The 72,089-nt window shown below is 39.2% G+C and overlaps 1 protein-coding gene across 3 annotated transcripts; it reads right to left on the reverse strand.

Annotated features, from left to right (window-relative positions):
* Positions 1-3,910: 3,910 nt before the first annotated feature.
* On the reverse strand, positions 3,911-43,294 carry AUG6 (HAUS augmin-like complex subunit). Of its 3 annotated transcripts, none has more exons than XM_087692274.1 (13): positions 42,686-43,294; positions 42,314-42,370; positions 42,132-42,226; positions 23,117-23,273; positions 9,157-9,282; positions 8,933-9,071; positions 8,526-8,586; positions 7,839-8,148; positions 7,154-7,279; positions 6,887-7,030; positions 6,491-6,749; positions 5,837-6,394; positions 3,911-4,405 (listed from the first exon to the last, which is right to left on the reverse strand). In XM_087692274.1, the coding sequence occupies exons 1-13, from the start codon at positions 42,965-42,967 to the stop codon at positions 4,401-4,403; spliced, it is 2,319 nt and encodes a 772-aa protein (XP_087548400.1). In that variant the 5' UTR covers positions 42,968-43,294; the 3' UTR covers positions 3,911-4,400. The 3 variants fall into 3 exon arrangements, with proteins under 3 accessions (XP_087548400.1, XP_087548384.1, XP_087548393.1); XM_087692258.1 differs by lacking the exon at positions 3,911-4,405 and adding an exon at positions 4,593-4,947 and having other exon boundaries at positions 42,686-43,293; XM_087692267.1 differs by lacking the exon at positions 3,911-4,405 and adding an exon at positions 4,593-4,947 and having other exon boundaries at positions 5,837-6,349; positions 42,686-43,291.
* Between the last annotated feature and the right edge of the window lie 28,795 nt (positions 43,295-72,089).

Consider the following 72,089-nt stretch of genomic DNA (forward strand, 5'->3'; position numbering starts at 1 on the left):
TCCAATACCTAGGGTTCCCTATGGGGATAGCCCTCATTAAGAGAGAAAAGTTCGAGTGGCTCAAAGACAAAGTGGAGGCCAAAATAAAACTATGTGGGCATCTCTCGATGGAATTATGTGGTAGGATTATCATACTCAATGTGGTGATCAACCTACTTGCAACCTTTGTTGCAGCTCCCTATTCCTTTTCCAAATCATGTTGGAGCTCATTGGAAAAGCTTGCTAGAGATTTCATTTGGGGCTATGCAAACACTAAAATTAGCACTCTTATCTCTTGGGAGCTTCTGTGTGAGTCTCGTGCCAATGGAGGCCTTCAAGTCGAGGCCATGTCATCCAAAGCAGCAAGATTACTCTTCGAATAGTAGGAAGGCTTACTCTAGACCTCCCACGGGTCCACATAATAACTTACTAGATGTCAGACGTCATACCAACAAAGGGCAAATGCAACAAACTTGAGTGGGAAGATGTCCTTGTGGCAGACATGGAGTTTAAGATTAAGAAGTCCCCCATAGTAAACTCCACCCTCGAACCCTAAAAGAGCTTCATAAAGGCCATGAAATGGAATGGGAATAGGGAAAGTCATGGTGAGCCCTCCCTAAACCAACACCTTTGGCTCTCCCCTTTTGCATACAATAATGATAAAGCCCCAACGATGGGAACCAGGGAAGTCATGGTGAGCCCTCAAACCAACACCTTTGGCTCTCCCCTTTTTCATACAATAATGATAAAGCCCCAGTGATGAGCTATGTCAAGCTTTAAACTGAAAGGTTCTCCAATGTTAGAGTGACATCTGGATCCCATCCAAGGCTAACTTCATGGAAGGTGACAAGATTAGGGATAAATTTACCCTTAATCAAGTGGAGTTCAATGGGCTTAATCAATTCTTGCTAACATGAAGAAAAATTGACCCACTAGCCACCTTCTGCCAAAGTCCCATTAAAAACCTCCTCGTAGACAAAGGCAAGCCCATACACATGCTAAAAAGAGGCTAGACTTTGAGGCTAGGAAAAACAAAAGATACATGAAGCTGCAAGAAGCATGGAAACCTACCTTTCCCAAAGAACATCGGAAAGTATGGAGGGCTCACTTCAAAAAGGGCCAGAATAGCAACTCCAACAAGTTCAATACGTTGTTATGGAGAATCAACTCTAAGAAGCTTAGAACCAAGGATTGGGTGAGTAGATTTATCGAAGTCTCCCTATGGTGTCCCATGTGCTACAAATCCAAGGAGTCAATACCACATGCTTTGTGGCATTGCCCAATGCTTAAGGCAGTGTGGAGGGTCAAGGCTTAGATACAAAGAATTGGTCTCAACTCCAACATTAGAATGAAAATGTCACTTTTTGGGAACAAGGAAAATTTTGATGAAGAATCCTTGAAGCTCTAGAACATCATCAGGGCACTTTGCAAAAGAACCTTCTAGAGGAACAAAAATAAGGTAGCTACAGTTGAGAAAAGGATAGCCCAACCATACTCTCTATTGACCATTGTTGTGAAGATGTTTTAGCTTTACTTAGAAAGGCTAGGAGAAAGGCCCAATCCTTCAAAATAGGCCTCAAACTTTTGAAGAGGGATAGTATATCAACTACTTTTTAAGCAACATGCAATAAGCTATTGATCTACTTGCGCCACCTCTAAGGTACATTGTAAATACTTCTTTGATAGAAATATCACCTATTCACACTTTTTTTTTTTAAAAGAGCCACTATTCGAATGTCTCTGTCCTTTATCACAACATAATAGAGGCCCTTTCACACCTTGGATCCAAGATTGCTTACATTTTAACAATAAGCGTACATTGACTTCTGCACCCACTCGATACACATCATCTGCATCTCCAAAGGTGTCATCTTCTCCATCCAATGTCACAAAGCAAACTTAATCAATCAAAGGTTTTTGAGCAAGCTTTTTGAGTGAAATCTTCTTCTTTCCCTTAGCATGCAACATGTTACTCCTTGGGAGCATGGTTTCTCCTAATCAATGATTTGAGCTTGTTTGATATCTTTGTTACTCATTTGATTTTGAGGGCTTCCCTTCAAGCTATCCTTCCGATTGGAAGCCCCTTCTTTGCCTTTGTTCTTCTCAATCTACCCTCTTTTCTCAGTACTTCGACTCACAAGAATCCTTGAGATTATACAGTTGTATCAATCTTGGCAGCACTTGTCTAGTTTTTGGCATCTTGGCACAAGTCCTAAACACTAGTTTTCTTTGGAAAATTGCTAGCATAATCCCCCTCCCCCCCCCCCCCCCCCCCCCCCCCCCCTTTACACATAAAACAAGTATCTCAAGTCACCCGACACTTGAGATCAACGACTAGTTTCATGCCACAAGCATGAGAATTTTGATAACCTCTCATGTGCCGTTTTGATGATTCCACAACGTGCATGCAAACCTTTTAGTTTTAAGAGCACCAATGGCTACTTGTGTCCACACATTTTAAGCAGGATGGCAACAACACCAAAAAGAAACCTCCCACAACAAATCAAAACCACATGAGCACCACTTTGGTGCAAGGCACAAAACATCAAAATCTGCATACCTCTATTTGCTTCATGAGCATGAACACACAAGAAAAGCTTCAGGGATTTGCTTCCCTCCTTCAATAGCTTTTGCTACTACTTCTTCAGGGTCATGCCACATGCAAGTAATAACTAGACTATTCTAAAGGCTTGTGAGTAGAGTAATCCTTTTTAGAAAAGGCAAGAGAATTTTAAAAATGCACCACATACACCTTGTGTAGCTTGTTATACTTCTTGGATTCTAACAAGTATGTGCATGGCATGGCCCTAATTCATGTATCGCTTCTACTTGTTATCATTTCTTCAACAAGTAATGTTCTTGTCAATTTGTTGAGCCTTGGGGCATAGCATGTGAACTTTCAAATGCAAGGTAAATGGCAAGTAAGCTTGCAAAAAGGCTATGCAATCAATCCAACCACAATGGGAGTTCACTTGAATTAGACATGCAAGCCATACAAATACAACTATGATGTGAATGAAAACTAATATATTACAATATAACGATTAAAATGCTTATGGTGGCTTTATAATATGCAACTTCAATGTTATAGCACCACAAAGACTACAACCAATGCTTTATGGTTAAGCCAACACAGCAAAAGGCTATAGATTTTTGTTGGTTGGCATATTAAGTAATGAATTGTAACTACTGTTGAAATTATTCAAGGCATATTGTCAATGAGACAACCTATGTACATGAAGCAAAACACAAATGCCATCTTAACATCTGCATTTATTGATATGATGTATTACATTGTGTTACTCTCAAAATTTTTAGACCTATCACAAATGGGTAAATGCATGTGCATGCAAGCACATTGATTATAGAGCTGAATTGCAGTACATACCCTAAAGAAGACAAGTTTGCATCAAAATAATATTGGTTGGTTTGATCCTGTAAAAGCTTTTGTGTGGATGTAAAAGCAAGGTTCCCTTCAAGAATAAGATGATGCAAGACACTTGAAGCAAGCAAACATGATATATAGGAATGTCATTAGGAAAGTGAGGTGAATGCCCATGTGACAGAAACTAAGATTGATCTAATATTCATTGACATTGCTATCAAACCATGCTAACTGGCTATGTGCTAACTTGCTGTGTGTGGCAAGCCAAAATTCATGACTTGAAGGGCACATAAGCATTTTTAACTGAAATGACACATTTTTGGGCAGAAATTAACATGCTTGGTGGAGTTTAAGTGTAGTGTTGTATGTATGAAAGTTTTGTGTTCCTCTTCGTTTTCTATTCATTTAAAACACGACGTTATTGGATGGCACATTTTCTGAGTAAATTGTGCACCAATAGATATACAGTGATGTGCGATAAATGGTGGCCATGAAAATTGACATCAGTTAATTTTAACCCTACATGCCAGGTTCAATAGAAAACCCCTTTAAATTTATTGGATTATTGACGAAAATAAACATCAACCTTCTACACTTCAGGCTCAATTCTTGAGGCTGATTCCTAGTCGGTAAATATACAGAGTTCTGCAACATAGAGAGAATTGTCATCCTTGCCAATACTGCATGTACAATTAATCCATAGGCACCCCACTTAAATGTAACTGTTTACAAAGTTGCTGTCTACATATATGCACAGTGAAGAAGTTCCTTTGAGACGGATGTTAGCTTTAGGTTGTACAAGAAAAATTTTCAACTTCTTCCTCGTACTGTTATATCACGTGGTGGTCTGTTATGGAAACTGAACTGAAGGCTTATACAACACAACTTGACTGCAATCTTATATCTCTTTGAATCCAAATATTTGGCTACCAAAGCCTAGATGATGCAGATTCTGAAATTAGGCTCAGTGCATATGTACACTAAAGAACTAACGTATGCACTTAGTCTTCGAGCTTCAAATTTTACAGATCTTGCCTTAACCTGCATATTCAAGAGAAAGGTAGGTCAACCAAAGTTAAAGAAATTGTGCTGGAGTCCTTTGATATCGCAAACTTTCCTTGATGTTTCTTTACATGACAAAGTATGCAACTGCTTTACACTCCATGAATTAGGCAGAATGGATCAGACAGAAAAATTGTAAATATCATCACACACTTTACAGACTCCGTAAGTTAATAAATGATTTGACTCTTTTGCTTCTCCAACAGAATCCGCCTTCACTGGTCTCTCCTACAATGAATTATCATGACTTGCTATTAACACTACCTATGGATCCCAAATTTAGTCTTCAGACAATGAAATTGACGCTATAATGTTACAGGCCTTCCGAGAACTCCAGCTTGCAATGCTCAATGAGCACTTTTCACATCCTTTAAAATATGTTACACACAAGAAGCAAGCAAGGTGATCTGAAGCTCCATTGTAATAGCTGGCACCAGATTCAACATTAAGATTGAATCACATTGTGGGATTGAACCACACTCCCTCTAATGCTACATCAGAAAGTTCAAAATCTTCAGTGCCTGCAGGGTAAACGTTTCGCTCATAAGTTGAAGTGAATCATCAAGCCTTGATTTTATCAGAGGCAAGGCAAACAATGCCAAAATTAGAGCCTTTAACTCTGAAAAAAACCGTGAAACTTGCACAAAGCCTACTTCAGAAGCTAAAAATCAGTTAAGTGAATGCCTGTTCACCAGATGCAAGCATAAGGTCAAGGCTCCCTATTTCACGCTTCAACTAGCAGCAGTCTTGTTATTTAACTAAGTCAGATTAGGTGTGGAGCTGTTTGACTTCATATCCTTTTACTTTAAAGGAAACTGCAGTCAGAAAGGTTCACTCTCCTTTAACCTGATCTGTTTTTCAGTAACTCCTAGGGTCGAACTGGCGGGGATCACATGCGCACAGCTCAGGCAAAAGCTCCTGCTTCATTGAACTGACAGGGTATTAAGGCAGTTAGCCATGGACAATCAGTCATGGAACTATAGCAGTTAGACATGGGGAAGTTATCAAGGACCCTAAATTCCAATGGCTGCTGTAGTAAAGAATTCAGGAGGGACCTGCCCACAAGGACCTGCAAGCCAAAACTACCTACTTATAAAAGCCTTATGGAGCTCTCCTCCACTTCGCTACAAGACATGTGTACTATCACATGCTTATACGTCAATGTTCAATAAAACTTTTGGTGTCACCTTAGCCCATAACATCATTCACTTAGACGGGATCCGCCAAGCATGGGCCAAAGAGTTGTCCATGCTATTACTTTAATAACACCCTCAATGGTTCACATGCCAATAACTAATGACTGCTTCTTGGTCTTCTTATACTCCTGTTCCTCGAAGCATATTTTAATATTTGCGGCCATAAGAGCCAACAATATGTACCTCTGTAGTTCCAACTCAAAAGAGTACTTACCAAGTAAATCATCGAATGTATCTGTAAATGATGACAAGTCTGTGAGAAGAGGTGGAGAAAATGGGCGCGATAGCTCTCCTCCTATGCTTTCTGACCCGATGTCTACATGTTGCATTTCTCCTGATAACGAACTAATCTTCCTTGCAGGACCATTATAGCTAAGACATTTGCTGGCTGGCTTGGAAGCCCTGACCTGTTTTTGCGAAGCATCCTCAATGTGAAGCTGGTGTTGTTCATTCCAATCATTTGATATTTCCACTGCAGGCTTACCATCATATCGATGGTACTCCTGTGACGACCGCAAAGAATGCTTGAGTGGGCTGCTGCTATTCACAACATTTTGATCTAGTTCCTTCTTCCCAAACAAGCCTGTGGAAACAAGAGGGGTAAAGAAGTGCTCAATGCCATGAGCAGGTCTCTCAGATTTTTCCTCCTCTGCTGGAATGCTGCTTGTAGACAGAGCCGCATCGTGAACAGCTTGCCTTAATGATGCCAAATCATCTTCCTTACTTCCTGCAATGACTAAGTTCTTAGCTAAGTCTTCTGTTATCAAAAATCCTGCAGAATTGCAGATATTTCCTTGGTTAAGACAGTAGATGTTTTGGACAACCCTACTCTAAAACAATTGAAAAAACAAACAGGCTTGTCTCTTACTCAAAATCTCTGAATTAGCTTTAACTAAGTTATGGAGGGAATTTTGGCCGGAGAGATCATCTGCTTCATGCAGAGTCTCTAAGGATCTTGTATGAAGCACAGGCACCCGCTGCCTCTGTTGTTGCACTGGCTTCCCTGTAGCAGCTGGAGACAAGCTAAAAAGCTGGGGTAATCTCAATGCAGGACTAGGGGGAACCACCTCCAGATGCGAAATACCAGCCTTGTGAGCACCTTCCCCTCCTTGGCCAGTTGAGGCTTCCTGAATCCTCAAGAAGATTCTTTGGTCATAATTCAAGTGTGTGCACACATGCACACTCCACAATATGAAGCAAGAAGAGAGAAGCTTGATGGTAAGTACAAAATTCTTTCTCTGGTTTCTCAAACTTGCAATTTTACCTTTGTAGAAACTAGCCTGTCAGAAAGGGAGGATGCTGTGGGTGCAGGAACCATCAAAGGGGTTGTCCTGCTAACTTGCTCCCGAAGAGTGGCGATTGATGCTTCCATGCTAGGCATGGATTCTTTCAACTGGCCAATAAGTGCCTGATGAAAAGAACAATTGTCAAATATCTTAATAGTGCACAACCTGGGCCCCAAATGTGGAAACTTTAACTGTCATATTGTATAAAAAACAAAAGCACCGCGATTCAATTACACAAATATAACCTGTATATTTGCTAAATGTTGTTTGTGCTCTGCAAGAGTTGCTCGTAAGGCTTGAGCATGACCATTATCCCCATCATCAGATGCTTCTTTTAATAATTCTGGACCTGCTCCATCATTAGATCTGGCCTGTACTATTAAAACAAAAACAACTGTCATGGTGCAAGCTAGAGTACCCAGTCAACGTGAACATGTTGACTCCAGAGCAGATCCCCTTGTGAGCTGATTATTATCCATATCAAAATTCCAAACATACCTTATACAATCCCCAAGTACACCTTTTATTTCAATAACACCAATAAGTATGATTTCTTTTAAACAAATTAGAAGTATACCGACCAAGTATACTCAAGCATCATGTGAAGCCCCTCTTAACATGTCCAGTATGCTGTTTTTGACTGACCCCATCACATTGCATAGACGAACAGAAAATAAGAACAGTAAAGGCAGAATGTTTGGTCTCCAGACCAAACACACAATCAAATATGTTATGCCTACAAACTCCAGTTCACAATACACAAAGAAGACCTAAAATTGTAGAACCAACGTGATAGAAAGCAAGAAGTACCTAACATCATTTAAAACCCTACTGTTCTGACTCATGCTAGGCTTAAAGCATTGGTGAACGTCCTGAATCTTGACACTCAAAGCTTACTCCAACATGTAAAAGATAGGTGAAATTACACACCAATCGAAGTGCTTGCTTGTGTATACGTTGTAAAGAATGTGTCCAACGCCTCAGAATTTCTGCCACATCCAGTGGAGCAGATACTTTAGCTCTCTCATCACTTCGGGGGCGACTTTCTTCACTAGCTTCAATAGAACTAGTAACACTATCCACCCTTTCAATTGACAAGCCATCACTTTCCTCCAAGTTTATCTCTCCAGTCTTGACTAAGATATGATTCTCGTCTGCTACAAAGGATGATGCATCATTTGAAGCAGCACTTGAGCTCCGATCAATAGCTGCTCGTAGTGCAGGACCAGACACACGATACCTATGACCATAAAGAGTGTGTGTCAAGTAAAATGTGCAGCCTTTGTAAAATTTTCAGTACAGCAGAAAAGAAACTGCAGGTACAGTAATAGAAAGTTATTTGTACTAATTAATGGAAAGATGTTTGCACTCATCCTTGACAAATATCACATTGTGCCCTAATCCCTTCCAGAGCCCCTTTGACAAAAAACTGATTCCCTTTGTGTTTGCAAACTCAGAAAAATACCAATGCATCCAAGTGCTGATAAAATACCAAGAAATCAAGAGACTACTTTTCTAAAACTCAAAATGTTAGTCCAATCTTTTTTTACCGACAACCATTAGAGATATTGCCTACATTATTACAAAATAATGAAACATTGAGAGGAGAGGCCAAACCTGTGCTCTCGATGGGCTATAAGATCTTCGATTGGTCCAGATGCTAATTTCTCATGTTGAGCTGTAAAACCCAGGACAAAAAGAAGTCCAAAAAGCCTATTTTAGAGAAGTCGGGGGAAAAACTGCAAACACATTCATCCTTTCACCCATAAACATAGGAGTGAAAATCATAACGAAGAAGACTTATTCATCTTCACACTAGCATATATATATGTATACAATCATAAGCAAGAACTATGAAGTGTTAGACAAGTCCAATAAATTTCATGTACATCTCCCATGAAAGGTTGTAAAAAGACCACTTGAAGTTACCAAGAGTAGCTAGATATCCCTAATCATGTACGAGAACATAAAATTCCTTTGTTCTTAAAGGTTTGGGCTGTATTCAAGAAAGAATTCTGGTTTACCTGTGTGATTAATGAGTGACTCCCAAAGGTAGGAAGCTCTGTTGACTGACATTAATTTATGTTCTTCTGTAGTACCATTCTGGCCATCCTTTTGATTCCTGAGTTCCTGAAGTTTCTCCAGTTCTTGGTGCAAGTATGCCTAATCAATATGCTTCTTGTTAAATAAGGTGAGCTTCATGCTGCAGTCTCATTGAGGATGAAAGAGACAATTCTGTGGCTAATACCTCTTCCGCACACAAAGCTCGATATTCAGCAGTCATATCATGAGCAAGACTGGACCACAAAGCCTGCCTGCGAACTGCTGCTGCAGCACCATCCAGAAACCTTCTTCGTTCAATTGCAATTCTAGCCTGTACATAACCACAAAGCAAAATGGCACACTCATTAGAAATTTCTCAAATTAGCATTAAAATGCATATAACAAGAGAAATTCAGACTTTAAGCTCAAATTTTATAATTCTCCTCATAATGCCTTCCCCGTTTCCTAATATTGATAATTGACCTTATAAACTCTAATTTAGTCAGTGATCCAAAGTTGGATCAATGAATTATGGAGACTCCATCCATCCAGGGATGGAAATCTAAAGTTGGGATATGACAAACAAACATAGATATTTGTGTAAGAACCACATCCTAAATGCACAACTCGAGAAAAGATAAGGCAACCCAAAGGCAGAAACAATCCTCTAACCTTTTATTACAGCAGTGATAGGGGGGTGTACAAGGTATGGCTGCCCATAGCATATCCACACTGCTTTCCTGCCGCATATTCACACTCCGTGGAGCACATTCCTGCCCAATCCAGGACAGCACCAATCAGTCACAATCAGCCTTTACTCAGTATCGTGCAGCCACAAACACTTCGATGAATCTGCACTCTTGAAACCACATGCCCATGCTCACACTGAATCATCCCCCTAGGATCCAATCTCCACACAAGACACAACACAAGTTGTACCCTCGACATTTAATATAGAGGGAATGGGCATCAGACTCACCTCCCAACCAAAGAGACAAATATGCTCACCCCCAGGCTTTGGAGCTAACATACGTCACTACCACGTCCAAAGAACTTGTGTCCCATACCACCAGCTCTCACCATCCCAAAATGGAGACGCATTGCCCAACAAGCCTAAAGTCCAAGACCCATGATCACAAAATGATGTGCACAATAGGGCCTTACGACTCAACTACCCTAACCCTAAAGTGTACCTAGTGCAATCACACTAGGTCACTTCAATGACCACTATGGTCAATGCTTCTAGCACCCATCCATACGTTCAAGCATGTAACTTATGAACAATTGCTTTCCTCACCAATATCCTCATGGACAAAGTGGGGGGACCGACGCTTCAATGAACATACTGACCTCCAAGTTGCATCCACCTCCAAGTGATTCTTCCCCTTGACTAAATACTTGAGATAAAGGGTCCAATGGGACTATTTAGTCCTATAGTCAAGAAACAACTCTAGCTTGAATGGAATGTAACGAGCAATATCTTCCAATTGCAAGCCTTCTTCGATTGAGATAATCAATTCACCTTGCCTTAGTTGTTCTTCCAAAACAAGTCACATGGAATATCAAGTAAACTTGAATGTCCAAAGGTAAATCCAACTGATAAGACAACCTACTCATCTTCTTGGTAACCTCGAAAGGTCCATAATACCTCAAAGACAACTAATAGTAGCACTTGCCGATAGTTATTGAATTGGAGTCCTTTAAAACTTCAAAGTAAACCCACATGCCCTTTTGGAGCTCTCAAGGAGTATAGAAACATAGCGCGATCCTACTGCTTTAATGCTTTCCTTAGCAATCATTACTATTTTCTAGCTATTTCTTCGAGCAAACCATGAATGGCACACTCTTCTTTTGCAAAGCATATACTAGAGATGCTATTTTAGTAAAGTTACAAATATATTTCTTGAAATATAGGAACACAAGCCCAAAAAGCTGCAAATCTTATACATTCAGCCTTTTCATCTGCTGGTCACCCCTCTTGCTCACAAATGAAACATTTATACCATGAATGGCACACTCTTCTTTTGCAAAGCATATACTAGAGATGCTATTTTAGTAAAGTTACAAATATATTTCTTGAAATATAGGAACACAAGCCCAAAAAGCTGCAAATCTTATACATTCAGCCTTTTCATCTGCTGGTCACCCCTCTTGCTCACAAATGAAACATTTATTTGCAGCCATTAATTCTTTGCATCGGGCGGCACTTTTCAATGCCCTTCCATATTATTTTTGCCTCTTTTCAAACCTATTTGCAGATCTACCTTTTCTTATCAACCTTGAAAGTCTACTCAATGTCTTACCCCTGTCATCCTTGAAGCTCATAGAGTTCCCACGTGGCACAGCATCAGCAGTACATAAACTCCATGAGTTGTGACAATCACAGAGACAGCCCACAACAATACTTTTCAATTTGCTTAAAAAGGGGGACAACACAATAAGAAGTCAAGGATAGCACCACCTCCCAAAACTTCTTGTCATATTGCTCCAAATTCTTGCATTGTGATGCATTGAAGTTATGCTATGCAGTCATTACATCAACTTCAAAGATACTTGTCAACCATGTGGAAGCAAATATTTGCTTAAACTGAACCTAAGTTGATGGTGCTTTATGTTGCCATGTGGAAGCAAATATTTGCTTAAACTGAACCTAAGTTGATGGTGCTTTATGTTGCATCAAAATCGTAGACCACCACTGCAATGCATTCCGCTCATCTGCTCATGAACATAATGGTAATGAGCTTCTATATGCTTTGTGTGGGCATGGAACACTGGGTTCTGTGCAATGGTCAAAGCACTCTCGTTGTCATTGTAGATAAGTGTCAGAGCCATCTAGTGCACATGAAGATCTACAAGTAACTTGCAAAGCCAAACACACTCCACTATGGCTGTGAACATTGCTTTGTACTCAGCTTCAAAATTGGAAGCAGCAACTATAGTTTATTTATTGTTGAACCAAGAAACAAGAGATATGCCCAAGAAGAAGCAGTTGCCACTCTGAGAGAGAAAAGTCTAAACATCCAAACCAATCACTATGAGAATATTCATATAAAGAGAGTGAAGAATCAGCCTTGTAGACAAGGCCAAGAACCTAGGTGGCTTTAAGATATCAAAACACGTGCTTCACTTCCTATCGATGAAGTACTAAAGGACTATGCATAAATCTGCTCAATTGGGAGACGGCAAACTAAAGATCAAGCCTTGTGTGACATAGATAAATCAAGAATCCAACAACCTGTTGATATAAAGCAATATCAAAGGATCCAATACCATCATCAAAAGTAAATCTGAAACCAAGCTCCAAGGAAGTAGACATAGGCTTGCAATCCTTGAATTGAAAGCGCTAAAGAAGTTATCCAATATGATGATGGTTCCCCTCAATGGTGGCAAATCGGATACCCAAATAATAGTGAAATAGACCAACATTAATTTGTCATAGCAAAGATTTGTTGTAAATCAATCTTAAATGGTGCAATTTGACCAGCACTGGTCCAAATGACAAGCATGTCATCAACACAAGAATAATAAAATCCAAACCTTGATGTCGAATATAAAGTGTAGCCTTGGTAGAGCTATTATGAAATCCAAGATGCAATAGATGAGAAAGTATACAGGCGTACCAAGCTTATGGAGCTTTCTTTGAACCATACAAAGCCTTCTTGAGACAATAGACTTTGTGCTCAAAGCCTTTAGCTGCAAATCCTGGAGGCTGAGAAACATAGACCTCTTCAATAAGATATCCATGGAAAAATGCCATCTTGATGTCCAACTAATGCACCTCCCAATGAAAGTGGATTGTACAACTAATAAGACTTTTGGTGACATCTCCCTTAAGGAGTTAAAAGTCTTCATTGACGATCTAGGGGCAGCCACCATAAGGGAAAGACAATTGATTATTCTAAGGAAATGTTCTGAGCCTTGTAGACAGTTATGCATTCTCTTAATCCACGGATGTGCATCTTTGGGGTGCCCTATAGGTTGTTATTGGGCCATGTAGTTAGCTCGACTGGTATTGCGGCTAACTCTAAAAAGATAATGGTTATAGTCACTATGAGTCTACCACGTACTCCAAAAAAGGTACACAGCTTTTTGTCATCAATGGGATATTATCAAGGATTTATCATTGCATTAGAAGAAAGAGCATTGCCATTGACAAACTTGTTATCCTTTAACTATCTGTTTAATTGGAACGAAGCTTGTCAAGTATCTTTTGAGGATGTGAACTAGGAACCAATGAAAGCGCCAATCCTAAAAGCACCCAAAAGAGGTGAAGTTTTCTATATATTTTAGCTATGGGCAAGGTGCACTTAGTTTGTATGGTTATTGTGATGGAGACATGGAAGGTGACTTGGACACTCGTAGGTCCACCAGCGGTGGGTATGTCTTCACAGTTGCTGGTGGGGCTGTGTCTTGGTGCTCCAGGTTACAAAACATCATTGCACTCAGTACCACTGAAGCCGAATACATATCAGCTACTGAAGCTTCTAAGGAAGCTATATGGTTAAGCAGACTTGCAGAGGATCTCAACACATCTATGGGTACTGCAGTTTTGGGATGTGATAGCCAGAGTGTTGGTTATCTAGCTAAGAATACCATGTATCATTCACACACAAAGCATATAGATGTGCGATATCACTTCATCAAACAGATTCTAGAAGATGGTCAAATCACATTGACCAAGATCAAAACACAAGACAACCTTGCAAATGATCTCACTAAAAGTCTAAGCAAAGCTCATCATGAGCATTGCATACGACTAGTGGGAGTTAGTTACAGGTTCACATCGGACCTTTAAGTGGAAGGTTGTTGGGATAAAGGCCAAGTTTAACCTCCGTGTATAGTATACGCACGTTGTACATGTGAATGCATCCTTAAGTGCCCTAAGTATAAATACATTGTATTCTTTGTGTACCAACACATTGTTGGTACACTCTTATCAAATCATACTTGACTCTGCTCTCTTTCTCTCCAGCCGTCATACTCTCACGCTCACTCATCCTCAAACTTTTGTCACTCTCAGCTGAGCTTATCAACATGAAATGTCCTACATTGAGTTTTGAAGACTCTGTGCATTTTTTTTGCTTGCAAAAAGAGAATTTTTTAGCGAATGTTATCCACACATGGGAAAGCTTTTGCATTTCAATCAACTAAAATAGGCTGTGTAGATCCAAATGTAGTGACTCAAATGGTGATTTTACCATTCCACATGTTGCATGGAATTTGAGGCCAATTCCTATGCCACAAGCTTATTTACCTAAACTATTGGAGTTGCTAGTGAGAAGATACAGATGAAGCTTTTAAAGCTATCATCAATGCCATACTCAAATAGATGGTTTACCATGCCTAAGAAAAACAATGCATTGAGATTGGTTTACTATTCCCAAGAAGATGGTGTATCAAGATTTATCCAAGACATGCAACCAGCCAACAAAGTGACAACAATCAAAAACGTTGGTGTAGGTCCTGTGGTTAATGAATTTGCTAAGAGATTTGCTAGTAGAGGGATTTATTCTTTGGGGGATTTATACTCAAGATATGACCTTCCGATTGGCAATGGAGAGTAGGGATATCATTACCAATGGAGAGTAGGAATATCATTACCAGCATTAAATGGTGCATTTACATAACCAACACCTATCCCATGAGTCCCAAACATATCAGGCTACATAGATACATTATCGAACATGTCACTATGTGCTCCAAGCATCATGTCATCATCACTATACATTGTCTTTTACATTCCACTTACTATACCCGAATACATTGGGCCTTACACACCTTGCATAAGTAGCTACATACCATGTATCTTTGGTCCATGCATTCTCATGGCTGAAGTATTTTGAGCCAATCTTCGAAAAATCAATCCACCTCCAAAGTATCCGGAGTGACCCACATTGGCATGTATGCCTTGCTATCCATAACCAAATGGATTGGCATTTCCAAGTTGGCCTTGCACTTGCATCAATTACCCCATGGGCGCCATTTGCATTTGCTCATTATCTTCATTGGAAAGATCATGAGATTGCTTGGGCTTTCCCTTCAATACATCTTGTTGTCCCAAAGCTCTAGAGTATGATTTCCTCTTCTTGCCTTTGCTATCCTTCCTTGAAGAGTTCAAAAATCTAGTAAGCTAGGGATCCTTTGCCAATTGAGCAAAGATATCACTTGCTATCATCAATCAATCTTTGACTAGTATCATAATTTTCATCTTTTTGCCGGTCATCACTATCAAGAGGCCTAGAAGGACCCGTATTTTGGTCAAACCAACATTATCAACTTGCTGCCCATGCTGAATGCCTTCTCCAAAATCAGGTAATAAATTTCCCCCTTCATTTTGTGAATTTTCAGACTGAGATGCATTATCACTACTTGATCCCATGTCACTGTATGAAGACATGCTTGTTGTTGCATTAGATGGATCGCAAATTCAGCATGAGTGCAATGCTTTTGACTTCCAATCAAGTGCCATGGGCCCACCAAATCAAGGGAATTGATGATATCCCGGCAATGGAACCATGCAACCAGCCTTTCTTCTCTAAAAGGGTAGTAATGACATGACTAAGCACTAATTACAGCAAGTATAAAGTTTACATATAGTAAAAATACAGATGTTACCAGTTAATCTTGGACAGTAGACTCCTGTTGAACCCAACTAGCGCCCCTTGCAGTATTTCTTTAGCTTCTATAAATATGGGATGAAATACGCTAAGACTTCCCTCCAAACTCCTACAGTTTCCTCTTGCCATCAAAAAAGGCCAGCAAGCCGTGAATCTAATTTAACCCTTGATATGACAAGGGATTGACTTGCGGTTTTTTGACCCTTGGCTGGTCAAAATGAGCCCCAAATCAAATGGGATGGCTGGCTTCTTGAAATCTTTAGCAATTCCTCGAATTCCAAGCTTGCTGATTTCAAGTATCAAGCCTTCAATTTCTTGGAATGGAACTCAAAGTTGCTGGTAAACCTTGATATCTACTATAAATTAGGATTTACAGCAACAAATTCTTGACTTCAGCACCTCCAATGGCTGTAATAGTTGAGATTTGCTAAGGAACTTTGGAAACTGGCTGGAAAATGAGAGAGAAAGTGACCATTCACCGAGAGCTCATTCACCTGCTCCATAATCTCCTCTCATCGTGTTGGATGCACACAATAGGGGTGGCCTATTTGGAGATGAGCTCCCAAGAATGAGGTCGATGTGTGATGATCTTTTGCTGGTGGTAGGTAAAGTGTTTGTAAAACAATCTTCGTACTCCTTTAATAAATTCATTCACTCCTCGTTCATACCTCAAATGGACTCTTCAATTCTAGACTTTTTCATTCAGTTCTAGACTCCTTATTAAAGTCTTTGATAAAACCAAGTACAAGGAAATAGACTTTTTCATTACTTTACAATTTGGTACATTGGATAAGATGGGAATAGAGTTTACTTTAACTCCCATATCAAAAGATACAATTTTACCCTAAAAGGAAAAACTACATTTATTTTAATTCCCATCAATGGCTAGGTCTACTCTTCTATGCCAAGATATTTCTAATACAACACCACAATGTCCAAGATCTCCCATGACAACTATCATGATCTACATAGCCTCCTATCTCAATTTGTAGCTTCCCAAAGATTGGAGTAACTTGAGATTCCATTCCTTGAAAACCAGCACCTAACATTTCTGGTGTCCCAAAGCTCTCTTTTGATAGCTGTTGAGCTTCAGCAATCAAAGGATGGATATAATGATATATAGCCCTTGTATCAGAAATTATTCAAAACACGATGATTAGCTTTCCTTTTCCTTATTGAGTTTCATCATATTGTAACAATCCTATGATTACAACATTCGCTTAAGGTGTCTTTTGAGACTCATTTTCTTTCTTTGCCTTGTTAGGGCATCAACTAGCTATGTGTCATTTTTCTACACGAGAAACATCGCTCTTTTCTTATATATATTGCTAACTATTGATATGTTGCCTTCTTTTTGGATGGCAAAGTTGGTGGTCTACCTTCAACCTTATGCTTTGGCTCTCATTGATCTGACTTCCTTTTGTCAAACATCTTGGTCGTCTTCTTTTGTGGTTCTTCTTTAAAGGGCTTACCAAACATCCATGGCATATATAGTCCTTCGATTTCTAGGGTTGCATTTTGGGTTGCTTCCAAAGTAACAGGTGTCTATGCTTTACAAGTAATAAGCACCTTTAGACAACCCCAAAACACGCTTAATTCATGAGAAACACAAAATTGATAGGTAGTTCGAGAGAGTTTCACTGGTCCCCTAAAACCCTAATTTTTGGAGTATCCTTCAACATCTATAAATAGACACGATGCCCACCATTCAGTCTCATCCACAAAATGGATGTGACAATTGTTTTTCTTAATAGTGATTTAAAGGAAGAGATATACATGGAGCAACCAGAGGGATTTGTAGTCGAACATAAGGAAAATCTTGCTTGCAGACTTCATCAGGCACTCTATAGTCTCAAACAATCTTCATGAGCTTGTCATTTCAAACAAGAGAAGCTCACACTCTGACTCAATACGATGATAGCCAACCACTATAGTTCTAGCCCTTTGCTTTGATGCAATGACTATAGTAATATCAAACAAGCTTTGACGATGAGGACAAATTCTTGTCCCCTATCACCATGAGAGAGAGCCCTAGTATACACACGGGACTGACATAGAACAAGGATAGGAAAGTAACTAGAAAACGGTCATCCCATGTTGCTATGAATATGATTGTAGGAGCTCCACAATTGCTCCAAACCAAAAAAGCTCATGGCCTAACACAATATGCAAATTGCCCATAACCAACTGTTACAATTTAAGCCCAACTACCCAAATCTACCCATCACAAGATTACCTCAACCTTGAAGCAATCCTCTACATTCCTGCAACCTTAGAGAAACGAAATAATCTCAAAAAGTTGATTTCCAATTTTAGTCCTCACTTCTATATTTGACATCATGTGCTCTAGAATGAGCCTCCAATTACATCTCACCTCTGTATCATTTTTCTAACACCCTCATTTTGAAACTTAGGTTCCAAACCAAAAGGTTCCTACACAAAAAGGTGAGCTACATGCATTCCATTTCACTCTTCATACTTCTCATAATCATGTGTTAATTCTTCCAACTTCTCAATCATCTTGTTCATAGCCTCACACACCTTACAAATGCATGGCTGCATTGCATCTATAAGCCTCAGCCTCAATAAGCGCACTATTGGCCGCATTGTTGCATCAATCCTTTTCACAATCTCCCAAAACTTTGTGATGTCTACATTTTTCTTGTCTAGTAAACCAAGCAACCAATGGAGATGTGGCGAATGCATCACTAATAAAGAAGTGTCCCACTACAATGCACTCACTCAGACGATCAAACATCAAGAAATTAGAAGCAAAGTGAGTGTACAAACACTTTAGCATAATTTTTTTGGATTTTTTTGAAAACTCATAGCAAATAAATTGGCGATTTAGGATAAAGCTAGCCGCTTGATTAGCATCTACATCATTGGATCAATCCATGATAAGTGACTCATATCCTTCAATAGATTATTGAAACAATGTGCCTTGAAGTGGGAAACAATGACTATAAAGTCCCCAAACTATAGCACCTATTGCCTTTTTTGCAATATCTCATCATGAGTATGCAAGAACCCCATGGATCAATCTCCTTCCCATGTCACTCCACCCATTAGCAATGACTTATGACACCATTCTTTTCCCACAGCCTGTTCATAAAGTGCACAGCTTGCTCCATAGCATGCTTCTCCTTATCAAGCAAGATAGTGCACAAGGTCTTAGAAGAGAGGGATGTGTAGTTGGGGCCATGCTCCCCAATCTTCTTCCATATGGCCTTAAAGTGTCAGAAGTGGTGCAGCAATGGAAGCGTAAAGAATATGCTGAAATAAATGCTGAAACACAAGACAGAAGAAAGAATGAACACAGTAGACAGATGAGAACTCAGATGTATGCTCGGGAAACGGAATCCATATCGAACACGAGACAGCAGCATACAACGGTGAGTCACTGGCTGCGTGGGCTCCTCAGCACCGGCTCCTCTCTCCCAGAAGGATCTCCACTGATGGCTGAAGCACCGAAGACTGTGGAGGAGAAGCCCTATAAATAGCCACAAAAGTGGGGAGCATAAAATGCAGGTCGGCCAGCATTTAATGCTGGTCGGCCAGCAACAAATGCTAAATAATACATCATAAATGGCCACTAAAATGTGCCATAAAATACTGCATAAAATGCTACATAAAATGCCCAGCCTCTGCAAACAGACTCACACCATGAGCTGACTAATATCTGCTAACACCCTCTCTCACATCATGTGTGATCGGATACAATGAAATAGTACAATGATGGAGAATCATAAACTACACAACAAATAAACACCAGAAGGACCATGGATATCCAAGCGATGAGTGGCCAGCCCACCACCAAGAAGCCTCGGAGAGTATCTGATGTCGATGTCGATCGTACCAACAACACCTGAAAATAGAGAAGAATCATAGCAGCTCTCTGTGTAATGCCACCTATGTCACTCAAGACATACAAAGCCAATCTGCCAAACATGTCTCTGAACATGTGACCATGGAGTTCCCGCCTTTGGCCAAACCACCAAAGTGTCCCCTCATGTGAGCTCCAGACGAAAGCCTCTCGCTCTCTGTCAAGAAGAACAGCTCATCATGAACCCAGAAATCAACACCAGTCTCTAGGATTTCACTGCCAGATACCGTCGATGCGTCAGGGACGTCCCTCTCTGGAACCTGTGCACCTGTATCAAAATATAGATGAGGCACTGCAGCCCCACCAACACCCGCTCACACTCCCTCTCTGGCAGCGAGGAGTCGTGAGGGATGACCGCATCACCACCACTAGAAAGCAGCCGAGGAAGGGGCCACCAAGCCCTTCCCGCGATCCGAAGAAGAGGATCCCTTCCGCGCCTTGGACTTCTCCTTGGTCGGAGGATCGGAGTCGGAGTCTGATGAAGGAGAGGACTCATCGGTAGAGTCAGCATCCCGCTTCGTCTTCTGCTCCTTCTTCCTGGAAGCCGCTATCTTCTTGCAGTCCTTCCGCAAATGTCCCTTCTTGCCACAGTGGTAACACTGGGCCTTCGACTTCTTCTTCCCGTCACCCCTCTCTGAAGCTACATAAGCCTCACCTCCATAATGTGCCGGAAGCCGCCCCTGTAATCTCAAGGATGCCTCATGCTCAAGAAGCATCGAGGTCATATGTGTAAAACTGACAGGAGTCGATGATGTCTGCGCCCGCAAAGCATTGGCCACTCCATCAAACTCCGGGGGGAGCTTGTAGAAAGTGCACGGAGGAGCCATATGGAGAGGATAAGAAGAGAAGTAGAAGAAAAGAAGGTCGTTGGGAGAGTGAGCACAGCCAAAACGCAACCAAAAACACCAAAAATAGTGAGTTCACATGCAATATAACCCAAAGGCTGACCAAAATAAGCCAAAAGCTGCTGCACAAAGTGAAAAAATCAGGTTAAAACTGCCAAAAACAGAAAAAACGGCCTGAATAATCAAAAAAACAGGCAAAAATAATGCTGTAAACAGCAAAACACAGGCTGCAAACTGAAGAAACAGGGGCTAAAGACTGTTGCCAGCAGTTTGATGAAGGAAACACGGGCAGCAAAGAGTGGAACAGCAGTAAACGCAAATCTGTCCAGAAAAACGCAAAACGCAAATGCTGAAACACTATCGCCAGCAGCAAATCAGCAGTCGCCAGCAGGAAGGACAGCTGGCTGATCAGCAAGAAGGGTGTAAATCCTGAAATCAGCAAGAAAACACAGCACAAATAGGTTGCAGCCTGAAATCTGATACCATGTCAGAAGTGGTGCAGCAATGGAAGCGTAAAGAATATGCTGAAATAAATGCTGAAACACAAGACAGAAGAAAGAATGAACACAGTAGACAGATGAGAACTCAGATGTATGCTCGGGAAACGGAATCCATATCGAACACGAGACAGCAGCATACAACGGTGAGTCACTGGCTGCGTGGGCTCCTCAGCACCGGCTCCTCTCTCCCAAAAGGATCTCCACTGATGGCTGGAGCACCGAAGACTGTGGAGGAGGAGCCCTATAAATAGCCACAAAAGTGGGGAGCATAAAATGCAGGTCGGCCAGCATTTAATGCTGGTCGGCCAGCAACAAATGCTAAATAATACATCATAAATGGCCACTAAAATGTGCCATAAAATACTGCATAAAATGCTACATAAAATGCCCAGCCTCTGCACACAGACTCACACCATGAGCTGACTAATATCTGCTAACATAAAGCACTCAGATCTGGTGTATATAAACATGACACCATGTCATAGAAAGGCTTATAACATAAATGTATGCTGATAAGGGCATAGCTTACATATCAATATGATCCTCCTCCACTTGATGGGCAGTCAAGGTTTAGCACATTCAATCATGACCATTGTGTTGGAGCATATACCTCTTCCCCTATCAAGAAAAGGTGCTCGAGCCTTAAAAAGAAGAACACAAATCGTATAATTCTTATGGAAAAAATGTCATAAATTTGGTTGATATAAACCTCATTTCTTGAAAATGTTTGATTAGAATGTATTGACAAAGTCAATAACTTTTTCATCATGATGTGGACAATTGGTGACGAGAAAAGGACCTGGGGTGAGATGCATACAAGCTACAAGGGTAGATGGTTGAAAACAGCAAGCTCAGATGGCTGAGAACTGAGCCAAGCTACAAGCAAGTTCGACTAACTAAGATGAACTGAAGTCAAGCCTGACCTTGAACAGACTGAAAAAGTCGTGAAACACTTTGATCAACATGGAGAGGGGCTTGCAAGATCGGAGGCATGCTGAAGTCTCAAAAAGCATGCAGCACTTTGCTACAATGAATGTGCGCTGTGAATACAGACCAGAGGCTTAGGAATCATTGAATGCTGCTGCACCAGCAAACACAATCAAACATGAAGATTTCTGTCACATGAAATGTACGTCTACACTGAAATGCTCCCAGGAACAGCAATCATCTACTTTCCAAGTAAGTTTCAACATCAAGGATAAGGCCTGGTACCATAATGGAGACAGAGATGCAAAGGAGTGAACAGCACAAAAAGAAGATGAACATGATGAGAGCAGAAAGAAGGAACCCAGGCTGCAGACTGAAACTGGGACCTGAATGGTCTACAGATCAGTAAGCCTACATATAAGCTGTGAGTGTGGGAACTGGCTGATCGGCATCTAGTTCAACCATAAATCACATTAAGCCAGTATGTTTGTTATTGCCAAAAAGCATGGGCCAGTAAATGGCTAGAAGAACCATTAAAACTGGTTGCTGGGATGGATCTGCACCTAATCAAAGCAGCCTGCAAAAGCCTACGCATATAAATATCACTTCGATGGAAAACTCCCCTGGAAGAAACTGACGACATCAATCTATGAAAAGAAAGCACATCAAACATCAAAGGGCACATTGTTTTATCCAAGACAAGATGATTACCTCAGACGTTTCTTATCTCTAACCACCATCCCTCTAAGAAGTCATTTTAGTTTGAGTAGTCAAGCTTAAGGTCAAGATTTTAGACACACAAGGCATGCCATAAGAGATATTGCAGGTCTATGAAGACAGATGCTGTTAAAAGAACAGCACAAGATAACAGGACACGTCACCCATGAGTGACACGGTAGACCAAACAATCGACAAGGAGTGATCTCTTAAGACTTCATAACAACAGCAGAACAACAAAGTCCCTGCATCAAGGTCTCCCTCTCTCCGTACTGCCTACAAGTACAGAGATAGCAGCATCCAGTAGTCTGCATCCTGCAGTAAACTTCTTGTCCAATGAACAGCAATAACACTGCATGATTCCAAACAGTGAAGCTGTATTAAATGGTACAGCAGAATGTAAGACGGAAGCACATTTTATCCAATGGTGGAACCATTTTCCTCCTCAAGCTACCTTTCCCTACCTCAGCCAGTTGCAGAAGCATAAGCCGTGGATATCTCAACGTTTCAAGATTCAAAATTCAAGTCCTCATTCGAATTTTAGTTTCTGAATCATATGTGAGCTTTCAAAATAAAACCATTTTTCCTGAGAATGCAACATAAAACAGACAAAAAATTCACTAGGATCAATTCATATTGCAATCACATGTTTTATAAAGATAAAAGGTGGCACCTTTGTCACTGTGAGTAAAGCAGCAGCATGAGTATTCTGAGCCACAACTTCTGTCAGGGATGCTGGCAAAGGATTTGCAGCCACGTCAGCTGGAAAACTGCGTTTATGGACTTCCCGCAATGCATGTGCAGACAATTGCCATAGTAACTCCACAAATCTGTGCAACAAATAACTGAGGGATGAGAGGTCCAGTTTGATCTGTGACTATAACAACATTTCAAAACAGTCTCAGTTAAGATAGCATCAGAGATGTTAGGTGGCTGTGTTGTGAAGCTTTGAGATACCAAGAATGCAAATAATCCATGTCAAACTGGGGTCTTTTCTGTTTGCTGTCCCTCTAGTTGCGATCACTAATCATGCTTTTGAGTAGCTAACAAAAAGGCCCACTTAAAAGATTGTTGGCAATGATCTTCATAAGTGGCATCAAAGACAAATTTGACAAAGCCCCAGCTAAAAACTCAACTCTAGATAGGTCCAACCTTAGTGGAGTTTTCAAAGAGACCATTAAGATCAAAGATCTCCTAAACAAGAAAAACAAGGATAAACCCCAGACCTGCCGTATAATTAATCTCCAGACCAAAAAGGGTAAGAAAAAGGAGTCAAATCTATCCCCAAGAAATAGCATATCCATGATCTGCTCATATTGCCATGTCACCTACCACATCATCATGCAAAAATAGAGTCATGTTTACAATCAAATGGATTGCCTCTGCAATCTTTTTGCAACCATTCAATGTTTAGTTATAGATCACATCCTTGTGGACAGTTAAGGAATAGGTTTAATCACAAAGATAGTGCACACTAAATGATCACAAAAAGATTGCAGAGGCAATCAATTTATATATCACATCCTTCTGTAAAGTTGAGGAATTAGTTTTTTTTCTGAAAGGGGCTGTATGTATATCATGTTTTGCTAAATTAGACATTTTTAAATTGGATTTTGTGTTTACAGGGCAAAACAAGGGTTTGTTGCTTTTCATTTTCTAGAAAATTTATCAATACTAAATTAACTTTTGTGATTTTAGAACCAGATTTTGAACATACTCAGGGCTATAACAGTAAATATAGGAATTTGTTTTTGCAGGGCAAAACAAGGGTTTGTTACTTTTCATTTTCTAGAAAATTGATCAATACTAAATTAACTTTTCCGATTTTAGAACCAGATTTTGAACATACTCAGGGCTATAACAGGAAATATAGGACCTTGTAGGGGATGTGAAGGCCCAGCCTGTTTGTGCAACCAGATTCATTAGCTTGACACTTAGAATGCTTGTGGACCTAAAATGTGAAATATTTGAAACATTCCTTTTGATGCTCCACTCAAAACACCTAAAATTTTGTAATTGTGATATACGTTTCGAGTATTTTCATATCCTTAAAGCTTGTTACCATCATTTCAAATGTGCACCTATACAAGGGTGAAATGTTCCACATTGAAACACCATGGTTCCGAGGTGAAATATTTCAAGCTTGCAATGCTTCACTCTTTATTTGCTTATGCACATGTTCTTTCAAGAAGAATCCCATGTGCAGTCAAGAGAAGTACCACCTTTCAAAAGACGACGTACCAGCAAGACAATAGGGTTTGCGGGGAGGAACACAGAGTGAACTCAGCAAACACTGAGAAGAGAAGAGAAGAGAGAAGAAACTCTGATGAATGGAATGAAGATCTGAATCATGGAGTGAATGTGATACAAGGGAACAAGGGTGCCATAGCACAGGGAAGATGATGAAGACAGCCACAAACTGCGAACCACAATGTCCTCCCGAAGGGGTGTGAGGGCAGTGGAGAAGCTCAAGAGAAGAGGTGACAGACTGAATGAATCAACCCTGTCAAATGAGTGACAAAGGCAACCTATAAATAGGCAAGAGATTGTCTAGGGTGTCACCCGAAGGGAGGGCACCGATTGTCTAGGGTGGTGCCCCACTATGGACACCCAGCCTCTTTTTGGGGCTATCCACTATGAAACCCTGAACGCAAAACACAACCCTAAACGTAGAACGTAGAACGCAAAACTACAAGTGAAGGGTTTCTTAACACCCCCTCTCAGGCCCAAAAATAGGGGAACAAGAGAAGAGAGAGATAGAGATGCAATGCTACATGCTGAAGAATGCTCATGCAGCAGGTGCCACTTGGACAGTGTTCCTCGTGGGGAAATTATTCGCTTGCCCAGAAAGGAGAGGTGGCACAAGGAGTACCTGGTGGAAGACGCATATACTCTAGAGGGGTGGGGAGCAAAGGTCGATATTCATAGTCATTGGTGGAATGACCATTCTAGCCACAATAGGAACACCCAGTAGACTGGTCATCTGTTGAGAAAGAAGCCATGGGTACCAGTGTGCCTTCCTGAAGAGTGAAGAGGTGAAAGTGATCAGCCATGATCCACGAACCGCAATATCCACCTCAAGGGGTGTGAGGGCAGTGTGAAGCACGAGCCCCAATGTCCGCCGCAAGGGGTGGGAGGGCAATGGAAGGGCTTGAAGTGAGTTGCCAGCTGCATGAAGGAGCTACCAACTGCAAACACAACTTATAGCAATCAAGGATGAGCCACCAGCAATTAAAGAGAAGCCACTAGCTATCAAATGCATAGACTAATGGTCAAAAAGGAAGAAGGTTGCTGCCAGATATTGCCTAGCTAAAATGCAGACTGAAAAGGCAAGGGGAGGTGTTCTCAATGGTTGCTTGGCTGAAACGCAGCAGAGGGTAGGTGCTGAAATACTACTAGGTGCAACAAAAGAGCTTCCAACAGTAAATGCAGCAAAGGGGAGGTGGAGGCGGCGGCAGCAGCTCTAAATGCGAGCTGGAAAACAGTAAACACAGGAAGGAGCAACCGCTAGTTAGGGTGTTGATGCAGTGGAAGAAAAAGGGAAGTGGATGCCAAACCCACAACCGGTCTTTGCCTTCACTGGAGTGGAGGATCTTTGCCACTTTTTGAGCAAATCCAGCTCTAATACCATGACAAAAGAAGACGTAGTAGCGAGATAGTAGGGTTTGCCAAAAGGAACACAGAGTGAACTTAGCAAATACTGAGAAGAGAAGAGAAGAGAAGAGAAGAGAAGAGAGAAAAAACTCTGATGAATGGAATGATGAAGATCTGAATCATGGAGTGAATGTGATACAAGGGAACAAGGGTGTCGTAGCACAAGGAAGATGATGAAGACAACCACAAACCACAAACCACAATGTCCTCCTAAAGGGGTGTGAGGGGAGTGGAAAGACTGGAGAAGAGGTGATGGACTAAATGAATCAGTCATGTCAAATGAGTGACAGAGGCAGCCTATGAATAGGCAAGAGACTGTCTAGGGTGGCACCCGGAGGGAGGGCACCAGCCGTCTAAGGTGGTGCCCCACTATGGGCGCCCAGTCTCTTTTTGGGACTGTCTGCTATGAAACCCTAAACGCAAAACACAAAACTACGGGTGAAGGGTTTCTCAACAACACCTATCTAACACCAAAATTCAATGTATACCAAAAAAAAGTTTCAATAATAGACATATGGAGACACTCCTACAAATTGCATAGTAGATATCCTTACCAAAAAAAAAGTATGGCAATAGGCATATGAAGACACTCATACAGATTCCATAGCGAATATCCTTACAAACAAATAGATAGACCTTGCCTTGCTTAGAGTAATCCAACTTGGATGGAATACTTTTGTGCTATCTCTCTCTCTAGCTAACTTTAGGACATTGGAACCCCTAATATTTATGGATTGTATACAAAATGTAAAGAAAAGGTAGTGTTTGCAAGAGAGAATGTAAGCGTTTCTTGTATTTCATGTTGTTCATCTCTCATTTGTGGGCTCTACCAAAGTCTACCAGAGACAAAGGAGCTCTAGCAATCAATTGTGCATTTGCATTTCCATTTCCAGATTAGTCAGTCAGTTTCTAGTTGTGTTTAAACTTCACACTGTACAAGCTAAGTGCATTGTATTTTGTCATGTGGCAATGAAACCAGCCCTTCTTTCTTGGATAGCATGGTAGATGACCTGATTTAACTCAAATTACAGCAAGTATGGTAGTTGTTACTGGCACCCCTTGCATTTCTTTAGCTTGTATTACTCAAAGATGAAATAGACTGAAATATTGGGCTCATCTCCTTCAATCTTGTGTGAGAGTGCGCAACGGAAGAGGAACACAAATCGGGAGAGAAAAGGAGAAGAGAGAAGACCACAGGAAGAGAAGAGAAATCTGCACTAAATCTGAAATGAATGCTGAATACAATGGAGGACTGCTCAGTCCCTGCATGCAGCTCAAAGCATCAATTAGGGTGCCAAATCAGGCTGGAAAATGATGACAGCACCAGAGACAAAGATGGCAATAGAGACAGAGTGTGCAGCCAGCAGTCCTCAACGAAGACGGAGAGGAAAGTTGCAACCTGTGAGCACATGCAAATGACAAAAAGTGAATGACCTGCCCCTACCTAACAATGACTATTAGCTAGCCACGAAATGCTGAAACTGGCCAACCACATTTAATGCAGTACAAAATGCTGATATCGGAGGTCTAGGGCTGATGGCAGCCGTCTGGAGCCAATTGTTGGTAAACAAGTTGTGCAGCCTCTGGCCAGACATGGGAAATGACTGCAAACACTGATTGGGAAAGGGAAGGCACATATAAATGAATGGGAAACACAATCAAAGCTCCAATGTCTCTGTCAGACTTTGATGGAGCTCACAACCAAGAGATGACAAACTAATAGAGTAAAATGGCAAGCTAGCACCCCCTCTCAAATCCTAGGAGTCTCTGAAGACCCAACAACCTCATGATGAAGCATAGAAGCCTTAGGCCAAGGCTTTGTGAAGAGATCTACTACATTATCCTCATGGGACAATAGGCCACCACTAACTTGGAATCCACGATCCACTTCCGTACATAATGATATTGAACCTCTATGTGCCTTGCGCGAGTATGAAACACAAGGTTCTTTGGTTATCCCCAAGCAGCTATTGTCAGAAGTAGATGCAACAATGGGAGGATAAACAAATGGTGAAATAAATTGTTAAACATAAGATAAAAGAGAAAACATGGAAGAATACTACAAAGAAGAGAACTTAAAAGATGCTTGTGAAATGGAATACATATACCAAACACGAGACAGTCATGTACAACAATGAGTCGCTAGCTATGTAGGCATTGGCACCACCCTCCCTCTCTCCAACAGATGCTCCTACAGGTGATGAATGACCAAGACTAAGGAGAGAACCCAGAATATATAGGCCAAAATAATGCCATAAATGAAAGCAAGTCGGCCAACATAAAATGCCTAAAAATCACTAATGTGACCACCATAAAATACCTAAAATATCTACTAATACTAGGCATAGCCCAAACTCACACAAGTTGACTAGATTGCTAACAACTGTGTGGGTCTTGTCTATGGAAAGCCAATCTCCACCAATATCCGACAGAGCCAAATTACCTCCATAGTTGTAAAACAAAGTGCTAGGTACTCTACCTCCATAGAAGATAAGGCCACAGTAGGTTGCCTTCTTACCATTCCATGAGATAGCTCCCGATCCAAGGGAGAAAGCACAACTACTAGTGGATCATCTCGAATCCACATCACTTGCCCAATCTAAGTCGCTCCATCCAAAAAGAATGGTCCCTTCTCCATAGATAGTACCATACAACTGAGTCCCCTATAAGTAGCGCAACACACGCAAAGCCGCACGCTAATGAGCATATGTAGGAGTCTTCATCAAAGAAGACAACAATGCCACCACAAAGGAAATATCCATGTATAAGCCGAATCAAAGAACCAACAACCTATAGCAGGTAGCATCAGGTAAGGGTTCCCAAATTGCCACAAGCTTGGACTTAGGGTCCATGGTGCAAAAATTAGGCCCGACACTTGACCATACCAAACTCTGAAAGCAGATCGAAGATGTATCTATGCTATGAGATAAAGATGTCATGTACCATCTGATAGATCTTCAAACCAAGAAAGAAGTGAAGGATCCCTACATCTATCATGGCAAGCTCTTGTTGCGAGAGCTCACGAGTCTGATCAACCTCCCGTGAGTCACTTGCTATGATAATTAACTCATCCACATACAAGATGACTAAAACACACTTGTCCCCCACAATGTTGTAATAAAGGTTGGGGTCATGATTTAATCAATGGAAATCAATCCGTAAGAAAAATCGATCAATCATGCTACCAAGCCCTAGGGCTTGCTTTGTTGGTTTTATACCTGTGGTATCAAAGGCTCAACTCGACTAGTGTCATCACTTTCAACTCCATCATGATAGCTAAGCACCACCTTGTGTTATGCCATCTCCTTTGTTTTGCTTGCTGGCCTCTATCCTTTTCATTCCTCGAGCCCCAATAAGAAGGTCTACAGCTCATGACTATTGCTAAAGAAGAAGAAGAAGAAGAAGAAGAAAAAGAGGAGGGAATATTGTGTTCAGCAATCCTTGTCCGTTCTAACACATCTTTCCCCACTATTTGTCCGACCATGTCAACTTCCTAGCTATGCGCCACATGCTTGTCGAGCCTATCCATCTGCTGCCTTCTTGCAACGTCATTCCTCTCCCAGTGCCTATTTAGCTACCCATAGACATACCCACTATTGTAATACATTTGCCAGTGGATCCCATGAATTGCCGTCATCTCAACATCCACGTTGCTATCTTCACCCCCCCCCCCCCATCTACCACAAGCCACCATACTTGCAACTCATCATCTATTTGTCGACTTGTGACATCCTGTAGGGTGCCATGCATCACCGGATCAAAGTGGGTATCACCTTTATTGGGCAACTTGTGACATCCATGTCATCAACCAATCATCAAATTTGCCTTGATACATTTTCTAAGAAGTAAGGCGATCTTAATTAAACCTTATTCAAAGTTAAATTTCTTGGGGCAATTCATGTATGAGACTTTTGGAACTTTTCAAAATTGTGCCTAAATTTCTCAAAATTTCTTCACATATTTTGGGACATTTCAATTCTCTTCAAAGGTTATCAAAATTTAATACACCAAAATTTGGAGTTTTTCGCACAAAAACCTTCTACCACCGGATTAAAGCTCTTGAGCACTCACCTTCAATATTTGGTGCAAAAAATGAATTGCCAAACACCCAATGCTTGGCGACGCCGTTGCAAGCGATCAACATTGATTGCGATGTCCTCGACATCAACATCAAGGGAGGAGGGGGGATTTTAATCCCATCAAAATTTTAAAAATAATAAAAATCATTTAAAATTAAGAAAAATATAAGAGCAAATGGAAACTTTATCTCTAACTTTACTTGCTTTGAAACCTCCACTAAGTTGTAGGCCTTTGTCTCTTTGGAGCACATAGATCCTTGGAACTTTCACATTGTTGCAATTCTATCTTAACCAACATGAAATCTTGCATCCATTTGACTAGCCCCTTATATATACCTAACATGCTAGTGTTAAGGGTCATTCCCTGGATGCCAAGTCAACAAGTGTCACATGGCAACAATCGGACTGCATCAATCGGCTACATTTAATGCAATGCAGCCGACCTGATCAATTATTGGCATTATTTCCAGCCTATAAATTGGTTGAGTTTCCAACAGTCTTGGCATATTGTCTCTGACAGATTTCAGCCTGTTGACAACAGAGATTGCTCTCGGCGCTAACCGAGATCAAGATCCTTGAGGTGGAGACATATGCAGATATTCTCTCTACACCCGTGTATAATTCTGCATCCTTGTACAGCATTCTTCACTGCAGATTTTCTCTGTGTGTGTGTGTGTGTGTGTGTGTGTGTGTGTGTGTTCACTCTTTGTCAAGGTCATTTGCTTCCGCATTGCTTCACTCTGACATGGTATCAGAGCATTGAAGGACCTATCTGAAGAGGAGATTTCAGCGCAACACAAGGCTGTGTTTTCAGCGTTCAAGTGTGAGTAGATGGACTGCGCATCAAAACAAGGCTGAGGCGAGCGTGGGCGTGCAAAAAAAGAGAAGATTTGCTTAAGTTGCTGCTGTTTTTGCTGTTAGTGAAGGAAGAATGCTGTTTTTTTTGCCTTCAAGTGCAGATTCTCTCTTTTCATCGCCTCTGGCGGGTGAAGAAGGAACAGGACAAGTGAATCTCAGCCCTAGCAGGCTGTATTTTCACAGTCAAAAGGCGGCTGCTCTTTGTGTTTTGTGCAAGCTTAGTAAGTAAAGATATCTTCTGAAACTGAGACAGAGTTTTAGGCGATCATGGACTGGAAAGTGCCCCTCCTACTGGCTCTTCCTTCAGATCAAAAGCTTGATGGTGAGAACTACCGCATCTGGCAGGTCATGATGCTTGCCATATTGGAGTCCTATGATTTGGCGAAGCTTGTTACGGAGGCTATCAATCATCCTTCTTCACAAGACAAGTCCAGACTCTCTTCCAGTGAGAAGGCAGAGTTGGCAAAGGCTTGGGCACATTAGGATAAACTCAATGCTCGCATTCGCTCATTTTTATTTCTCATGTACTACAGATGTTATCTCTCATATAGAGCATTTGACAGTGGCTAGGGAGATATGGCTGGAGTTGAATCAGATGTATAATCGGATGACCGTCATGAAGCGAGTTTCTTTCAAAGTGCAAATGAGGACTATGAGTGTCAACAAGTCATCATCCATGCGGAAGCATATCAACAAGCTAAGGCAGCTTCAGATGCAAGTTCAAAACGCAGGAAAGGTGATCACTTCTGAAGACATGGCGATAACTCTTCTTTCACAGTTACCGCCTCGCTTTAACGGTTTTTATTCCGCCTTGATTGCTTCAGGGACGTCTAAGACTCTTCAATGAGAAGAGTTGGTTCCTATGGTCTTGGACCAAGAGGAGCAATTGAAAGGAACCAATGCTTCCAAATTTGAAGCTTTGGTTGGTCAATCCTCTCAGAAGAAGGAGAAAGGCCAAAAAAAAAAAAGGACGACAAATCTAAAAACAACAAAGACAAGGAGTCTACTTGTCACATTTGTGGCAAATCAAGTCACTGAAAGAAGAATTGCCCTGACAAGGAAGAGGAGAAATCTTCACAGGATTCCAAAGCAGTAGCTATTGTCATGAGGACGTGTATTTTTAAAACCTCACTTAACATGTGGATTAATTTTTAATCACATGATTAAGTAAATGTTGCACATATGAGGTGCAACTACGATTAAAGTAAATTTACGAGCCTGAGACCCGAAGAAATCACAAGATTTTTAGGCAAAAGTTGCTATAAGTTATGCCGCACACGTACTTGGTGGTATCTAGTGCCAGTTGTTGGCCTAGGTCATTCATTTGGCCATAAGTGTCAGTTGGTGACACTAGAGAAGTGATATTTAATGGTACCTAACGCCAATCTGATGGTCAAAGATGGGGCAGAGATACTCGGGAATGGAAGTTGCCTAGCCAATTTAATTATTGGCCAGTCGTTATTTTTCAAGGCACCGAAATAATTAATAGATTAATTTTCAGTATTTAAAGACTGAAAATTAATATTTAATTATAGATAATGCTAGAAAATCATTTGGAAAGACTGCCACTTGTCAAAAATGCCCATGCAAGACTGGAAAACGTCTTTAGAGGCTAGAGAGGCATTTTTGTGTATTCAGCCTGCAAGAGAGAGAGAGAGAGAGAGGAGATACTGCTGGTCTGATTTGCAACCATTGGAGGACCTTCTGAGCTAGCTAGGAGCAGGAGAAGACCAATCAACAGCAAGTGATAGCATCTATAGGCTGTTGAGACAGGGAAGTAGCAATAAATGATTGATTTTCTTCAGCTCTTTCCATCTACAAGCTATTGTGGCAAGGCAACAACTGCATTTGACTGATTTTCAGTCATTCTTTGCAACAAAATTCTGAATTTTCTCTCTCTACATCTCTCTCTCTCATCTCCCAACCATTTCACAACCTTGCTTCAAAGATCTCAGCATTTGGACCCTTGGAGACTAAGAAATTGCAAATTCCTCCATTGTAAACCCTAATTTATAGTAGAAATTAGGATTTAGCAACAGCCTTGGAAAGCATGCCAAAAATTGGAGCTCCAAGACTTGGATCCAACAGGACTGAAGGTGAATTTCAGCAAAATTCAAGTGGAGGACTAGCCAGCCATTGAATTTGGGGCATTTCCATTGTCTATAAAGTGGATGAAGGCCAAGTCCCTGAATCAAGGGGCAAAATAGATTGAAGACTTGTTGGTCACTTTGGACAGCAAGGGGAGTTTGGATAACGAAGGGGATCGGAAGAATCCCATTGTATATCAACTTTTTCTTCAATAAAGCTAAAGAAATACCGATGGGGCACCTATTTTGGGCCCAATCGAGTGTGCATTGTCCAAGATCAGTAGGTAAATTTGTATTTTCTTATTTGCAATAATTGTTTGTTGTTGTAATTTAGTTGTAATCTTAGTTGTAATCAGGGATTTACAACCCATCCACGAAAGGAAGGCTGATTACAGCTACTCCCTCATCAGTTGCTGTGGAGGTGGTTGAGGATTAAACCCTGTTGGCTTCTGATGCTGCGTTGAGGGCCACATTTACTCAAGAGTGGATTGTTGACAGTGGTGCCTCTAGGGGCATGACGACTTCATCAGCAGGTGTTACTGATTTGTCGCCTTCTCATGGTCAGATTCTTATTAGAGATAGTTCGTCTATTCCTATTCATGGACGGGGCAACATGCATCTTATTCGAGATGGGTATGGTGGTGCCCATACATCTAAGATACTTTATATGCCTGCTTTGAGGTATCATCTTCTCTCGATGCACAAGATTTATACCCTCAACATCTTGGTCGAATTTCATGTGGATTCTTTTTGGATTCTTGATCGAGGATCGAGAACGGTTCTTTCTTCAGGATATGAGGAGAATGGAGTCTGCAAGTTCCAATCTTCTTCTGCCTTGGCTTCTCTTCTTCTTACATCTCAAACTCAGTCCGAGCTTTGGCATACTCGGTTTGGTCACCTCAATTATGAATACCTTCGAAAGGCATCTAAGGACCAGTTTATTCGAGGTTTGCCGGATATTGTGGTGAGTCAGCAGCCTTGTGTATCCTGCATCCGTGAAAAGCAGACTCGTGATGTTCCCAGCAAGGCTTCGAGGCGATCTTCAACACCCTTGGAGCTTGTTTCCACCGATCTTTGTGGACCAATGAGGACGGAATCCCTTCGAGGGAGTTTGTATTTCATACTCATTGTAGACAATTACAACAAGATGACATGGGTCCATTTCTTAAAGCTAAAGTCGAAGGCTTTCTCCAACTTCAAGGATTGGTTGCTCTTTGAGGAGAACCGATCGGGGCAGAAGCTGAAGACCTTACGATCGCATAAGGATAGAGAATTTGTTTCTAATGAGTTTGCTTGGTTTTGTGCAGATCGTGGCATACACCGAAAGTTTGCCAATACAAACACCCCTCAGGAGAATGGCATTTTGAAGCAAAAGAATCGCTATGTGATCGAGATGCCTCGTATCTTGATGGAGCATCGTCAGACACCTCAGTGTCTATGGGCTGAGGTTGAGGCTATGGCTACTTTAGTTCACATCCTTAACCGTTCCCCAACTTCTAATGTTGTTGGTATGACTCCTTTTGAGGCGTACTTTGGATCAAAGTCCGATATTTCTTATTTCACGGTTTTTGGGTGCGATACTTATGTTCACATCCCGAAGACACAGCGTGACAACTTTGAAGCGGCTTCTAGAAGACAAGTGTTTGTGGGCTATAGCTCGCAATCTCAAGGCTACCGATTGTATGATCCTATTAAGCAGGATGTCTACACAAGCCATGATGTTCAGTTCGTGGAGGTTCCAGCCCCAAAGGTGAGTGAGGATCACCCTATACTTGGGGATCTCGATGATAGCTGGGCCCCAGTGATAGTTCCTCTCGAGCCTGTATCTCTTGGGGACTCTTCTTCGGATGAGGAGCCTATTTCCCAACCACCGGATTCAATGATTGGTCCTCCCTTAATGGTGGACCTTCCACAAACTTCAGCAAATGGAGAGCGTCGAGGCAAGATTTGGCCTCCTCCTTGTTGGGCCCGTGACACGCTCCGAGATTCAGGAATCGAGGGCGTCCCTGAGGAGTGGCGACTGCAAGATGGACCGCGGAGGTCACAGCGGCACCAAGCACATACTATGGAGCTTATTTGCTCTAACTACTCTTTGATGTCCCGTGTTATGCATGATAGTGAGCCTACATCAATGAAGGAGGCTTTACAGTTTGATCATTGGCGAAAAGCGATGAAAGCCGAGTTGGAGGCTATTGAGCGAAATGGCACTTCATACCTTGTGCCTCGTCCCTCTCATAAGAAGGTGATTGGTGTCAAATGGGTCTTCAAGACAAAGTACCATAGTAATGGCTCTTTGGACAAGCACAAGGCTCGCCTTGCTGCTAAAGGTTTTGTACAGCTCCCAGGTGTTGATTTCCATGATACTTTTGCCCCTACTGCTCGCATGGCGTCCATTCATGTTGTTCTTGCCTTGGTTGGTCATAGGATATGGTCTGTCTTTCAATTGGATGTCAAGTCGGCCTTCTTGAATGGTGATTTGAAGGAGGAGATCTATGTAGAGCAATCTCCAGGCTTTGATTCCTTAGCTGGGAAGGTTTACAGGTTGAAGAAGGCCTTGTATGGCCTGAAGCAGGCTCCGCGTGCTTGAAACGAGAAGATTGATTCATTTCCCCAAGCCAAATTAGGATATCGACGATCTAGGCATTCCAGAGCTTTATATGCACACTTCACAGGGTGGTCGTGTGTTGTTTATTTTATATGTTGATGACTTGATTGTTACAGGTGATCGTGCCCAGAAGCTCGAAGAGACGAAGACAGCCCTACATCAAAAGTTCAAGATGACGGATTTAGGACTTCTCCATTTCTTTTTGGGCCACAAGGTTTATCAGACTCAAAGGGGGATTTTCACCTCTCACCAGAGATATGTACAAGAGCTCTCGGTGTCTTTTGAGATGGAGGATTATCGGTTTATTTCTACTCCTATGGATCCGAATAGGAAGGTCACTTCACACACAAATTCTCCTTTGGCAGATGCTACCCGCTACCATCAGCTGATTGGATCATTGATTTGGCTCCTCAACACACGGGTTGATCTATGTTTTGTTATAAGTCCCTTGGCAAGGTTCATGAGTGCCCCTCAACATGTGCATTAGCAAGTTGCTCAAAGGATACTTCGATTTCTGAAGGGGATCTCCGACCTCACGATTTTCTATTCAGCAGGTACAAGTGCTTCCGATCTTGTTCTTGCAGGCTGGAGTGATTCTGATTGGGCTGGCGACGTGGACCAACGGTGGTCTACTACAACTTATTGTTTTACATTGGTTGTTGGTGCTATCTCTTGGAGTAGCAAGAAGCAGCCCACAGTAGCCCTATCTTCAACTAAGGCAAAGTATCGGGTTGCGTCTTCTACCACATGTGAAACTATGTGGCTTCGATGTTTGTCGCAGGAGCTTGGTTGCCCCCAAACTCGTCCGACTATTTTGCAATGCAACAATGAGAGTTGCATTGCCTTGGCACGGAATCCCATATTCCATGCTTAGACAAAGCATATCAAGATTCAATACCGCTTCATCCGGGAGAAGCTTCTGGATGAGACCGTCCATATGGAATATTGTAAGACCAAAGACAATCTTGCAGATTTGTTTACGAAGGCACTTCCCCAGGCTTTACTTCACCGACATTCCACATCTCTCCATTCGCTGCCTTGTCCAAGATCTATGAGGGGTGTTAAGAGTCATTCCTTGGACGGCACGTCAACACGTGCCACGTGGTAGTAGTCAGACTGCATCAATTGGCTGCATTTAATGCAATGCAGCCGACCTAATCAATTATTGGCATTATTTCCAGCCTATAAATTAGCTGAGTTCCAGTAGTCTTGGCATATTGTCTCTGACAGATTTCAGCCTACTGATTGCAGATATTGCTCTCGAGACTGACAAAGATCAAGATCCTCGAGGTGGAGATATACGCAGATATTCACTCTGCACCCATGTATAATTCTACATCCTTATACAACATTCTTCACTGCAAATTTTCTGTGTTTCACTGTCTCTTTCTTTCTCTCTCTGTTCACTCTTTGTCACGGTCGTTTGTTTCCACATTACTTCACTCTGACAGCTAAAAGCACCAAATGCATTAGGAAACATTCTTGTTTGCATACTTTGGACTATCGCAATGTGATTGTGCATGGGAATTTGCATACTACCAACCATACCAAGGTACATTTTCCTATACATTGCATGTATTACTAGCTGCATTTTTCCTCGTGACTGACACTATATGGAGCATTTACATGACCAACATTAATACCACAAGTCCCAAGCACAGTGAGCTACATATAGCATTGCTAAACTTACCACTTTGTGCCCCTCTATCATACCAACATTGCTATACATTGGGTTTTGCATATTACCAACCATAACCAGATACATTGGACCTTGCACGATAGGCATAGGTTGCTACAAACTATGAGGAGTTGTGTCATACACCATCGTATACAATCCATAACCCACCATCGCATGAAAATTAGTACCACCACCAAAGTGCCCTAGCTGCCCCATCATTGCATGCATGCCTTGCTATCCAAAAAGCATTGTATTAGCACTTCCAAGTTGGTCTTGCATGTGCATCAATGGCCTCATTGGCATCATTTGCCTATGCTGACTACCCACATTTGAAACATCATGCTACTATATTGGCTCTTTCTACAGTGCATCTTGCTGTCCCAAAGCTCTTAAAGATGATCTTCTCTTCTTGCCTTGCGGCCCTCCTTTAAGGAGTTCAAAAAGTGCATAAACCAAGGAATTTTCACCAAATGCATGAGAGTTTCAGCTGCTTTTCTCAATTGATCTTTGAATTGATCATCAAATTCCTTTCTCTTGCTTGTCATCAGATCAGCTTCAAGAGACCAAGAAGAACCCACATTTTGATCCAAACCAACATTATCATCTAGCTATCAATGCTACATGCCTTGTCAAGGTCAAGTGTTGCATTTCCCCTACCACTTTCTGAATTTTCAAAATGAGAGGCATCATCCCTGCTTGATCCCATCTCACCATCTGAAGACATTCTAACTGTAATGCAAAGTTGAATACAATTTCAACACCAGAACAAAGCTTCTAACCTTTCATCAGGTGCCTCAGACCCACCAATTCATCGGAGTTAATGGTATCCCAGCAATGGAACCTTGAAGCCAACATTCCTCCTCAAAGAGGGTGGTAATGACCTGATAAATCAACAATACAGCACGCATAAAATTTACATGAACTAAAAGTGCACTCTTTACTACTTTAATATTGGGCAATGGACAAACTACCGGACCCAAAATTGACACACGTTGTAGCATTTCTTTAACTTTTACTACAAACAGATGGGATACAACTAAAATCCTCTTATCTCCTTTGCTAACCCAAAGATCTCTTGCCGTCAAAACTAACCAATAAGCATTTAAATCAATTTGCCCCTTGGTTTGCTTGGGGATTAGCCTTCACCTTGCTCCTTGAAAGACAAATTCAGCCCTAAATTTAATCTTGGCTGGCCAGCCCTCCTTAATTTCAACTATTGAAATTAAGTCCTAGGCCCTCAGTTCTAAGCGTGCATTCTGTGCTAGTGTCAAACCCTAATTTCTACCATAAATTAGGGTTCACAGCATAGATTTTTCAATATCTCCACCTCTAAAGATAAAAATGGCTGGATTTTGCTGAGAAACTTAAGAAATGGCTATAGGATGAGAGATGATACTATGGAGAGAGAAATTTCAAAGTTTAATCACGGAAAAGGCTAAAAAACTACTATTGCCCTACTCAAACAACCATGGAAGCTATCACCTACAACTTAGGACCACCAAAAAGCCTATTGATCCCTCTTGTATATTGTCACTTGCACCAGAAGGACCTTGGGCTGCTGTCACCTACACCTGGAGGGCTCCAAACTACTATTACCTATTGTAGGACTAGTCCCTGGCGGCTACAAATGACATCAGCAACATCTTTAGGCTCTCTAACAATCTCCTTCTCTCTTACAATAGCTAGAATAGAGTTCCACCAGCCCCAAAACATCTTTCCCACTTGCATGGGCAAGTTCTACCAAATGGCAATCTTCTCATCTCCAACACTATCCAACTTATTAAATTAATTTTCATTTTATAATTATTCCAGTGCCCAAAAAAATAATTCCACCAACCTATAATTAACTTTGCTAGACCAATGTGTCTTCTAAGTAACATAAGCAATTATTAGGCCTTGGGCGAACATTAATTAATTAATTAATGCCTAGTCTCTAATGTCACAATTGACATTAGAAGCCAATAAATTGATCTAGGCCAAAATCTGACACTAGGTACCACCTAGTATCTATCAAGCATAACTTATTACAACTTTTGTCTCTGTATCAAAAACAAATATTTCGAGGTCTTGGGTCCCTCCCTATGAAATAATTTACACCTTACGTATGCAAGTCACATTGGCACATTTGATTAACCTTTAATCAAATGCTCAGCAAAACAATAAACTTTCATGTCCTCATGATACCTCATCCCAAATGTTGAAAATGGAGGAAGAGAGAGAGAGAGTGAACACAAGACAATAAGCAAGAGTGGACATCTATTCCACACTCAAAAAATGCAAGTTCCAGTACAATAGAATGAAAGCATAATAGATCTTAAGTAAGTTAGACCTATCTCTAACTCAATTAGAGTTCATTTAACTCTAGAACTAACTCTAGAAGTGATGACACAACTTATTAATATAGTTATGTTCACACTACAAACCAACTAACTAAAACATTCGGCACTACCCGTAGATTTGGCAAATTCTAACACCCCTTACAATACTAATATGATAGAAGTACATGAAGATCAATCACCAAAGGGTCGCAAGTTCAAAAACGTTCAAAAAGCCTCAAACTTCTCACGAGGAAGTACTTTGGTGAAGATGTCTGCAACATTCTCCTGTATAGGGACATACATCTAACCGATCTCTCTTGCATAGCATCTCTCTCTGGCATAATGATAATATACCTCAATGTGTTTCGTGCAAACATGAAAACATAGAATTTCGTACCACTGCAACAGCACAACTATAAAAAAGAATAGATGTAGGACCCTCCAAAGAAATCTATAAATTTGTCGAAATCTACACAGTCATACACATTCCACTATTGTGGTCGACCTCACAAAACAAGGTAGCCATTGTAGACTGATTCCTACTTAGCCATGAAATGCATGAGCTGCCTAGAAAGAAACAGTATCCACTAGTAGATTGTCCAGTGTCTATATCACCAGCCCAATCTGAATCACTGTAAGTATGTAGCCGCAAGTCTTCCCCCTCGGAAAATGATAATGCATATAACTAAGTACCTTGCAAATATCTAAAGATCCACTTAACAACTAGCCAACGTATGGTCCATGGGCTATGCATATAGCTACTCACCTAAGATATTGCATACTAAATGTCAGGGCGTATAATACAAAGATAAATAAGACAACCGATAGCTTGAGTGCAAATTGTAATATTAGACATCCCTTCACCATCATGCATAGACAGCTTTAAGCCTAGCTCCAGAGGAGTACACAGGTTTGTAATCTTGCATATTAAACCTATGTAACAACTTATCCACACACTGTGACTGTGACATGATGATATCATGCTGATTTTAGACGAACAAAATCCCCAAATAATAGTCTAGGTAGCCCATATCTGACATGCCAAATGCATGTTTTAATTCAACCTTAAAATCTATAATTTTTCTCCTTGCAGGTCTAGTGAGCATCATATCGTCTACATAAAGAATGATAATCAACAAGTCCCCCCCTTCATTCTTAATGTATAGAGTGGCAGTAGTTGGACTATTTTTGAACACTTTGTTGGCCAAATAAGCATCGATTTTAGAGTATCATGCACAAGGAGCCTGTTTGAGACCATGAAGTGCCTTATGCAGCTTGCATAGCATGTGCTCTTTTTCTTCAACCACAAGCCCTACAGGTTGTGACACATAAACATCCTCATGCAAATCCCCATTCAAGAATGTTGTCTTAATGTCCAACTAATATACTTTCTAGCCATAATTTGCAGCTACAGCAATCACACATCTCACTGTATCCATACGAGATGTAGAAGCAAAGGTTTCTTCATAATCTAAGTCCTTCTGTGCATAACCTTTTGCTACCAACTATGCTTTATATCTGTCAATAGTGCCATTAGCCTTGCGTTTGGGTTTAAAAATCCATTTTGTGCCTATGGCCTTCTTACCATTTGATAAATCCATAAGATCCCATGTACAGTTCATAGCAATGGAGTCTTAACTCCTACATGGCATGTATACAATATATATCTTGTTGAACTTCATCCAAGGAAGCAGACTCGTCATCATCCAACAGTGAGCTCATAACCACATGCTCATCACAATCATCTACTTTTGCTAAATCAACCAAATGTGCCCCCCTTGCATCGTGTGCTACATACCTCACAGTCCTAGTCCGCTGAGGTAATGAGCATCCATTTTACTCTCTTGGAGAGTTTGTTTTGTAATAGCTATCTCAAAACTGTTTTTGCTACATTTACAACAGCCCTTTCATGCTGAACTGCTAAATCCTCATCAATACCTTGTTGTGGAGCAGGAACAACTTGCTATGATAGGTCTAGCTACCATTTACAACAAGCATTAACTCCAAAGAAAGTGGTAAAAGGCCTTCCAAAACATCACCAACATCATGTGTGGCTAGCATTTGAAATTGGTCATATGAGAAAATGCTGCATTTTCAGCAAATATGACATCCCTACTGACAAATACTTTCTTTGTGCATGGGTCATACATGAGATAACCTTTGCTTCCGAACTGTAACCAATAAAAATGAATTCTACAACCTTATCATCAAGCTTTCCATGAAGCTCTTTTAGTACATGTGCATAGGCTATGCAACCAAACACTACTCAAAAGTAGTCAAGTTTGGGTTTCTTTCCATGCCAAGCCTCAACAAATCATTTCAAATCCTAGTATGAGGCACAATGTGAAAATCTTCTCCAAAAGCAAACAATATGTTCTATATGATCAACTGAAAAGTGACAGCGAGTACCTTTGTCCGCAGCATGTGGCGAGTGAAGATACACGAGAATTGCTGCGAGGTAACGCTCCTTGTGCCTCAAGTTCGTTGATAAGGTTCTGAACAATCTGAGATGAAAAGAGGGAACCAATTTCATTTGCTTGTGATGAAGCTGACCAAACACGACAGGGAAATAATGGTTAAATGGACAAGACCTTTCGGAAATCTCTAGACTGTGCTGCATCAAAAATAGGCCAGACCCCAGCAAAGTCCTGTATTGAAAAACAATGCGTATGTTTTATTAGATTGTTATCAGCCCAAACTGAAAAGAAACATTTCCCATTGCATCAGATTTAGACCATCATTATGCAACCTCCACCTCTTCTAAGCCACAATATTCCTCACGCCTGAATTTGTACAGACTTTCTCACATTTTTGTCCAAGTTCTTCAACTGCCTTTCACTGATCACTCAATTGTGACAATTCACAATGCACACAGTCGAAAATCTTTTTAACAGTCGAAAAGCATAAGTTTCTCAACTTGATTGGCGGCAAATGCATGGAGAAAGATCATTGATGGCACTCACCTTGGCCGACTGAGCAGGACCACGCAGTGCACAGAGCAGGAAGTGAAGAAGGGCCTCCCCCATACGCGGATTAGAATGCCGAAACAATCCTGATCTAGGGATGCCGCCCTGTCCGAGCACCGAAGCATCAAGGCCAAGCAGGAGGCAATTGGTGTAGAGCGCGGCCTCCATTTCCACCTCGCGCTCGCGCTCCTTGTCCTTCTCCTTGTCTTTGTCCTTCTCCTTATCTCTATCTCGCTCTTTCTCCTTGGAGGCGGCAGCGGTCACAGGCAAGGGGTCCATGTTTGATGACAATGCAGGTTGTCCGGTAGCAAGAGGGAACCCTAAGGTGGGAGGGAGTATGTTAACCTGCGTCCTGGCATTCTGGTGCGGGCAAGGGGGGGACAAATTCGCGCGCCATAGACCGATCAGAGAGGGAGGCAGATCGCGCGAGAGAGAGGCGAGCTGCGGGATGCAGACGAAGCCGGCTGCGAGGCGGACAAAAATGGGGGAAGCTAAAGCTACTACAGCTGAGAAAGAGAGAGAGACCTGAGAGTTTCTCTCTCCCCCTCTCGCTCTCTCTCTCTCTCTCTCTCAACGTCTCCCCTACCCCCCTTTTGCTTCACTTTCTTTTTCCCCTCCGGTAGATGCATTCGAATGTGACAAAGCAACGAAGCATAATGCCTCCATCACCGATTAGCCGTGTCTAGGGCTTTCCCATTTGAATGTGACAAAACAACTTACATACTGCCTCCATCAAAGAACCTCGACCTTCATCACACACATGTTGCTTAGCCTACCTCCCTGTATGAATGAAAGAGGAGGGAAAATCTAGGCATTCCAATAATCCATCCTTAGCTCTACCTTTGTTTGTGCCAAAATTCTTCCCCATAATTCCTTTTAAAATAGTTATGAAATTTTCAAATCACTTTATACTTGGGACACATAAATATTTATGAAAAAGTTCAAATAGCTTGATACTTGGAGCACATGAATAAATTCTCGGCTATCCTACCCCTCTCCCACTACATAGATTGAGAAAACAAAGGCTAAGCTGCAATGGTTATGAGCCCAAGTTTGCCCTTACCTTTGATAAATGTATTTCAAGACTAACATTTGTAAATAAATGCATAGCAAATGTGTGCATGATCCTTTGCCAATGCACCTCAAGGAATGGAATCTTGAGTTGCTAAATTTTCATACATCTAGCCTGAGTATGTATGTCGAGCAACGTACGAGGCACCTGCTCCATGTCTTGCTAGTAAAAGGAATTAATCCATGCTACTCAAAAAACCATGAAGTTGTTCATGCATAATAATGGAATAGAGTGATATTAAAGGATACCTTGTCATTAAGTTTTTTGAAAATGAAGATATAGAAGGTATGAATTGTTTGATACACATGAAACCTACATTTTGTATCTAAGCATTTAGGTCATACATTCAAGTAGCTATGAAAAGATTAGTGTTTTGGCATGTGTAGCATGCCAATGAGTAGTAATTTTGTTGAGCAAAGGAAGCAACTGCAAGACACATATAGCGCACCATTGAGTAGTAATTTTGTTAAGCAAAAAAATAATAATAATTTGGTAGGTGAAATGGGTGATCGGCCCCTATTGACTTCCAAGACAATACCACAGGATAAAAGCCAATAATCTCTCTTAATTAAAATATTTGAATCAACACCATAGAAAGCAAAACAAGTCATGTATATCACTTTCTTTCCCTTGAGAGCTCAATCAAGCCTTTTCACATTTTCATATTTCCTTATTTTTAGGAGCTATAAATCCACTACAAGAACTACTATTGTGGAGTTATGAGCACTACTATTATAGAGATTACAGAGTTGCAAACAGCAAGCTACCTAACTCAATTCTAAACATGTATTCTAATGTGAAAAAACATATATTTTAGCATATTTTTGACTAATAAAATACTATAAACCTTCGGGATCCATTGCGAAGATTGTAAGACTAAAGTAGAGACTGCAAGGTTGCAAGTAGTGAACCACCTCTTTTAATTCCACATCTGTATTTCAGCATATTCTTCTATGATAAAATACTATAAGGGTTCAAGATCCACTGTAGGAACTACCATTACGGAATTGCAAGTATCGTTGCAGAAACTACAGATTTGTGAGATTAGTGAAGTGCCACTTTTTATTCCAAATTTGTACCCCAATGTGAAAATGCATATATTTCAGCATATTCTTCTCTGATAAAGTACTACAAAACTTCAAAATCTATTAAACTTCAAGAGCTGCAGAAATTCAATCTATGCTAGTATTAAACATGACCATGCGAGAAAGTCTTTCCATTCCTAGAGAAACCTGCAAATTTATTACTTTCACTCCTATAAATTCTTCAAATTCTCATTTGACTCAAGTAGCATATTTAGCCTTTGATAACAATACTTAGCCTTTGCAACAAACCAATCTCTCAAAAACTAAAATTATTGTTTCTCTTTTCTCACTGATGAGAAACCTCTAGCATGTGACATACACCATCAATAACATAGAGCAAAATAAAATTCCTACTCTCTCTCTCTCACTAATAACAATACCTCGAACAAAAGATGATAGTCACCATGTTTCCTACAACAAGAGAAAAGGAAAGAGATACTAAAAGCAAACCCTCCCTATCATAGTCAAAGGACAAAGGAATTGTAGCAGTAGATTTCATTCCATGACTCTATCTTTAGCACATTGCCATCAATATTTGAATCCACAAAAGCCTCAATCATCAGTTGCATGCTTTCTCCTCATGTTGTGTTATCTATCCCCACTAACATCTCCCATGTTTTTCCTTTTTACTATGGTCTCTCTCCCTTACTAAGTGGCAAACGTGCCGCTAAAAACTTAAAGTTTTCACTTAGGGTCCCAAATACCGTAGTGAAACTACAAATTATTTTAGCAGGAATGCACTTCAAAACTAAGTTATAAAAACATGTGGCAAATGCACAAGTTACCACTTAAGACTCCCATCCATTGACACGACTCCTACTATGGGTAAGCATTGAAAAGCCAAGCAAACAATATTTACATGACTTGTCTAGTTTGTTGCATATAGTGACATGTCCATGATTAAGCATTTTTACACACCGTATTTAGCCTACCCCTTAGTTTGAAACACAAGTGTGAACAAAACTTTATTCGAAAATCCAAACCACCCCTCTCAAATATACATTTTGACTTCCAAAATCTTCTCAATAAAACTACACATAACTTCTTATCCATAAATTGGATTGCTTAGCTTTTTGAAGGAAAGTCGTAGCTTTGATTTCAAACTATAGTTGTCAAAAGATATCAAAGTCAAATTACAAAGATTTTAACCCCAAATGGGAAAGACTCATTACGATTAAGCAAAAGTTTGAAAATTGTACTTATTTATTATAAGATGTAGATGGAACAGTTCATAAAAGCAAGATTAATGGGATTTTTCCTCAAGAAATACATTTATAGAATCATGTAAATACATATGCTGTAAATAGTATGTATACAAGTCCCAGAGTAGATTGTAATGGTTAGCTATTTTGGACTAATTTTGGTATTCTAAAATTTGGTGTTAACTGGGGGGTTTTGAATGATGACAATATGCTTACTATATACTTTCACACCTAACGAAGATCCTTGCTAAGTTTGGTAGCTAATCAAGTAAGTATGTGGGAGATATATGCTCTAGAGACTTGATGTCTATAGTAGATTGCATGCCAAAAAGCCGAACTATAGGTTGTGTAGAGTTTATTTCCAAACCCCATTTCTCAAATGGCCAATAGGCAATAATAGCTTTAGCAAGTTCTAGAATCAATACTCTCGTGACAAATGATTGACAAGAATGACAACTTTTACACCAATGAGCAACATCAACACTTCCTGTTAACAAGATCTTCCTTTTGGTTAGCTCAAATCCAAAGTGACCTCCACATCCTTCTTCATGATAAAAGAAGATAAACATGCAAGAGTTTCATAATTGTCCAATACTCCTCTCAATACATTATCATCCCCTCTCATATACAACTAGTCATTTATAAGTATGTATGACTTGGCCTTTCTAGCAATTATATACCTTTTACACTTATCAATCAAATATTTCAACTTGCTAGTTTCTAGGAACTCGTCAATCAAGCGAAGGCTTTTCCTACCTTCATATTTAGGACTACGTATCCTCATGCCAACAACATAATTTGAAATAGCATTTTCAACCAACTCATGAGCTCTATTATTAGCTTGCCTGTCAATATGCCAAATTTCAAAAATTTATAGATACTTAACTAGCCCCTTTACCTTGAACAACCAGTTCCTCAAAACTTATTTGTTAGCTTTCCAAACATTTTAAACTTGCATGACAACTAACATAGCATCCCTTTCTATCTTTGCCACTATCTTTCTATATTCCACCTCATTATTGCATATATCAACATGTAAGCTTGCATATATCAACCTCATTATTGCTTTGTATTTCCTTACTTTCTTAACTTCTTAACCTTTAGCATTCAAAATGGTACATCCCAAACCTTTGTTTTTCAGTATTCTTCTATACTTTCCGTCAAAAAACAAAGTAGCATATTTATCTTTCATTTCCTCTAAAGGATGCATGATCAACTTTCATTTTATAATAGTTGTACCTTCAACATGCTCTTTATAGGTCAAAATATCAATTAAATTAGCTCTTATTGTATCCTCTTTCAAACAAATAAATTCAAATTCCTATAGAACACCAACAACCATTTAGCTAACTTCTAAGCATTTTCAACAAACTCCAAAACTTGTGGATATAAATGGTCACACTACATATGATTCCTGGGCAAAACAATATGATAAAGAACATGATATTACAAATAGCATCCCTGATAACATTCTTTGCAATGTTGATGCTAATGAAAAAGAGTTCATCCCAATTTGGAGGCATAAGATTTGGCAAAGCACTCAATTTCTCCTTTATAAATAGGAATGCATCGTCTTCAATTTGTGTCCAAACTAAAGGATATTTTTAAATTGATTTTTGTGAAGAATACACATATTCGGCTAGTATATGAAAAGATTTTGATAGATATCTCAACTTCTAAACAAAACACATAAACTCCTTTATAGTTATTATTGAAGAATCCATAAGAAACAAAGCCTTAACTTCACTAGGTTTAGGTAAAATGCCATTAGAAGATAATTCATGACCCAAGAGCATCACTTTGCCCCTTGCTATCTTGCATTTATTAGGATTTAGATGTCCCACATCTTGATTAAGTTTCCAAAAAACCTCATCTAGATTTTCGACATGAAAAGCTCTAGAGTTGTACATACAAAACTCATCCATAAACACTCTCAAGGCTTTCCCAATGAAAGGAGCAAATACCCAATACCATCTTTAAAAATTAGCATATAAATTCATCAAACCAAAATGCATTACCCCATAGCTGAAACATTTCCAAGAAGTAATGAACAATGTCTTTTTTTGATCCTCCTCTATTATTCTGATTTGGAAGTATCTAGAATAGCTATCATATACACTGTAAAGCTCATTATCCACTACTTGATCCAATATCTCATCCTAAAGCTAAAGAGGATAGGAATCCCTTTTGGTCATAGCATTAGGAGGCTTAAAATCAATGCGTACTATACCCAATGCTATTTGTACCCCTTAGCTAATAGTAGTCAATAAGTAAATAGCTCTGGATATTTTGTGGTGCACAGATCGGTCGTCATATGTGCGCGCAGTGAGCGTCAGAAGGTCCCCAAGAACAAAAGAACTCTACTTTTTATACAAAAACCAAGGAAGAAAGCTTGCACAACATGAACAAGAGACCAATTGGGTGCAATCTCCCCCCATGCCTTGTGTGAGTGCTCTACAAAGCATATATTTTATATATTATTCATCTTCAAGCTCAAGAAATAGCCCAATTTACAAAATAGCACGCTTTAGCTTTTGTGTTTGCTTTTGTGTCACTAAAGAATTAAAGCTATTGGTGGTGCACAGATCGGATGCTGTACGCTCGCGTAGTGAATGCCGGAAGGTCCCCAATAACAATAGAACTCTACTTTTTGCACAAAACTCAAGGTAAAAAGCATGCACGACATGAACAAGAGACCAATTGGGTGCAATCTCCCCCCATGCCTTGTGTGAGCGCTCCACAAAGCATGTATTTTATGTATTAATCATCTTCAAGCTCAAATAATAGCCCAAATTACAAAATAACAAGCTTTTAGCTTTTCAGTTTGCTTTAGCACAAAATAAGAATAAAAGCTAACGGGCGGTGCCCAAAGAGTCTGGCATACCCAATACAATGTCCAAGTACAAATAACATAATCGTGCGCCCGTGCGCATACAAAATAATAAATAAATATCCAACGCCTCAATAAATAGGCGCAACAAAATATAGGCGCCATGTCTAAGGTATGCGCCCATCAAAATATAAATGATAAATCGAATACTCGCTATCCTCCAATGCTTTCCTCCGCCACTGCTGCTATCTCTACACATCAACTGAAGCATTCACAATCATTAGTAAAATAATACAATTAAATCGACAAAAGTGAATACCTAGCAGTCTTCAGCTACATAAATAAATCAACTGGTTAGAAATCAATCCTAACCTTAATTTATTACGAGTGCGCACTCTAAACTCATAAACGTTTATTAATTTAATATGCATTTTGCGGAATCACCCGCTATGGAATCACCCATGTACACGCTAAATTAATGAAACGCCCGAAAAGGATAAGCGTCCCCATCAACTTCTTGCACAAAGAATCCACTTTGTGTATGAGCCCTGGTCATCAAAGTTTACGAAATCCACCGTAAAACCTCACGGAATCCACCGTGAAATATGCCTCCTAGCATCATACCCGCGGGGTGGAATAGCAATTGACCTCAATTGCTGTTAGCTCAATGTGGAACTAACAGAGTGGGGAAAGCATTTAAGTCTCTAGCATGCATCCATTGGGCTTCCTCTACAGGATGGTTCTTAAATTTGACTAGATATCTAGAATATCTTCGGCCAGTTCTAGTGGTCATAAAATCAGTATCTATGATAGCTTCCGGTTCAAGTATTTCAGTCTCTTTCTCTAATGGTGGGTTTTCATAAACAGGGTGTACAGGTAATTGGCCTCTAAAGGGTCTTAATAAACTAATGTGAAATGTGTTGTGAATTTTCCAATGAGGTGGTAATTCTAACTTGAATGCATTGTCATTAATTTTATGAATGATCCTAAATGGTCCATAGAATCTAGGTGCTAATTTCACAATTGGGTGTCTATCTACACTTTGTAGTCTATGTTTTTCTATTCTCAACCAAACATAGTCATCAACTTTGAAATTCATTGCTTGTCTTTTCTTATTGGCTTGTTTGGTATATGATTGCTGGGCTTTGGCAATCATGTCTTTAATCTCATCAAAAATAGTATTGTCCATACTAGCAATATCATCAGCACTCTGAATTCTATTTGATAAAGATGCAACATGTGTAGACAATCTATAACCATAAATCACTTCAAACGGTGCTTTCTTTGTAGATGTGTGTGGTGTATTGTTATATGCAAACTGTAATAAATGCAAATGTGTATCCCATGTTTGTGGTTTAAAAAAAGTGTAAACACGTAAAAGATCTAGAATAGTACTGTTAGTGGCTTTTGTTTATCCATTAGTTTCAGGATGAAATGCAGATGAGAAATCAATTTTTGTGCCTAGATTAGCAAACAAAGTGATCCAAAAGTTGTTACAAAATCTAGAATCACGATCAGAAATAATAACTTTTGGTAATCCATGGTTAGTGAAAACAGTTTTCAAAAACAATTGTGCTGCCTGTGATGCTGTTAAAGTTTTCTTACATGGAATGAAATATGCTTGTTTACTAAACCTATCTACTACTGTCCAAATCATATCATGGTTATCTTTAGTATTAGGTAAACCAGTAATAAAATCCATAGAAATTTGTTCCCATGGTCTTGATGGAATAGATAAATGCATAAGTAATCCATATTGTTTACCATGATGTCTCTTAACTCTTTGACAAATCAAACATTTAGAAACAAAGTTAGATACATCAGTGTCCATATGCAACCAATAAAAATCTTCAGTTAATGTACGTAAAGTAGATATGATACCTCTATGACCTTGATATGGAGGACAATGAATCTCATTCAAAACAAAAGATCTGAATGGAACTGTAACACATAATCTCTTTTCATAAAACATGAATCCATCATTATAAGATAGTGAATCAATAGGAATCAAGTTATTTTGAACTAATTTATTCCAATCAGCATGAAAAGTAATGTCCTGATGATAAGTATATTTCATAGGAGTTAAAGAATCAAATGATATAACAGAAATATTATAAATGGCAGGTCTTTTACTTAATGCATTAGCCACTACATTTTCTTTACCGGGTTGATATTGAATGATAGGATGAAAACTCTGAATAAAGGCTGCCCATTTGATATGTCGGTTAGATATTTGAGGTTGGCTAAGTAAATGTCTAATACTTTGTTGATCAGTCTTAATCATAAATTCAGAGCCCATTAAGTAGTGTTTTCACTGTCTCAAGGCTTGTACCACAGCTAATAATTCTTTGTCATATGTGGAATATTTAAGTTCAAAGGGTTTCAGTTTACAACTAGAATAGGCTATGGGATGATTGTCTTGCATAAGTACGGCTCCTATTCCTGATCCGCTAGCATCAGTCACTAGTAAAAAGAACGGTCTATTAAAATCATGCAACTGTAGTACAGGAGCATGGGTTAATGCATGTTTCAATAAGTCAAAGGATTTCTGTTGATTATCGGACCAATGATAAACAATACCTTTCTTCAGAAGTTTGGTCAAAGGCAAAGCAAGTAATGAAAAATTACGCACAAACTTCCTGTAGAAACTAGTAAGACCTATGAAAGATCGTAACTCATGCACATTTTTAGGTATAGGCCAATTCAATATTGCTTCTATTTTCTTAGGGTCAACCTTAATACCATCAGATGATACAATATGACCTAAATACTCAATTTCTATTTTAAAGAGCTCACTCTTTTCCGGATTTGCATACAGTTGATTATCTTTTAATAACTGGAAAACCAATGACAAATGCTCATAATGTTCTTTCTCATTTTGACTAAACACCAAAATATCAGCAAAGAATACAATAACACAATGCTGATATTTAAAAAATATACGGTTCATCATTCTACTAAATGTAGCAGGTGCATTAGTCAATCCGAAAGGCATCACTAAAAATTCATAATGACCAAATTGTGTCCTAAATGCAGTCATGAATATGTCAGACTTATCTAGTCTCACCTGATGATAACCAGATTTAAGGTCTATTTTACTAAATATGGTAGAACCTTACAGTTTATCCATAAGGTCATCGACTCTAGGAATTGGATACCTATTCTTTACAGTGATCTTATTTAAAGCACGATAGTCAATGCACATACGATATGTATTATTTTTCTTCTTTACTAACAGAACATGTGTACCAAATGGAGAACTACTAGGTCTAATCAATCCTCTATTTAGTAATTCCTCAACTTGACTTTGAATTTCTTTTTGCTCTATCTGGTTATGCCTATATGGTGCTTTGCAAGGTGGTTGTGGTACCACGAATCAAATCTATTTTATGGTCTTCTGGACGTGAAGGAGGTAAACCAGGTGGTAGATCTTCCGCAAAACAGTCTTTAAAGTGTGCAAGAAATTCTTTATGCCTAGGGTGCATATGATTTTCTTTAACTTGCAGTTCATTCACCCAAATGAGATAAGATTTACTACTTTTGCGTAATGCACGTTTAGCTTGAGTATGCAAAAGCAGTGGAAAAGCATTAGATGCATGCATACCATACAATGTAATATGTTTTCCTTGAAAATTAATATTAATTGAATGTGTGGAATAATCTATATCAGGGTTATGCTGATGACGCCAAGGCATACCTAAAATAATGTCACTAGACTGTAATGGTACAACTAGAAATTTTATTCTTTCAGTGTATTCACCAATTTGAATTTCTAAGTCATGCACTTCTTGTGTACCATTATACCTAGTACCTAAGAATGTTGCTTTAATGCGATAATGCATAGGTACAGTCTGTAACTTCAATTCTTTTACTAGCTTTGCAGAAATAAAATCATGAGTACTACCATCATCATGCAAAATAATCTTTTCCTTTCCATGCACTAAATATTTCATTGTCAATAAAAAATGTGGAGTTGGCATACCTGGTAAAGTATCCGAAGGAGTGGTAATGTCGTCTTCATCTTCCGTGAAATCAGACATTTCTTCATGTTCTTCATCTTTCATTGCTCCAAGGTAGTTGATATGGACATGTGGCTTCTTTGAATGGCAATTTGCTGCTAGATGTCCAGGTTGGTGGCATTTATAGCACACTATAGGCTTGGCTTTGGTTATATTGTTTGTAATGGTAGGAAGTCTAGGGATATTAGGATTTGGTTGTGGAATGGGCTTAGGGTTGTGATTGGTATTGGATGGTAAAGCAGGTGGTTTTGCCTAATTCTTACGGAAAGATGATGAAGGAAAACGACCTTGATTAAATCTTCTAAAATTTGAGTTGAATTGCTTAGATCCATAGTTACCATTGGCTTGGAATTACTGTGGACGCTTGTCTCTTCCTTGCAGCTTGTCTTCAATGTCATGAGCTAATGAAATTGCGACTTCAAGAGTTGCAGGCTTGAACATATTAACTTCAGCGTAATAATGCCCAAGTAGTCCAGACATATACTTGCGCTTGTGTGTCGCTTTAGGTACGTCTTCAAGCATGCGTAACTGGAGTAATACATTCCAAAAGCATTCGGTGTACTGAGGAATAGGCTCACGATCTCGTTTTTGCTGAAGAAGGTCCCATTGCTTTATGGCTTTTTCATGGAATTGTGGATGAAGGAAATTCTGCATAAACTTCTTCTTGAAATTCTCCCAGGTAGTGGGACAATCTATACTTTTACGAACCATGGTCCACCAAAGAGATGCTCTATCCACTAAATGATTAGTGACACACTTGATTTTATCTTTTTCTGCATATGTTTCCTTACGAAAGTAGTCATCAAACTGACTAATGAATGCAAGAATAGTTTTTTCCTCTCAAGTGCCATTGAAAGTACGGAATTTGAAATTTCTTTTACTTATCTTTGTTTCCTTGCAGATGGATTGAGCTTCGAGAGTCACATCGATGGTATGTCGGATAAGGTCTTCAGATTGAGATTCGTCTTTGTCGGTAGTTGATCTTTGTAAATTAGGCAATTGAACTTGCAATGCTTGCCTAGCTCGTTGTTCTTCATCCAATTGCATCATAATTAAGTCCAGCTTTTGCTCCATCGTAGGTTCAGGTAGGTCGCCTTCAGCCATTAAATCATCCATATGTGGTTCCGTCATACTGCAAAACTCAAAAGACCTCACACTCTCAAAATCAAATTAGCGGGATGAGCGTAGCTCAAGATCGCGTATACAAGGCTTATATATTTTTGTGTATGGCTTTCACAATCTTCGTCTTTGACTATTGCGGGATTTGTAATCTTTGAAAAAATCTGCGTTTTATCCTTCTACGTGTGCTGAAAATGCTTCAGCAAACCTACGTATGCGAAGAGTACCTTCCAATGTTGTAGTTCGGAGTTTCTGCGCAGGAACATCCCTTCTACGAGTTTTGAACAGAAGTCAATTTTGACTTCAGATGACTTGTCTGACTTGAAGAGTTGCAGACTTATGTGACTTGCAGAGTTCCAGGACTTGCAGAACTTGGTTGATTTATCTGACTTGCAGAACTTGAACTTGGAGAACTTTGAAGACTTAAATGATTAGGAGGATTTATGCCTTATAGCTTAGATAACTAAGCTTGGTAGTAACAGTCGTCGATTTTTGAGGGGGGGGGGGGGGGAGGGGGGCATTTTTCAGGCCGGCACAAATTTTGCGGCCACATTCTGACACGCCAAGTTGCAATTTAGAAGCTTAAAGCTTCTTTAAGCTTATAAAGCTTTAGTTTTTAAGCTTTGAAGATATGGAAATTGAAACTTATCTCTGCAACTCCACGACTTGTATGTGAGGATGTAGGAGTGGTCCTCCGCTGCTGCAGGCCGCGGTCCTTCGCGATCTGATGATGGAAACAGAGGTTCTTGATCGCCAGGAATCCACTCGTATCGACCATTCGCAACGAGATTGACCGTAGAGCTCAATCGTTCCAGGAGCTCCGCCTTCGCACAAGATGGGTAGTGATTGGAAGGTCTTGATCTCAGCTTCGCTCTAATACCATTGGTGCGTAGTTCGGATGCTGTACGCTCGCGTAGTGAATGCCGGAAGGTCCCCAAGAACAATATAACTCTACTTTTTGCACAAAACTCAAGGTAAAAAGCATGCACGACATGAATAAGAGACCAATTGGGTGCAATCTCCCCCCATGCCTTGTGTGAGCGCTCCACAAAGCATGTATTTTATGTATTAATCATCTTCAAGCTCAAATAATAGCCCAAATGACAAAATAGCAAGCTTTTAGCTTTTGAGTTTGCTTTAGCACAAAATAAGAATAAAGCTAACGGGCAGTGCCCAAAGAGTCTGGCATACCCAATACAATGTCCAAGTATAAATAACATAATCGTGCACCCATGCGCATACAAAATAATAAATAAATATCCAACACCTCAATAAATATGCGCAACAAAATATAGGCGCCATGCCTAAGGTATGCACCCATCAAAATATAAATGATAAATCGAATACTCGCTATCCTCCAATGCTTTCCTCCGCCACTGCTGCTATCTCTACACATCAACTGAAGCATTCACAATCGTTAGTAAAATAATACAATTAAACCGATAAAAGTGAATACCTAGCAGCCTTCAGCTACATAAATAAATCAACTGGTTAGAAATCAATCCCAACCTTAATCTATTACGAGTGCGCACTCTAAACTCATAAATGTTTATTAGTTTAATATGCATTTTGCGGAATCACCCGCTATGGAATCACCCATGTACACACTAAATTAATGAAACACTCGAAAAGGATAGGCGTCCCCATCAACTTCTCGCACAAAGAATTCACTTTGTGTATGAGCCCCAGTCATCAAAGTTTATGGAATCCACCGTAAAACCTCGCGGAATCCACAGTGAAATATGCCTCCTAGCATCAATTGGGCGCCCAAGAAGTCAGGCAGTACCTAAATACAATGTGCAATACAAATATTTAAATCGTGCGTCCATGTGCATACAAAAATAATAATTAAATATCAAACGCTTTAATAAATAAGCGCGATAAAATATAGGCGCCATGCCTAAGATACGCGCCCATAAAAAATTGATGATAATTTGAATACACGCTATCCTCCAATGCTTCCCACTGCCACCGCTGCTTGCTTTACACATCAACTGAAGCATTCACAATTGTTAGGAAAATAATACAATTAAACCGACAAAAGTGAATACCTAGCAATCTTCAGCTACAAAAATAAATTGGTTAGAAATCAATCCTAACCTTAATTTATTACGAGTGCACACTCTAAACTCATAAATGTTTAATAATTTAAATATGTATTTTGTGAAATCACCCACTTACACATTAAATTAACAAAACGCCCGAAAAGGATAGGTGTCCCCATTCCAGGTGGTAAATCAGTAGCAAAACAATCTTGGAATTGGGAAAGAAATTGTGTATGCCTAGGATGCATCTGTTTTTCTTTAGCTTGAAGTTCATTCACCCATATTAAATAGGATTTGCTACTTTTACGTAATGCACGTTTAGCCTGAGTATGAGTAAGCAATGGAAAATTATTGGAAGCGTGCATACCATGCAGTGTGATTTGTTTTCCTTGAAAATAAATTTTAATTGAATGTGTAAAATAATCTATATCAGGATTGTATTGATGATACCAGGGCATTCTTAAGATAATGTCACTAGACTGCAAAGGTACAACTAAGAAATTTCTTCGTTTAGTATATTCACCAATTTTAATTTCTAAATTATACACCTCTTGTGTTCCATTATATCTCGTACCTAAGAATGCAGCCTTGATGCGATAATGTGTAGAAACAGTGTGTAAATTCAATTCTTTGACTAATTTTGCGGAAATAAAGTCACGTGTGCTCCCATTATCATGTAAAATAGTCTTTTCTTTACCATGCACAAAACATTTCATTGTTAATGAATGGGGAGTTGGCATACCTGGCAAAGTATCAGAAGTAGTGCCAATGTCGTCATCGTCTTCCGTAAAGTCTGGCATTTCCTTACATTCTTCATCTTCGATTGCTCCCAGATAATTGATATGGACGGATGGCTTTTTAGATTGACAATTGGCTGCTAGATGTCCAGGTTGATGACATTTATAAAAAACTATGGATTTGGCTTTGGATACATTATTGGCAATGGCAGGAAGTTTAGGAATGTTGGGATTTGACTGAAGAGATGGCTTAGGGTTTGGATTTGTGTTTGATGGCAAGGTAGGGGGTCGTATCCAAGATTTACGGAATGAAGATGGAAGAAAACGACTTTGATTGAATCTTCGAAAATTTGAATTGAATTGTTTGGAACCATAATTACCATTAATTGGAAATTGTTGTGGTCGCTTGTCTCGTCCGCGAATTTTGTCTTCAGTATCATGGGCCAAGGAAATTGCATCTTCAAGGGTTGTTGGCTTGAACATATTGACTTCCGCATAGAAATGTCCAAGTAGGCCAGACATAAACTTGCGTTTATGAGTTGCTTCAGGTACATCTTCGAGCATACGTAGTTGCAATAGGGCATTCCAGAAACGTTCAGTATATTGTGAAATAAGTTCGCGATCCCTTTGTTGTAGAAGATCCCATTGCTTAATGGCTTTTTCGTGGAACTGGGGAGGAAGTAAATTCTGCAAAAATTTCTTTTGAAAAGTCTTCCAAGTAGTGGGACAATCAACGCTTTTGCAGACCACAATCCACCATAAGGATGCTCGGTCAACTAAATGGTTAGTGACACATTTAATTTTATCTTTCATAGCATATGTTTCTCCATGGAAATAATTATCAAATTAACTGATGAAAGCAAGAACAGTCTTTCCATCGCGTGATCCATTGAAAGTACGAAATTTGAAGTTTCTTTTACTTATCTTTGTTTCTTTCCGAATAGATTGGGCTTCAAGTGTTGCATCGATGGTACGTTGTATAAGATCTTCAAGTTGCGATCCATCTTGGTCGGTGGTAGATCGTTGCAGATTGGCCAATTGAGCTTGCAAAGCTTGTTATGCTCTTCGTTCTTCTTGAAGCTGAATCATAATCAAATCCAACTTTTGCTCCATTGTTGGTTCTCGCAAATCACCTTCAGCCATAAGATCGTCCATGTTTTGATCAGTCATCCTGCAAAATTCCAAAAGACCTCACACACTCGAAACCTTATTAGTGGGATGAGCATTTGTTTGGCTTTTATAGTATTTCTCCTTTATGATTGCGGAATTCGTTGTTACAACTGTCTTCCAAGAAAATAGTCATGCGTATAGACTGCGTATAGTCTGGTGTTGATAATTGATTGCTGTAATCTGCTTCTGTCAGTTCACAGGTGTGAACAGGGGCTTCCAGAGGGTAGTAAAGTGAGTTGTGTGTTGCTAGATACGAACTGCTGCTATGGTAGTTGTTGAAGATGACTTTGATGACCTTAGTGACTTGAGTAACTAAGAGAACTTGGAGTTTTAAAGCTTTGTGACTAAGCGTAAATTTTGAGGACCTCAATATCTTCTCGCCAGATTCGGCGTCAATCAATTCATGTCGCCACTGTCGTTTAATGAATTCGATTAGGGAAGCTTTTTAATAAGCTTCTTGTAAAGCTTAATAACTAATCCTTAAAGCTTTGAGAGATATGGCTGAGATTTCTTATCTGTATCAATGACTTGATGAAGGAACTATCCGCGTGGTCCTCCGCCTATACAGAGACTGGTCCCTCGCGTTTTGAGTGTACAGCAGGAGGTTCTTGATTGCCAAGAACACGCTGGTATCGACCGTTTGCCACGAGACTGACTATAGAGCTTAATCGTTCCAGGAGCTCTGCCTTCGTGCAAGATGGTAAGCGATTGGAAGCTTTCGATCTCAGCTTCGCTCTGATACCATTGGTGCACAGATCGGTCGTCATATGCGCGCGTAGTGAGCGTCAGAAGGTCCCCAAGAACAAAAGAACTCTACTTTTTACACAAAAACCAATTAAGAAAGCTTGCATGACATGAACAAGAGACCAATTGGGTGCAATCTCCCCCCATGCCTTGTGTGAGCGCTCCACAAAGCATGCATTTTATATATTATTCATATTCAAGCTCAAGAAATAGCCCAATTTACAAAATAGCACGCTTTAGCTTTTGTGTTTGCTTTTGTGCCACTAAAGAATTAAAGCTATTGGGCGTCCAAGAAGTCAAGCAGTACCCAAATACAATGTCCAATACAAATATTTAAATTGTGCGCCCATGCGCATACAAAAATAATAAATAAATATCAAGTGCTTTAATAAATAAGTGCGACAAAATATAGGTGCCATGCCTAAGATACGCGCTCATCAAAATTTGATGATAATTTGAATACATGCTATCCTCCAATGCTTCCTACTGCCATCGCTGCTTGCTCTACACATCAACTGAAGCATTCACAATTGTTAGGAAAATAATACAATTAAATCGACAAAAGTGAATACCTAACAGTCTTCAGCTACAAAAATAAATTGGTTAGAAATCAATCCTAGCCTTAATTTATTACGAGTGCGCACTCTAAACTCATAAACATTTATTAATTTAAATATGTATTTTACGGAATCACCCGCTATGGAATCACCCACTTACACATTAAATTAACAAAACGCCCGAAAAGGATAGGCGTCCCCATCGACTTCTCGCACAAAGAATCCACTTTGTGTATGAGCCCCGATAATAAAATTTTATGGAATCCACTACAAAACCTCACGGAATCCACAGTGGAATATGCCTCCTGGCATCATTTTCAAAAGATGGTTGAATATTAGTTCTTTCACAATTAGTCACGTCACTTCCTTATCAACTTAGGTAACCCAACATTCATTTTCTACTGTTGGTTATATATTTTTTGCATAAGATTTATTATTTTCTTCTCTTCTTTTGGCATGAATTGACAACTTGAAAAGGTCAATGTCTCTAGAAAGTAAATTGGCTTCCCATTCTCTATCTTCTTTATCAATACTAGAACTTTCTGAATTGCTTATTTTGGACCCTAAATTGATAGCCTAAAAAGGTTAACATCTCTAGAAACTATACTAGCTTCCCATTCTCTATCTTCTTTATCAATGCTAACACTTTTTGAATTGTTGGTCTCGTCTCTTTCACAATCACTTTCATGTCCACTCTGATTGCTGATAGACCTTGTTTTCATATCAAAAATCATTCCCTTATGAGTAGGTATGTCCAAATAGAGTTCTAATTGACCCTTATACCAATTTTGGTTGGATGTTATACCAATCAACCATAGTCACTCCAAAATGAGAGGATATGCCCCTAGCTTCACAGGCATAACATGAAAGTCTAAGCATGCTCTCTAGCCTCGAATATTAATCTCCAAGTTTTTGACTCCCAAACACTTTACCTTTGAGCTCTTAGCTTTTTTAACCTTGAACATTGACTTCCTTGTCATTTTAAGATGAATTTGTGGCATTGTGTCTTCAGTGATTACACAGACTTGTGCATCACCCTCTACATAAACTTTATCAACTTTCCTTCCATATACCCATGCATCCATAATAGGTATGATGTTTTTCACATTTGATAGGTATACAACCCCCATATGCTCAACTCTGCTTCTCCCTTTTATGATACTAACTAGTCCATTCCATTATTTCCTTATGGATAAACTCATTTGCAATAGTTGTCCATATATAACATTAACCTTTTACTTTTAAGATCTTCAAGTAGGTTGCAAGGAACTCAATTGACTCCCAAGGAAAAATCCCCCATTTGAATTTTCATTCTTTGTCTAGTCTTCTTGCTAGTCTTTGGCTCATCTACAACCTATTTTTCTTTCTTAATTATTGATATCCTTTGAGATTCAGTTTCAGTATACCTCTCTCTAGTTCTCTTGTTAGCTAGAACATGTACATTTTTCCCATTATCGAACAAGTTGATTTCAATTGTATTCATACTGGAGGGGCTTTCATCAGGCCCTCTTTCCAATTGTTGGCCAACAAGTTTAGGTTGTCATTGTTCATATTGTGGTCTCGCATCTTGCCTAGCATTCTGTTCTAGCATGCGATACATCTCCCCTCATGTTCTTCTTGGATCTGGATAATGAGGGGCAATATGTCCTCTTTCCAATTGTTGCTTAGCAGGTTTAAGTTATTGTTATTCCTATTGTGGTTTGCCATCTTGCCCAACAAGTTTAAGTTATCGTTATTCCTATTGTGGTTTGGCATCTTGCCTAGCTTTCCATTACAGCATGAGATAGCAAATAAATAAATACATCATTTTTTAAGAACATGATTGGAATCTACTCCATACCTCGTGTAACCTCTATCCATCTCTCTTCAAATCTGGAAGCAAATCTAGACACTTTCTCATTTTCTTCTTGAAACATTCTTTCCAAAGTTCTCCATAGACTTTCAAGAGTTTGTCTCACCACTACAGACTTGGTAACCCCATTCTAACTTCATCCCAATCTACCTTTTGTTTCCTGATTCAATGAATTCTACCACAGTTTCGCAAAACCTTCAAGCAACATGTCAATCATTTGAAGCTTATGAGCATCAATGTCTCTATGATCCTTGTAGGCCATCCATTCTAATTTCTTAATAAACTTATTTGCATCCTTATTTTTAGTACTTGAAAAAGGTTAATACCTTATTGTAGCCATGATTGAGTTTGTGTACAGGTTGGTTTCCAAACCTTACACTTCCCAACTGATATGATCGGTGAGAGATCCTCAGTGAGGGCACCAATCTACAATATGTGAATTGGGTGATTGGCCTTTATTGACTCCTAAGACAACACCACAAGATAAAAGCCAATAATCTTTCTTGAAAAAGTATTCAAATCACCACTACATAAAGCAAAATAAGGTCCCCTATGTTACTTTCTTTCCATTGAGAGCCGAATCTAGCCTTTTAACAATTAAAATTTTTAGATTTACTGATTTTCTTATTTTTAGGAGCTGTAGACACACTATGTCAGCTGCCACTGTGAAGTTGTGAGTACTACTACAAAGAGTATAGAGTTATGGTGCTTCCTTTAATTCTAGACTTATATTCTGATGTGAAAATAATATATTCCAACATATTTTACTACAAAGATTTGAGATCCACTATGGGAACTACTATTGCAGAGACTGCAAGATTACATCAGAGAGTAAAAGGGTGGGAGCAATCAGCTACCTCTTTTAATTTCAGATTTGTTTTTCAACATGAAAAAACATGTATTTCAACATACTCCTCTCTGATGAAATACTACAATGCTTCAAGACCAATTGCATGAATTGCCACTATGGAGTTGCAAGTATCTTTGTGGAAACTACAGGTTTGTAGGTAGTGAACTACAACTTTTAACTTTGGATTTGTATCCTAGTGTGAAAATGCATATATTTCAATATATTTTTCTTTAATAAAGCATTACAAAGCTTCAAAATCTATAGAACTTCAAGAGCTACAAATATTCAGACTATGCAAGTATTAAACATGGCCATGCAAGAAAGTCTTTCTATTCCTAAAGAAACTTGCAATTTTATTACTTCCACTCCTATAAATTCTTTGAATTCCCTATTGATTGGAGTAGCATATTCAGCCATTGATAACGATATATAGCCTTTGTGTCACACCAATCCCTCAAACATGGAAATTCTTGTTTCCCTTTTCTCACTAATGAGAAACCTCTAAAATGTGATATAGACCATCAACAACACAAAGCAAGATAGCCTTCTTACTATCTCTCTCGTTGACAACAATACCTCAAACAAAAGAGTGAACTCACAGTGTTTCCTACAATAGGATAAAAATAAAGAGAAGTTGAAAGTAAACCCTCCCTATCATAGTCAAAGAACAGAGGAATTACATCAAGAAATCTCATTCCATGACTTCATCTTCACCGTGTCGGGGCATTTTGATATGCACAAGTTGAATTGTGTGTTGCTCCTTGGGTCCAAGTGTGTTTGAAAGGACACCCAACTTGGTCTCATGATCCTTCACCTATAGTACCACCTAGTCTCATGTTGCCTTTTTTGTGGTTGTCTTCTCATGTTCTCCCTATGGGATTGCCAGTTCAGTTGGCATTGTTTATTGGATTTCTTTAGGTTGGGGCTTGGCTCATTAAATTTTCACCTTTTCCCCAATATTCTTATGATTTGTTTGACAAGTCTATACTCCCCTTGCTAGTCAAAGTTGTGGGTTGAGCAGCTGAAGGGATCTCCCTACTATTGAATTTCTTTAGGGTGGATATTATCTTCCTAGCTAAAAGTTGCAATAATCTTTACTTTAGGTAGGCTTAAGTGAATCCTATTCATCACACAATCCATGTTGTAGTTTTGATACTTGAAATGCATGCTAAGCAAAACTTCCTACATCATTGTGGTTAGTTAGGTAGCATATAAAAGAGCATGGGTATGATTTCAATTTCAACTTCTTGATATGGATTCATCTTTGTGTCAATTTGTACTAACTTTGGTTACCCTTTCTTGGTCCAAGCTTTGCATATTAAGGTGTTATTACCTACTCCCTCATCACAATGAGAGCCATTTAATGTGTATTCGTTCTTAGCAATGAGCCTAAAATCAAGATAGGGTAAGAGGTACGGTCAATTCATCCTCTAGGTCTATTTCAAATATTTAAAATCCTCTTTCTTGGATAGGAGATATGGTCAATTTATTCTCTAGGTCTATATCAAATATTTGGACTCCTCTTTCTTTGATTGTGTCACCCTTATAGTCCATCAATGGTTTGTGCAAAGGGTTTTCTTGAGGGCAATGCTTCCTAGCATGTGTTCCGTTAAAGTGTATGATTCTTCCTCCACCTAAAGTTTTAAGTTTACATTTTCAAACTTGCTAATGTAAAGAATCTTGAAAGATCCAAGCCCACAAAACTAAGAGGGAAACAATGGTGGATGCAAGGTAGAATCTGAGTGCAAGAGGGTTCTAAGAGAGAAGCACAAAAGAGAGTTTAGTGGGTACAATGAATGGTTTCCTTATTCATCGTTATTTTCACTAATATGACTATATAGTGTGTACTTATACAAGGGACACCTACTTAGCCTTTACCCCAAAAACCTCCCACTTAAAGGTGAATGCATCTTTATGGGAGTGTAAAAAGAAAGTGAAAATACTATCCAATGCTTGCAACACTTTGCAATTTGCAACACTCGAAAGGTAAACTCTTCACGACAAGATTAATAGGATTATTATCTATATGAACCTTGGCAAGCTCAATATGTTTGTCCTAAAGCACTTTGTTGATGAAGTGATACTTCACCTAGATGTGCTTTGCCTTTGCATGAAAGATAAGATTCCAGGCCAAATGAATGGCACTCTGACTATCACAATGCAATGTAGACAATCTTGCAATGCCTAAGTCTTCCACTAGTCAAGTAAGACATATAGCTTCCTTGTAGGCCTTTGTGGGTACAACATACTTAGTCTCAATGGTAGATAAAGCCACACATTGCTATAATCAAGAGATCCATGTGATTGCACAAACTATGAAACTAAATGCAAAACCTATAGAAGACCTCCTAGAGTTTACACTCCTTGCAATATTGGAACCTACATATCCAATGATAAATGCATCATTCCTTTTGAAGCATATACACATAGATCTAGTGCCATTTAAGTATATCATGATACTCTTTGCCGCCACCTCCCAATTCTTCTTGCTAAGGTTTGCCAAATATCTACTAACCTCTCCTTCTATATAGATAATGTTTGGATGTGTAGCAACCATTGTGTACGTCGAGCTACCAACTAACCTTAGGCATTTCTACCTTCTACTAATTTGACTTGGGGCTATTTGCTTAACTAAGTTTCATATATGGAGGCAATGGAACATTGATTTCTGTTCCCCTCTCCATAGTGAAACAATCCAATATCTTTCCAATTTATCTCATTTGAGAGAAATAGAGTTATTTTTTGTCTCTATCATGCATAATGTGCATGCTAAAGCATTCCCCAAGTACTTCATGTCAAAGGTTTTAAGTAACATTTTCTTTAGTGCATTCACATCCATGATTGACTTTCCATCAGTAAACATGTCATCCAGATGGAGAATCAAACTCATAAGGTTGCCATCCATAGCCTTCCTAATCTATAGACAATAATTAGTGTCACTTCTACTATATCTCTAAGAGTGCATAAAGGCATAGAACTTACAATACCATCCCCTAGGTGCCTATTTCAAACCACATAAGCTCTTATGCAGATTACACACTCAACAAATCCTTTAAGTTGCTGCATATAAATATTCTCATACAAATTTCCATGCAAGAAAGCTATCTTTATATCTATCTAAATAAGCTTCATGTTTTCATTGGCAACGATGCAAGTATCATACAAAGGGTGGCCATCTTGACTAGTGATGAGAATATCTTATCAAAGTCAATCCCCTTCTCTTGTGCTTGAATCCCTTCGCCACCAATCTTGCCTTGTACTTAGGCAATGCATCATATGAGATACCTTCAACAAATAATCACCCTATAACCACAACCATAAAGCTATCTAGTAGTAATCAAACTATTATTTAAGTATGCAATGCATTCTACAAGACAAAAGAAGATCCATTAGGCAACAACAAATGCACATCTCCTATACCAACAATGCCACATGCATCATTATTACTAAGACATATGGATTCTTGTCTCTGAGTATCATAAGTAGTAAACTACTCTCTATGCAGAGTGAGATGGAATGACACTCCTAAGTCCAAATACCAATTCTGTGACTTGCCATTACCCATGGTAACCAAGAATGCATCAGCAAAAGAGAAAACATATAAGACATCTCCATCATCACTAATATATGCTTTTCTATCTTTACCTTATACTTCTCTTCATTTTTGCCATTATCCTCATTGTACTTTTTGCTATTTTTCTTGTCCTTCCACTTGTAGCAATATTTCTTTATATTTCACTTTATATTACAAAAGAAGCATTCCACATCCTTCTTACAAGGAGACTTACTCTTTGACTTGCCTCTGTCATGAGAGTTCTCCTTAGTATTTGTCTTTCCTCCCATAATGAGTGCACTAGAGTCCTTTGAATGCGCATTGTTCTTTTTATTCACTTTGATGATGAGCAAATTGCTCTCAATATTAGCACTCATAAGACCACTTGTAGATGCAAAATTCCTAATGTCCTAAAAGTGTCCCAACTCTCAAGCAATTTGACCAATAAGGACATAGCCTTAATTGAATCATGAAAAGTGACATTCTATGCTGTAAATTGATTGAAAATGATATTAAACTCATCAAGATCATTGGGCACTGTATTGGCCTATTCTACCAAATCAAAACAAGAATAACAACCAATACAGAAATCTAGCCTGAATACTCATAATTCAACCCGTAGATTCTTTATGAAAATGTTATAGAAATTGAGGTTACATTGTAGACAATAGAATGAAAATGCTATCCTAAATATACTACACTCTACATTCTTTTTGAATGAGAAAATGATAAAAAACAACATTCAATTTTCAAGAAACTAGTACTGTATTTTAGGTAGCATCATAGACAACCAATAACAATTGGTATCTTGAATATTACTTGATCACATATTTCTTGAATGAAGAAACCATAGTAAATATATAAGATTTTCAGTAGACAAAGATAAACATTTAGGTTACAACCTCAACTACCCCAATATGGCACCATCTTGAAGGATTTTGATTACATGTCAAAGATAGATCTGAAAAGATACACACAATTTTACATGACATTCAAGGGCCATTTCATACATAGTAAATAAGGCACTTATATGCATGCTAAGGTTAAGAGTGCAATTCAAGTCTCAACACCTGGTACATCCCGGTGGATGGCTACATGGTAGCCATGACTTGAACCCACGTATCCCTTCATTCAAAGTGAAATATAGTGCAATCATTTCAAAGTAGCGTGCCATGGCTTGGAACCCATTAAATATAATGGCATCCATAGAATATAATAGAGAATGAAGATATAGAACCGTGATTGAATAAGTAGACCACTCCTCTAATGACAAAGAGTAGTAGTTGGATTGATCAAGAAATATATTGATGATTCTCCAACATCTACATCATAAGAAATATATTGATGATGCTCCAACATCTACATCATAAGAAATATATAGCAATGTACCACATAGACTGAAACTTGAATAAGAAATTGGATCACCAAAGAAATATACAAGATGATCCAAGAAAACTTGCAAAAGAAAACAATATAGAACTACATCCGCATCTACATCATAATCATATACAACTTCAATCTACATCATGTCAATTGCAAAGTATTGCTTGGTATTGATCCAGATTGATAGAACCTATATTTGTTGACATTCAAGTCTATTTTCAAGTTCCTGAAACTTTTGATCTTCAGGCTATTGTTGTAATTGTTGCTTTTGAGTTTACTATAGCACATCCTACTGCATATCTTGCATTTTAAAATGCTGCAACACTTCCCATTGTTGTTGCAAGAACTTAGGTTGTTGTTTCAGAATTCCACGCTGCAAAGATTTAGGTTTCTACAATCCATCATGTAAATTTGACACTACCAACAACATATCTAAACACTCTTGAATTAATAAAATATGATAAAAACTTGAAAATTCATCCAAGAAGCTGTACATCTCATGTTCCACGATAACATAAAAAAGAGAATTCATTAATGGGATCAAGAACATGTCACAAATGATTGTTACATTCATTTTTTGCTTTTGTATGACTAGTTTAGCATCCTTTTATAAGCTAGTTTTGTATTCATAGATTGTGGGATCAAAGCCTTTCTTGTTAGTGTAATTCCATGCAAATGTATTTAAATTCCTTACATAGCTTTATGAGATCTTGCTTGAAGTCCAGATTTTGCTCTTCAAATTCCTTACAAAAGTCCACAAGCTCTTCAAATGAAGAGAAAGTTCAACATATGAGCTAGAAGACTTGAATATAATTCAAGAGCATGAAGATATAGAGGAAGAAGAAGAGGCAGAAGATGAAGACATTGACATGGCAGAAGATACTTCTTCTAACATTGCAAATCCGTAAGACTTTGGCACATGCCAGAGGATGTGCAGGTTAGGAGGGGGTGGATGTCATGCCGCTACGCGTACACTATGTAAAAAAATCTAGAGTGTGGCTTCCTTTTAGATTTAGAGAGCCAATGCCACTTTAGGCCTTAGTGTTAGTGTCCATGGTTCAAAATATTAGATTTTTAAAGACAAGTTTTTAGTCAATTTTTGATATTCTAGATATTATCTATTGTAAAAATCCATAAAACTATAGATAACTTCTAGATTAGGATGACATGTAAAAGAAAGCATGTAGCTTTCAGCCAATTTGAGAGGATTTTATGTAAAAGAAGAGATTGACGAAATCACGCGATGTGCGATCACTGTTTTCAGGTAATGAACAACACTCCAAAGTGGGAGATGAAGAAGGACTGATCTGGCTGAATTTTGGCCAGGTGTCTTGGTATTTAACCCCCCTTTCAGAGCTAATGGATGCATCAGATTGGCGATCTGAGTAGGATAGAGAAAGGTATTATTTTGTACACGTTTTTGTCTATTAGAGTTATATTTTCTCATAATGCTGAAAGAAACTGACATGCTTCATCTCTGTTAGTATTCTTCTATATTTTCTAATTCTTTTTGGGAGTATTTTTATACATCTTCAATCTCTTCGAACCCCTTCTCTTTCGTCTACTCCTCTTCCTAATCTACCTTCACCCTGCTGTCTCTTATCTTCAAGAACTTGGCTTGAAACCTTCAACCCTTCTCTTATCTCTACCATCTTTGGAGTAAAAGCTCTTGAACCTCCATACATTCTTCTCTTGTGCCAAACCCCTGTGGTGACCTTCAACCCTATGCGCTGTGACAACGGGTTCTACATTTTATGATTCACAACCTTCAAACACATCACAACTAAGCCTCAAACAAAATTTTCCAAAGGCCATAACTTTTCCTATGTGAAATCATTTTTACACTTCCATTTGACCTTTTGTGCCTCGCCTTTGGCAATTTGCATTTCCAACATCCTATTTAAAGTTTGAAAATTTATGTAGATTGTCTCGAAGACCTTCATTACCTAAAACTTGGTCCACTTTATTTTGGCACCTAAAAATTTTAATAAAAATCTGAGACCATTGCGAGATCCATCTTCAGAAGTGATTTTAAATGCCACCTTCTATGGCTACTTAAAATTGTTGAATTTGCATCCATCGCTTCTAACGAACTTTGACTTCTGCCTCAATTTGACAAAATTTGGCACATTTTTGGCTTTCTTTGGGTCGTAAAATCACGCTCTTAGAAATCAACTTTTACCTTGCTCTATCCATCCTTGAACCCTTCTTTGCTGGCTGAAGAAAGCTTCTTACAGATACTATTGACCTGCGTACATAAATCAACCATGCAAAATTACTTGCAAGATTTCCCTCTTTCACAAGACTCATAAATATAGAGACAACATCTTGAAGTATGCCCATGCTCAAAGCAAACTTTGCATCTCTTTTGCTTCTTCTTAGATTTACCCATGAAACATGTATGTAGTTTGCAAATGACCTACTTTTGTTTCAACCAACCTCCTAACTTTTGCAAATGGCCTACTTTTGTTTCAACCAACCTCCTAACTTTTGCAATGATGAAGTAGTAGGTTTTGAGCCAATGATATTTAAGTTATACATGCCGATTTCTATAGTTCAAGCTGCCTGAAAAACTCTTTTGCAAGTATTGCTTGAAAACTCCTATATTGATCAAATTTCTATGTCTTATCAGGTTGTCTCTAATAAATTTATGTAGTTCATGCTATTCCTATCATTTTTACAGATCCTTGATACTTCTGCACTTCAGGTTATTCTTGAAACTTCTCTTATTTAGGCTATTCCAAAGAAAAGTGGATAGCCCTCTGCTTCATCTTCTCCCTTTTCTTCTTCTTCTTCTTTTAATTATCTTGTCTTCTTCTACTTCTTCTTTATCATTAGCCTAAGGGCGATTTCTTGTCAATCCATCCCTGTCATTCTATTTTCTTAGAATTGTTCATGTTCTCCTTCATCATTGGTGCATACTCTTTTTGTTAATTGTCTTCTTTTCCACAACAGCTTGAAGATCTAAACTGAAGAAAAATCCCATATGTGCTTGAATTATACGAATTTGCATGCATGTCTGTCTACCTTGAAATACCCTAAATGTTTGTCTACACTAAAATGCTTTGAATATATGTCTACCTTCAAACAACTTGAATGTAGGGTGTTTTAATACAAGGACTACCTGACACCCTCCACTTGTGAACAAAAATGAATGAAGGTTCAAAAATGCCTTGAATTCATGAATTACATTTTCGGAAGACAAAGACAAGCATTTAGGTTATGATCTCAACCATCCCAATACAATGCCATCTGGAAGGATTTTGATTATATATTAGAGATAGATATGAAAAGATGCATACAAGGAATTATAACTAGGACATCCACCCTTCACACAACTTTACATGACATTTAAGGGTTGTTTCATACATAGTAAATAAGGTACCTACATGCATACTAAGGTTAAGAGTGTAATTTGAGCCTCAATAGACACAAAAGTCTCCTCCTCCATGTGGAGATCAATGAGATTTTTCAACTAATAAACCTATGAAGTAATACTTTCTTTCTCATAAAAGTCGCATTGCTTCTTCCATACACCAAATGCGCCACCTACCATGTCTTTTACATTAAAATAAATGAACTTTGAGAGTGTTAGCATAATAGTGGACCATGCCTACTCATCCATTTCTTTCCATGTACCTACATCCATGCACTTGGGTTTAACACTATTGCATTTGTTTAGCTTTTCTTGCTTCTTTTGAATCGATACATGATAGATTTTCTCTTTCCAATAAGAAAAATTGGTGCCATCCAAAAGTTTTATATAAAAGAATTCATTTTCAGAAGTAGATGAGGAAGCCATGATGATTGTAATATGTCCTACACATCAAAATACCAAGATATGTCCGATTGCAAGCTCAAAAGGGACCAATTGATAGCAATTTGAGTGCCTTACAAATCTAAAAAATGACTAAATCAATATGTCAAATGAGTCTAAATTTGATGCAAATCTGATGTTCTAGTACTCCCAAAAGTATATGATTTTTAAGTAAAATTTTCATATTTTTTATTATTTTCCAAGCACACTTAAAAACCAAATGCATCTAAAATGCCTTTATATTTCCAACATAGCTAATATGAGCATGATATAGCAAAAACATTTCTCCAAGTTGATAACATTTTCAATGTCTATGTGCACACAAGGACTTCAAACCAATTTGGGTATGCTTAGTGTGAATGAGGATTATGTGGAAAATATTTGAGCATTTGAATTAAGGCTTAATGTATAAGGGGGCTACTTCGGCTTTCAATGTGTGTAAATTTTTATGATTTTATTGTGACATGTCCTGTATGAGGTTGATTTTGACAAAGACATCTCATGGATTAGGTGGATAAGATTTAAGCATTTGAGTTAAGGCTTAATGGGTAAGGGGGTTACTTAGGCTTTTTTATGATTGTATTGCGACATGTCTTGTATGAGGTCAGTTCTAACAAAGACATCCTCAAGCAGTAGGTGACTGAATTTGGGAGCCCAAAAACTCGAAAATGAAGGAAAAGAAATCTCTCTCTCTTTTGTGTTACAGACATGAAAGGCCCTACTTAAACCCTTAGTTTGACCCCTCGTTTAAGACTTAAGCTTCCAAAAAGTATACCCCTTGCTTAAATGCTTTTGAATGACAAGAAGTCCTTATTCTCAAGCCCTTGTGCGTACATACATTGAATACGTTGGCTAAAATTTCTTCTTGAGAATTCTAAAATCAAGTTGCTTAGACTTGAATCCAACTACTATTAATTAACCAAATTGGGCTATAGAAGCCCCTAAATCAAGCCTCAGTGGATCCTCAAGTTGAAACATCTATTTGATTTAGATGTAGGGCTTGATAATGAGAATAATACATCTTTCAAGATAAAGAAGGCAAGCATGAAAGTCCCAAGAGAAGCTTGAATCCTCAACTTCCTAATGAATCTTGACTCCTTTCACTCCTCACTTCAAGCACAAGCTTCCATCAACATAGATTTAATGCTACCTATTGAGAGGGAAGCAATGGTGAGATGCGAGGTAGAAGCTATGGAGTGTAAGGGTTGAGAGAGAGAAGCATACAAGATAGTTTAGTGGATACAATAAATGGTTCACTTATTCTTGGTTATCTTCACTTATATATATTGTACAATGTGTCCTTATACAAGGGATACCTAGTCCACCTTTGCATGTTGGCGTTTACCCGAACAAAAACTTCATATTA

This window comes from Lygodium microphyllum, chromosome 2 (assembly GCF_053477565.2).
Source record: "Lygodium microphyllum isolate KBCC chromosome 2, Lygodium_microphyllum_v1.1.10, whole genome shotgun sequence".
NCBI lineage: Eukaryota > Viridiplantae > Streptophyta > Polypodiopsida > Schizaeales > Lygodiaceae > Lygodium > Lygodium microphyllum.

Bases quoted from the DNA above. Each gene is read 5' to 3' on its own strand.
- AUG6 (XM_087692258.1), bottom strand. From the start codon at position 42,967: ATGGACCCCTTGCCTGTGACCGCTGCCGCCTCCAAGGAGAAAGAGCGA. The intron at 42,371-42,685 runs GTGAGTGCCATC...TTTTCAATACAG, and splicing joins GTCCTGCTCAGTCGGCCAAG to GACTTTGCTGGGGTCTGGCC. The intron at 9,072-9,156 runs GTATTAGCCACA...CATATTGATTAG, and splicing joins GAGCTTTGTGTGCGGAAGAG to GCATACTTGCACCAAGAACT.